This window comes from Hermetia illucens, chromosome 1, assembly GCF_905115235.1.
Source record: "Hermetia illucens chromosome 1, iHerIll2.2.curated.20191125, whole genome shotgun sequence".
Taxonomy (NCBI): domain Eukaryota; kingdom Metazoa; phylum Arthropoda; class Insecta; order Diptera; family Stratiomyidae; genus Hermetia; species Hermetia illucens.
In genome coordinates this window covers 39,092,417-39,153,364 of record NC_051849.1, presented here as the reverse complement: position 1 = coordinate 39,153,364, position 60,948 = coordinate 39,092,417, and the positions used below count along the sequence as shown (strand labels likewise).

Sequence of the window (60,948 nt, the reverse complement as noted above, 5' to 3'; positions counted from 1 at the left end):
ACAAATACTACTGTAGATGGGGTATAAAAATTAATGAGGAAAAAACGCAGATCTATACTTTTTGGCGACAGCCTGCATACAGTGGATCTAGATCTATCCACAAAAGAAGTAAAGTCCTGAGCAGCTTAATCGAGAAGTGTGTATATTTATGAAATAAATTTCATGAATTTCTAAGATTTAACACACTTCGAATGGCTTATAATTCGGGGACAAAACAGTGCAACTCCAGCACAGAAGTGTACCGAAGAGCAAAGATAAAATCTTTTTGTGAGTTTGTTCTCAATCTAATAGAAAGATCATCGCTTACAAAGCATCTATACCAACAGAGTAACATAACGCCATTTGATACATTCCTAAGAATAACTCTGTAGTTTTAAGTAAATAGTAGGCGAAGACAGTTTTACGGTTTCTTACCAGAACTCTGCCCTGGCAGAGGAAACTCGTCAGACGCCTGCCTCACCTCTGCCCTGGGAGCAGCATGATCGAAGCGACCCGCAGAAGGCAAATCTCCCGCTCCTAAAAACGAGACAAATTGTACCAACTGGTCCTCCAGGTTGGGGGTTGCGTAAGGCTGACAACCCTACACGGAAAACCGAAGTTACGAGGCCACAGAAGGAGCCCCGGGCAGGATGCATTTTACAACGACAAACCCGGTAACGAAAACGGAATAACGATTGGCCCATTTTCCCATGGTGCGTGTGCTCGTCGTATAGCCCGAATGCTGCTGAGCAGCTAGCTGATACCCTGTCCCAATATAAGGCTGATGTAACAGTGTTGCTAGAGATATGCTGAACAAGGACTGGTTTCCTGGAGAAGAACCACTACACCATATATTATAGTGGCCATCCAGTAAACCATGTGCTCCGAGTAGATTTCCTAGGCAGCTAAAAATGATACCTTCTGGGATCGGTTTTGAAAATATAAGCGAAAGACTATGCGCTCTGCGTTTGCGAGGGAAATTTAAAAATATAACCCACATTAACGTTCACGCCCCTACATAGGAGGCTGCAGAGTTAGAGAGAGATACCTTTCACGAGACAGTTGAGCGGACCCTCGAAGCTTCTCACAAGTCAAGATCATACTTGGGGATTTTAACGGTCAAGTAGGGACGGAACCCATATTCAGGCCATACGTCGGCTTCCATAGCTTACATAAGGATACCAATGATAACGGACTACGGATTATTCTGTTAGTAGTATTGCACGAAATGGTTATTGGAAGTAGCTGGTTTGCGCAGAAAGCGGTCCACAAACATACGAGGGCCCCTCCAGACGGGACCACTTTCAACTCTTAGCCTTAATGAATACCAGAACATACAGAGGGACCAATCACTATTTCTTTGGCATATGAGTAGTGCTCCGGGTTCGAATTACAACACCACTTACAGCCCCTCAGACAATCAGGTGAGATTAAATACTGAAGCCATTCACAACACAGACCGCCGTAACACCTAAAAGGGGGAAATGGATGCCGCAATAACCGCAGCTAATAGATTATTGATACGGCCATAAATATACTTGGCCCCAGTCACAAGAAAAGTCAGAACGGCTGGTTCGACGATGAATGTAAGCTAACAACGGAACAGAAAGAACTGTAGTGACCGCGGCTGCGCGACGGGAGCGGAATTTCATTCGGCTCTTTCTTAATCAATTTGCTTAAACAATGCATTTAATAGTGTGCAATTGCCTTAAAGTTCGCCGCAGATTGCACATTATTCAATGTATTCAAGCGAATTGATCTTGACAGGAGGGGAATGATTTGCCGCATCCGCAGGCGCATGCGTATGTTGCCGCAACATTGCCTAGCGAGTGAGAAAGGCTATGTAGCGGGAATAGAAGCGGTGCACGAACAAAGGCAGCGAGAATGTTGCTGGGAGGAGGTTTTTGGCGGGAAGGAAAAAAACCGGAGAGTTTGGTTTGAGAACTGAAGGACGGCGGTTCGAGGAGCTTTTGGGTGGAGGAGCAAGTTTTTGATCTTGAGGAGAAGGCTGGTGGATTGAGCGAAGGAAGGTGCAGCGAGTACTGAGGGGAAAAAGAAACCGATGAAGAGGAAAGATAAGAGTGAGGACGGAGGAAAAAGAAGAGGATGATTCATCCTCAAGTGAAGATTTTCGCGAGCAAAATAAAAGAATCCGACCGAGAAAACTAACACCACATCGTGCTAACGGAAGTGTAGTTTAAACGAAGGTTCCGAGATTAGATTCAAATCGTTTAATCGTTAATACTTGAATAAGGTACAGAGTTTAAAGCAAAGAGAAAAGTCTAGTGTCGAAATTTGCGCGTTGTGTATAAACAATCCCTCATAAAAGCATGAGGAACGAAATCTTAGAAAAGAAGTGAACTAACGTTAGTTTTGTGTTGTAGGACTATATATATTTTTTTTAGTTTTTAAATAATTTGAATTCAAAGACAAACAAAGAAATAGGTACCCGAAGGATCGGTCCGAGCTCGGAGTGACATTTGGGTAAGTGGTTGTTTATTTTCTTTTCTTTTTTTTTTTTTTTGTATGATTTTTAGTTTATTTCCCTTCTCGTTGATAATTATTAAACTTTGGTTATTTATTGTTTTTTTTTTCTCTTATTTTATTTTCATTTTCTTTTTCATAAATTTACCTTTTAGTTAACTTTATTTTAATTTCTTCTTGGTTGTAATAATTTCTCTCTTTGTATTATGATCATAAGCGTGAAAAAATACATTAATGTGTGAATAATCAAAGGTAGTTTGAGGACTTCCTCCCCTTAGTTCCTCCTTGCTCCCGCGGGATTCTTACACAAAGGGACATCCTCTAAAAGAATAACTGGCCGGAGGATGTCAAGGAAGGGTGGGAACCTCACCGGCCGCGCCTCGTTGAAGATCTGAGGCGGAAGGGACGGCAATCGGGAAGGTGATCCGTCGTGGATTTTCCACTACTTGATCGCGGCACTCGGGTCCGGAGACAAACGGCTCCACGCGCGCGGTCGAGCCGTTTTTTTTTTATTTATTTTTATTTTTCCAATTTAGCTCGCGTTCTGGTTTTATTCGATAGGCCGTCGCGAATTCCTAAGTAAAATTCGATTTTTAAAATCCGGTGCGGACCCACGCATCGGTAAAGACACGTTATTTTTAGTAATGAAGCGTGAGGGATCAAAGCGCTCAAAGGACCCCCCCACATTCCCGAGCCTGGCTAGCACAGAGGCGTGCAAGAACGTGTCGACCGAGAGCTTTGATAGAGCTGCAATCTTCGTGGGCGGACCTTCACGGTCAAATTTTGCCAAATTGTTTAGTTTTTTTTGGGATAGCTCTGCCCTCTAGGTCGTTATCGGCCACTCAAGGGATCGACTTGATACCCTATCTCCTAATTATCATTACAGAACATAAAAAGGGAAATGTCACACAGTGCAGCAATTATAGATTACGTTGCTGAGTACCATCTATAAGATGCTCTCCGCTATCTTGCTAGGTCGGATTGCCCCATACGCCTGGACCATCATTAGCCCATACCAAAGAAGCTTAACTCCAGGCAACTCAGCAACAGATCAAATTTTCTCTCTGCGGCATGCGATGGAAACATTGTTGGAATATGGACATCAGTTGCATTATCTTTTTATCGTCTTTAAAACTGCCTATCGTAGCATAGCCAGTGTAAAACTGTACACGGCCATGAGAGAATTCGGTATCTCAACGAAATTGATAAGACTGACTAGACTGACCCTGGCCAATATGCGAGACCAGATAAAAGCAGCAGGATCACTCTCAAGACCATTCGACATCAATAACGGTCTACGACAAGGGGATGCGCTATCATGCGTCCTCTTTAACCTGGCCCTCGAGAAAGTGATCCGTGATGCTGAGGGGAATGCAAGAGGTACGATCCTCTTCAAGTCCACCCAACTACTGGCCTATGCTGACGATATTAACATTATGGAAAGAACAACCAGCGATGTACAGTCTACCTTCATCAAGATCGAGCAATTAGCGCGAGAAGGCAGGACGAAAAATATAGTAGCACCAAAGAACAAAGAACGAACAACATCGAATCGCACTGGTGAAACGAAAACTATAAAGATTGGAGACTACAATTTTTAGACTGTTGAAAATTTTTCCTATCTAGGGTCGAAAATCACAACCGACAACAGCTACGACGATGAAACCCGCGCACGGTTGTTGGCTGCTAACAGAGCCTAATTCAACGTACAAAAACTGTTTCGCTCGAAACGTCTCACCATAGGGTCAAAGCTATTACTGTACAAGACTATGATGTTGCCAGTTCTTCTGCATTCCTCGGAGACCTGGGTTCTTAGCAAAAAAACTGCAAACTCTTGGCCGCGTTCGAGAGAAGAATCCTCCGAAGAATTTTTGGCCCCCTACATGAGGATGAACGTTTCCGTAGCCTACATAACGACGAAATCTATGAGCGATATCATGACGGTCCGGTTGTGGATAAAATCTGGCTCAATAGGTTACGGTGGGCGGGTCCCTTAATCCGTATGGATGAGAATCAACTAGTCCGGAAAGTCTATAAGGGTAATATCTATAATATAAAAAGAAGACGAGGCAGACCCTGCCTGAGATGAAGCATTGGCGTAGGTCCGGACGCCAGATAGCGTTTAGGGATATCGAATTGGTGGACCTCGGCGCAAAACCGGGATGTCCGGAGTTCCTTATTAAGGCAGGCCTAGACCGGATGCCGGTGGTTGCGCTGTTGATAATGATGAAACTAGCTCCATCCTATGATGTAATGTTTATGGTAGGAAAGGAAGGAAGAGATAGAATTTAATTATCTTCAGAAAATGAGGGAGGCAGACAAAAACTACCTGATTTTCAAAAATTTTGCAGTTGAAGCTAGTGATGACCTTTGAAATTTGCTTGTGTTAATTGGACAATGCCTTGTCGCCTTTATGAAAAAGATGAGATATTTAAGAAAATTTCATATCCACAACTTACAGAGAAATCACCATTTTTGAAAGATATTCGGTGGATTGAGTTTAGGGTTGTCAATTATTATCTAAATATTAAGAGCATCTACCCCTTAGGACACTGTGTATATATGTATATCTCAGCCATTTGGGCTTTGATCGCGATTCCCATTTTATTTTTGAAACTATTTTATTATATCGTTTGAATTTTTGTGTGCAAGAATTTTATCAAATGTATCTTCCTTTAGAGTCAATAATTAATTTTAAAAAATTTAGAATTAGAATTATTCAGACTCCAATGCTTTTTTACTAGTCCAATTTGCCTCTATTTTGTACTGTCCAACTGTCAGTAGTTCGGTTTTTCTGAGATGCTTAATCACCATGGATATCAATGTCATTGCGTAACTGTATGTCAACGGTCACTTCTGTGGAGCTGCACTTACTTTACTTTTTAACTTGACGGCAGTATTTTGGCCATTTCTAACGCTCCATTTCATGAGCCATTGCTAGGATAAGAATTTTATCCGGGAATATATTTGGGAATAATGAAGAAATACGTTGCGAAGCGGATCTTTTGTATCCGCTTCAATCCTTGTGTCATTTTCATTCATTCATTAACGCCTTTGTCACATCATAACAATGGGGTGACTTAGGTTTATGTATTGTGTTCTATAAATACCTAACCATATGTCGTCTACCTTAGTGTCCTCTACAGACAATCTACATTTAGTCGTGACTTTTCAAAAGTTTATTTCGGGTGGGGTGGTATGAGCTGCAGGATTTGCTGCTAAACTCTGCGTTGAATCAGCTAAACGGGCAATTAACTCTGATTTCCTTGAGGTAAATCATTTTATGCCAGATTTGCAGCTGAAAACGTCCTTAAAATTTATCTCGCTGCCACCATCAACTTTTCAATTATATACTCCTGAGATCCGCACAAGCACAGCTCATTACTCCGCTTCCGTTCGGCTTCCATGCAAAAATCAATAAAAGCGAAACACCCCTGCCTCCCTGCGTGCCCTTCAACTGAGCCCAACAGCACCACAAACCAAACAATAAACTCGCAAAGGAAAACGGCACTCAATTCATCGTTGAACAAATTGCAGGACAATTATCATAATCGGGCGCACAAAAATACCGAGCGACTGCGGCTGCAAATTACTGGCTGATTTCGTCTGCCATTTATTCTGGGTGGGTGCGGTCTCCTAGATTGCGCTATTTCCAAGCACCGTTTAGTTTATGTACACAATTATCTAGTCTCCCCGGAGCCCTGCACGGGGCCTACGCTCCCTCTAACTCCCGCAGTTTCCTAGGGAAGAGTGTGCGAGCTCGTGCTCGAACGCCTGGTCCAATGGCGACGCAAGACTGCCCAATCACGTGCCACTGCGCTAATAGCGGGGCGTGTCTTCTGGCCTCGATCCGGTTTGCCGAGTTCAGTGGATTCGATATTCGAGCAGGACCGTGATTGGCACTCGAATACCGGAGGAGTGGCGTTCACTATCAGGCGAGTGGTGACGCTGGTGCATTGGAATAGGGTTCTCAGTTTGGATTCATCGCCCGCTTGTGTTGCTCTGTTTCCGTTACTTTTGTGTCGGTTGCGTGGGGATCGGTTGGAATGTGGACGTTGTGAGTTGAACAGTGCACATGCGAAAATGGATAAAATTTTCGAAACGGCTCCGTCGTCGCGGAACATGTCGCCACGTTACACGACGCCATCGAATACCACGACCTTTTCCATAGAAAACTTGATAGCGAGCAGAAATTCACTGAGTGCGCGTAAGGTTGAAAATGTATCTCCCGTTCCGGCGGTCCATCCGCGTCTGGATACAGCGGATCACACTGATCGGTTAAACTACCCAATGGACGCATTTGCCCCTGTCGCGAACCTTAGCTTCGCGAATTTCCCAATGTATAACCCGTGGATGGGCTACTTGAGTCAGACTCATGAGCGGTTAGCACAGTTATTTTCGTATGGGACTATGGCAGGTTCTGAACAAAGACAGAACCTAGCGAACCTAGTTGCCCCGGGAGGGTACGACAGATTAGCCCCTGACAGGATGGACCCTCGGATACTACTGGGTCACCCTGCACTAGGTAGTGAGAAGCTTTCCAGCTTCATGGCTGGTGGCAATGGTGAAAACCTCGCAAACACAAAAGTGTCTAAATTAGTCATAAATGTCGGAGACTGTGAAAATTATTTCGGAGATAGTGCGTGCAGTGATGAGAACCGAAGGAACGATGCAAAAACTGAGAATTATGCAAGGAGTGATACGGAAAAGAATGAGGAGTTCGAGGATAGTGCCGATTCGTCCAGTGATATAAGTTTAACTATGTCTCCAAACGCGGAGAGTAAAAATAATGGTAAGACGCTACTAAATGGCTCCATGTACTTCCTGAACTTGAAAGGGTTTCGAGGAATTTTCAAGTAGAAGATTCGCAGATTCTAAAAATTATTCAAATATTCTATCTCTTCGATAGTGAGGGAATCCATAGTCCTGCTGCTAAGTGGCATCTTTCCTGTAAAGAGATGGGAGTGATCACTGATAAATTCTTCACGTTGGATATTAGCAGACCATTTAATTAACCTCTCTGTCAAATAATGTCCTTGAGTCCGTTAACGAATCAAAAGACTTCCTTGAGTTGATTTTCGCTCACCACGAAGAAAAAGTGAAATCTTAAAATTGAGATATATATTACAAGGACTTCCGCAATATAAATGGAACCTATTCGTACTGTCAGACTGCCATGTGCAGGACACTTGGACTAGGGCACTTTGTAATTCTTGGATTTTGTATTCCCCACAACCACAATAGGTCATTAACCTTCTATCATCATTGGCTTAAAAATGTTCTCGCAAGCCTAATGTATTTGCAAAGAAGAACATCCTAGCTTTTTCCCAAAATCCAAGCATTATATACCTATATCATAACCTCTGTTTCCTGTGAAATAGCTAGCTAGCACTCTTCATTCTTCAAGGGCCGAGTTTAGAGCCGATCCAGCTTTTTACGGAAAAAAAGGATTGCTGATATCTTTAGAAGGCAACCTAAACTGGTCACTTAGCAATAATATTTGTCTCTTTAAGTTTTTCGTTCCAAGCGTATATGATGTACTAGAAGGAATTTCTCTCCTCGAGTTTGCTCAACCTGAGAGAAAAGAGTTATATTAGGTGAAAGGAGATTTCATCCAGAAACCCAAATAATCCAAGGGCATAAACCCCGGCAAATGGTTAGGTCAAATAGAATAGTCCTTAAGACTGGAGTTCGAAAAGTTATAGATATCCGGAGTATAGGAGAGTTCACACTGTAAATGGGAGGTGAGATTAGAATCTTGCTACGAACTTGTATCTGGAGCATACACGCCATCGTTGGCCCTTCCTCCCAAGAAGCTTTTCAGCCTTTTCTAAAATTCTCCAGCGTTCTCTGCCTAGTAGTTCTTGGGCGGCCTACTCGAACTAGTGAATTCTATTGCATGTCGTTACTAGCAATATATAGAACTGTCACCCTTATCCAGCATGTGACCTATTCGCTGCCACTTCTATTTTCCAATTAACACGACACAACATTGTGTCATCCCTGAGTATGCAGATAACATGAGGCCGACTTTGATGTTGGAATAGTTGAACAAAAAGTTTGGTATCACCGTTGGCAGAAACAACGTTATGGCAATGAACAAACTATTTAATGTTTTTGATGTTTTGTCCAAACATAAATAGATAAAATACGTCAGTATGAGAATCCTTTTTTTAATTTATTTTCAGTCCCTTGTGTCCTGCTACAAATCGAGAGTTATCTGGGCGAGGCGTAAAGGCCATGGCCAGGGTAGAGTACTAAACAGTGGATCAACGTAGTCAAGTAATTTGAGGAAAGATGACGTTGTCAACTGAATTCCTTATCAACGTGGCGGACTCAGGACTTCCTATGTAGCCCATTTCCGGCCTTTGTCTTCAGGATGTTCTTCCTCTAACCATCTCGATTCATCGATTTCATCCTCTAATTTCGAAATCAGAGCAATGATGTCTTCGTCAAAAGGATCTGCCCAGCGTTTTCGCGGTTTTCCCACGGGTCGTTGCCCTTTTGTTCTCCCTTCAAATATCCTTTTAGGTATCCGCGCGCAGTCTATACGCTGAACGTAACCAGCTCATTGCAACTTCCGAAGTTTGATTATTTCGCGGACTTTAGAGTCGTCAAAAATTTGGTACAACTTATGGTTGTATCGGCTTTGCCATTGGTTGTCCTCTCTTTTAGCTCCTATTATTAACCTCAAAACCCTCCTCTCAAAGGTGTTGATCAGTTTTTCGGAAGTTTGTGTTAGGGTCTATGCTTCACACCTGTAGCATAGCACAGGGTTCATTATCGATTTATATACTTGGAGCTTGGCTTTCCTGTATATGCAGCTGTCTTTTAAAATCGTTAGGACCGAGCAGAAAACTCTGTTTGCGAGCTGAATTCGGCGTTTTGTTTCGTCTACTTCATTTATATATTCCGACAGTTGCACACCTAAGTAAATAAAGTTGTCTATATTTTCCAAGTTATAAAAAATTCCTTTGCTATATGAAAGATCGCGCATGATGTTTGTATAGGCAGAGCTTATAGAGTAGCGTGCCTTTTGTGTCCACAGACCATTTTGGTATAACCTGCTTCAGTGCCAGTTTGAACAGTGGAGGTCCCACCGGACGTTTGGCTCAACCGAATATTTTAGGCTATTGTGACCTGCGATGATGTGTAGGGAATTGTCATTTTGATAAGGCTTACCAGTTACGTACAAAGTAGTGAGATGCCTCTATCATTTTCAATTTTCAATTTGTCACATTTTTTTGTGGATAGGGCATATCATACTTTTTGACCACTCTTGCGAAATCTGTTCTTCGTTCCAGATGAAGAAATTAAAATATGGACAGCGTTCATGGTTCATGGATCGCTTGATTTGATAAGTTCATTGGGGATGTCAGCTATGTCCAGCTCCTTGTTAATTTTTGCAACAAAACAAAAACTTGTTAGCACTGATGAAGGGAACAAATGGTTCCGGAAATATCGGTGTTTGCAAGAATAAACATTCACACCAACGAAAAAGAAACAACAAGTTTTTATTATTTCAAACAAAACCTTATTAAAATCGGTTCAATGTCTGTCTGTCTGTCTGCCCTTAATTTTTTTTCATCGTTGGAAGGTGGAAAGGTTCAAAACCTACTGCTGGCTCCTGCTAAGCTCCTACTCACTAAAACCACTTCCTTCTTTTTCCACGAGACTGCTATAAGCATTTCATCGCGGGGCTGGATCAATTCTTCACTGCGGCTCATTATTGTTCGCTTCCTTTCTTGCTTTCTTCGCAGTTCTTCATGCCTTAGCTGCTAATGGATCATTTTCAGCTCAATTACTACTTGATTCCAAGCCTCCGTTGATTTCAACATAAACTCCACTATATTTTCAGGTCTTAAGTGCCTGTCTGCGATCGTCTCCAGCCTAGTTCGGTGTGCTGTAAACCTTGGACACTCAAATACAACATGCTCCGTATTCTCAACCACGTTACCACATCTTGGGCAGCATGATGATTAGTCGTGTCCAAATTGATGTAGATAACCCCGATAACCTCTATGTCCACTTGAAAACTGTGTTAGCTCATAGCTTAGTTCCCCGTGGCTCCTTTCAATCCATCTTCGATGCGTGGAATGAAACGGTATGTGCAACGCCAGTTTGTGTCTCGTTCCATCTCTTTTGTCATTTTGCAATGGATTCCCGCCGTGCTAGTTGCCGTCGAAATACAATAGACTCCCCGATTGGATACATTTTGTCGTAGAGACGCCGACCTTCATCCGCCAAGATGTCTACGGGGATTGTCCCTGCCAGTATATATGCTGCTTCTCCTGATGTTGTTCGATAAGCACTGCATATCCGGAGTGGACTTAGTCGATACGCTATTCCTAGTTTTCCGCAGTTTGATTTGTTTTCCAGAACGGTGGCCCAAACTGGAGCTGCGTCGACGACGTCGACTTTGTCTTGGTCCACCAATGTTCGGTAGTATCCTCCAGATCGTTACAGCGATGGAAGACGTTTTAGTTGCAGCTCACTCAATGTTAATCAGAGTGAAATTATGCGGTGTTTCCAACGATCAATTAATTGAAGTAATAAAAACTTGTTGTTTCTTTTCCGTTGGTGTGGGTGCCCACACCAACTGTCACCAACTCAATGTGTTTTTTGAAGTTGAGCCTTTTGTCAATCACTACTCCCAAATATTTAAGCGACTCTTGGGAGTAAATTGTTTGTTCACCAACTTTAGACCGGACTTTTTCAACCAGGAATTGATCTCCCATATCGCTTCATTTGCGTAGATTTCGATCTCGTCTAAGCGTTTTGCAGCTACTGTTACCCCTATATCGTCCACAAAGCCAATGGTTGTCACGCCGTTAAGGACCTAAAACCCCTGTGGTACATCGCACGTCATTGGGAATAATTTCTGTTCTTCGTCCGAGTCGCAATATAATCTTCTTCCAAGAAGAAATGAAACAACGATGCGTGCAATGTACTTCGGAGCCTGTAGTTTGGTTAGAGCCTCTACGATTTTCGTCCACTTTGCAGTGTTGAATGCATTTTTTTACATCGAGTGTCACCACTGCGCAGCATTTGGCATCTTGTATTGCAGCGCGAGCCAGACCAATTACCATGTTGATTGCATCGACGGTTGATCTCCTCTTATGAAACCCGAATTGCTTGTCGGATAGGCCTCCGTCTTTTTCCGCAAAAGTGAGCAGCCTGTTGTATAATACTCGTTCAAATAGTTTACCAATGGTATTGACCAAGCATATCGGTCGATATGAAGAGGGGTCACCCAATGGTTTACCTGGCTTCGGAATAAGTATCAACTTTTGCAGGTTCCATTGCTCCGGGAATTCTTCTTCTCTAAGGCATGCCGTAAAAACTTTGGCAAACATATCTGGTGCTGTCCTGACTGCCACTTTCAGGGCGATATTCGCGATTCCATCTGGCCCTGGGGTCTCTGGGACGAGAGTGTCCCATATATTTTGTATTAATTTAGCACGGGTAATCGGTAGGGAGCGCTTGCCTTTCATTGATGATATTACAGACCTGTAGGCGTTACCCCAGGGATCATCATCAGCTTCCGAACATCCGCTTGAAATATTCGGTTCGTGATAGCGCGACCTGTAAAGCTTTTTCTTGCGCGCTTCCCGATAACAATGTGTCATCAGGAAGTACCTCCTTGAACATTTCTTCACCAAATTTGTTAGTTACCCAGCTCATCGTTATTCTTTTTGGTTGCTTCATGTAATTCCTACGCCAGGTTTGGAAGACAATAGCCTGATGATCGCTGTGTGTGTACTCTTCGCTGACATACCACTGCAAGTTTTTGATAAGGGTGCCACTGACGAAAGTGAGGTCTACTACTGATTGTAATTCTCCCCTCCGGTATGCGTTGGCTCCGCCAGAGTTCGCAAGTACGACATTTAAACGTGAGAATGCCTCTAACAGTATTTGTCCCTTTGCATTTATTTTTTTGATTCCCCATTCTTCTGCCCATGGGTTGAAATCGCCGGCAATTATTTTAGGATTCTAACGTCTGGCATCAAAGTATAGTTTCTCAAGCAACAAAGTGAATTCTTCCAGCGTTAGGCTCGGGGCTGCGTAACAACTATAGATATATTGTATATACCTCCTATCTAGGCAGGTGTAAATCCGTTCTCTGGATATGTTTTTCACATCTTCCGCAGCTCCATATCGCGGCTTTGCTATTTTTGTCAGCTACCCATACTCCGCCATGCAGATTTTCATATTGTTCGCATACCATAGCTATGTCGACATTATTTTCGAACACGCTCTGGGAGAGCAGGTTGGGCCGCTCGACAGTGATTCAGATTTGGTTGGATAAACTTCATTTGTACTTATTTATGAACGCCTTTCTGAACACTGGACATTTACTGCTTCCTGCAATGTGGGTGCTGTTGCTATTTTTCGTTTCGACACAAAGCACGCATTTGGGCTTTCCGCCGCAATCCTTCGCATAATCGCCTTGTTCTCCGCACTTGCGGCACAGACTAGATCTTTCTTGTGAGCTGGTACAGGTTTCCGCAATGTGGCCGAACCGCCAGCACTTAAAACATTTATGCACTTGACTTTGCTCTCGTATCCGGCAAACCACCCATCCAATACGAACTTTGCCTGCTGCTATCGCCTTTTTTGCTGTTTCGAAAGGAAGACTTATCGACGCTATCTGTGTATCACCGTACGCCTTCCTAAGTCGTAGCACGTTGGCCTTGCTCAGTGATTGTAATCTTCATTGAGATTGCGAGGCTTCACAGATCTCGGACTTCGTGGCGACTTCATCCAAGTCCTTACATTCTATCACCACCGAATCTCTGCTCATTTTGATGGCTGCAGCCTCGCCTAGTGAATTTTTTTCCGTAGGGTTTCGCCTACATCTTCACCCGCTTTAAGCTCCAGCAACAGATCACCTTTCTGCGTACGTCTGATACGCGTAACATTACCACTCAGTTCAGTCAGGGAGGTATCTGCTTTTACTTTACGCAAACTCTCCGTCCTCTCCTCTCCTCTTGCATTCACCTCAGCATCACGGATCACTTTCTCGAGAGCCAGGTTAAAGAGGACGCATGATAGCGCATCCCCTTGTGGTAGACCGTTGTTGATGTCCAATGGTCTTGAGAGTGATCCTGCTGCTTTTATCTGGCCTCGCACATTGGTCAGGGTCAGCCTAGTCAGTCTTATTAATTTCGTCGGGATACCGAATTCTCTCATGGCCGTGTACAGTTTTACCCTGGCTATGCTATCATAGGCGGCTTTAGAGTTGATGAACAGATGGTGCAACTGTTGTCCATATTCCAACAGTTTTTCCATCGCCTGCCGCAGAGAGAAAATCTGATCTGTTGCTGATTTGCCTGGAGTGAAGCCTCTTTGGTATGGGCCAATGATGTTCTGGGCGTATGGGGCTATCCGGCCTAGCAAGATAGTGAAGAATATCTTATAGATGGTACTCAGCAACGTGATACCTCTATAATTGCTGCATTGTGTGATATCTCCCTTTTTATGTATGAGACAGATTATACCTCGTTGCTAATCGTCAGGCTTTGATTCGCTGTCCCATACCTTGAGCACAAGTTGATGAACCACTTGGTGTAACAGGTCGCCTCCATATTTAACCAATTCGGTTGTAATTCCATCGGCTCCTGGCGACTTATGATTTTTTAGCCGATGAATTGCACGGACTGTTTCTACTAAACTTGGTGGTGGCAGTATTTGTCCGTCGTCTTCAGTTGGCGGGACCTCCAACTCGCCGATGTTCTGGTTGTTCAGTAGCTCATCAAAGTACTCAACCCATCGCTCTAATATACCCATTCTGTCGGAAATCAGATTTCCTTCTTTGTCTCGGCAGGATGAGCATCAAGGTGTATAAGGCTTCATCCTGCTGACTTGTTGGTAAAACTTCCGTGCCTGGTGCGGTTGCCCCCTGTACTTTTCGAGTTCACAGACTTGTTGGTTCTCCCAGGCTTCCTTTTTCCGTCTGTGAAGTCGCTTCTCCGCTCGACGGAGTTCGTGATAAGTCTCTGCACGTGCCCGCGTTCTTTGAGAATGCAACATTACTCGGTATGCAGCATTCTTCCGTTCCGTTGCTAGCTTACATTCATCGTGAAACCAGGCCGTTCCGACTTCTTTTGCGGCTGGGGCCAAGTATATTTGTGGCGGTATCCATGATATCGTTCTTCAGGTGATTGTGAAGATCATTTGTTGATGCTTCATCTCCAGGTCCTCTGTTGACTGCGGTTATTGCGGCGTCCATTTCCCTCTTATAGGTGTCGCGGAGGGTTGTGTTGTGGATGGCTTCAGTGTTCACTCTCACCTGATTATCAGAGAGGATTCTAGGTGGTATTGTTATTCGAGCTCGGAGCACCATGCCAACGAGATAGTGATCCGAGTCTATATTAGCCCCCCTATATGTTCTGACATTCATCAAGGCTGAGAGGTGGCGGCGTTGGACAATATCGACTTTAAAACGACAAATCCGGCAACTACAACGGAATGACGATTTCCGCATTGTCTCATGGAACGTGTGCTCCCTGTACGAACCGAATGCTGCTCAGCAACTATCTGACACCCTGCCACAATACAAGATTGATGTAACTGCGCTGGAAGAGATGCGCTGGACAGGGACAGGTTTCCTGGAGAAGAGCCACTACACCATATATTATTGTGGCCATCCAGTAAACCATGTGCCCGGATTAGGTTTCATAGTCTTCTACGAGGCAGTAGAACGAACCCTCGAAGCCTGTCCCAGATATGATATCAAAATCATACTTGGGAAGAATATCAATGATAACAGACTGCGCATTATTCAGTTAGCAGTATCACGCGAAATGATTGTTGGAAGAAACTAGTTTGCGCGGAAAGCGATCCACAAACATAAGTCGGCCTCTCCAGACGGGACCACTTTCAACCAAATTGACCACGTGCTGTTCGAACGCCGTCACCTCTCAGCATTAATGAATAACAGAACATATAGGGGAGCCAATAGAGACTTGGATCACTATCTCGTTGGCATAGTGCTCCGGGCTCGAGTTACAACAACTTTTACAATCTCCTCTGACAGTCAGGTGAGAGTGAATACTGAAGCCATTCACAACACAAACGTCCGTAACATCTATAAGGGGGAAATAGATGTCGCAATAACCGCATCAACAAATGATCTTCACAAACACCTGAAGAGCGTTATCATTGATATGACCACAAACATACTTGGCACCAGCCGCAAGAAAAGTTGAAACAGCTGGTTCGACGATGAATCTAAGCTGGCAACGGAACGGAAGAATGCTGCATACCGAGTAATGTATAATTATAGCATCCTCAAAGAACGCGGGCACGCGCGAAGACTTATTACGAAAAGCGAGTTTACAGACCAGAAGCCTGAGAGAACCAACAGGTTTGTGAGCTCGAAAAGTACAGAGAGCAACCGCACCAGGGGCGAAAGTTTCGCCAATAATTCAGTAGGATGAAGCCTTATACACCTCGATGCTCATCCTGCCGAGACAAAGAAGGAAATCTGATTTCCGACAGAATGGGTATATTAGAGCGATGGATTGAGTACTTTGATGAGCTACTGAACAACCAGAACATCGACGAGTTGGAGTTCCCGCCAACTGAAGACGACGGACAAATACTGACACCACTAAGTTTAGTAGAAACAGTCCGTGCAATTCATCGGCTAAAAAATCATAAGTCGCCAGGAGCCGATGGAATTACAACCGAATTGGTTAAATATGGAGGGCCCAATTATACCAAGCGGTTCATCAACTGATGTTCAAGGTGTGGGATAGTAGATCAATACCTAACGACTGACAACAAGGCATTATCTGCCCCATACATGAAAAGGGGGATATCACGCAGTGCAGCAATTATAGAGGTATTACGTTGCTGAGTACCATTTATAAGGTCGGATCTACTAGTTGGATAGCCCTATACGCACAGGAGATCATCGGCCCTTACTAAAGAGGCATCACTTCAGGCAAATCAACAGATCAGATTTTTTCTTTGCAGCAAGCGATGCAAAACTGCTGGAATATGGCCACCAGTTGCACCATGTTTTTATTGATTTTAAGGCCGCCTATGACAGCATAGCCAGGGTAAAACTGTACACGGCCATGAGAGAATTGAGTATTCCGACGAAATTAGTTGGACTGACTAGGCTGACCCTGACTAATGTGCGAGACCAGATAAAAGCAGCAGGATCACTCTCAAGACCATTCAATATCAGCAACGGTCTACGACCGTCCTCTTCAACCTGGCCTTGGAGAAAGTGATTCACGATGCAGATGTGAATGCGAGAGGCACCATCTTCTTCAAGTCCACCCAACTATTGGCCTACGCTGACGACATTGACTTTATGGGAAGGACAACCCGAGATGTAAAGTCTTCCTTCATCCAGATCGAGCAGGCGGCACGAGAACTCGGGCTTCACATTAATGAAGGTAAGACTAAGTACATGGCAGCGACGTCAGCGCCAATAACCAATGAACGAACAATATTGGATCGCACCAAACGAAAGCAATAAAGATAGGAGGGTACAACTTTGATTATTTCTCTTATCCAGGGTCGGGGTCGAAAATCACAACTGTTTCGCTCGAAACGTCTTACCATAGGGTCAAAGCTCTTACTGTACAAGACTATGATTTTGCCAGTTCTTGTGTATTCCTCGGAGACCTGGGTTCTTAGCAAAAAAATTGTGAAGTCCTGACCATGTTCGAGAAAATAATTCTCCTAAGGATTTTTGCTTGATTTTTCAGCGTCTCTCTCGAAGAGGGAGGTCTCCCCTTTCTAACCGCCCTGAAAAATTATGAGGGCGAAAAGGGGCTATCTTCGTATCATTATCGGTAGGGCAATCATCATCGCGATGTCCAAGGGGGCTACATAGAGGAGTCTCCTTCTTGCCGCACGGGTGCGGGAAGGTATACATCGTGACAGTGATTTCCCTACCATTAAGCTTTTTAATGATACGAAAATGGTTCCGGGGCAACGTAACTTTTTAGGAAGTAGTGACTATTATGGATTTTCAAGGGCGGGTAGAAAACTGGAACGTTTTTCTTCGTTGGGGGCAGGGCGGTGGCCACCACGAGTTTTCATCTTTGAAGAAGGGGACTTCACCTCCTCCCTCTTTACCTTAATAGGGTTCAAGTCTGCTACGAAGGCACGAACCGAGGTTTACATGCAGAATTACACTTAAGTCAGTCTGTCAGTCTCTGCTAATGTTTGAGCAAAGACCTTTGCATTCTCTAAGAACCATTGCAAGGTGTCCATTACCAGGAGTCGTAAGAGGAGAGAGAGAAACCATCCCTGCGGGCAGCCTTTAAGAATAGACTACCGTCCAATCAATATGTGGATCTTTCCCGACTTCAGCACTTGAAGGACCCAATCGGTTAGCAGCGGATGGACTCCATGCTATCTTGCCGCATAATTGATCTAATTTTGTTAGAGATTCTGTTTTCCTGGCTCCCGGAAAAAATCTGGACCGAGTAGGGGAATTCCCTCCCTTGAGCACCATATGTAAGGTTTAATTAACATACCAAGCTCCGCCTCAAAGTGGGACCTTTGATATCCTTTTAAAGGTGGGTGCCTATATTTTGAAAAGCAGTCCCGTCGCCGTAGAGAGATGATTTGGGACTGTGGAGAAAATTATGGTCCTGAGTAAAAATTATGCGGGACCCTTTATTGAAGTTTCCACCCCAAGCCCACGAGGGAATCTCCCCATTCTGTGGTCAGACCTGGAATGACCTTATTCAAGACATTTCAAATATTTGGGATTCGAATTCGACTTGAAGGGAATGCGTACAGCAACTGGATGACCTGCGCACCAAATGCTTATTCTACCTTTATGAAGGTAACGTTTCTTGTGCCATGTGCCACCGCTATTCCAGCATTTGCACTTTACAAATGAACAATAATTTCTCACCAGTTTTTCAAATTAGAGGGAGAACCCACATGTTTGATTCCTAACGGCAGAACCGCACGATTCTTCCGATATTTCAATTATTCTTTCCATTGTAATTGAAACAAACCCCATTGAGGCAGAAAAATGTGACAATGAAATGTTAATGTGCAAATTAACAACAAATAGACACTCATCCATTTCGAAATGTGCATTTTAATTTAGCAAAATAAATAGCGCGAGCAGCAGATGGCTACTTGCGCCGCAACCTAATAAGGCAGAAGAATAGGTGTTCCAGACGCAGAGGTGTTAAGGGAATTTCTCGTCTGATATGTTCCATGAATATCTAAACTTGCTGCTTATTAAATTGCACAAATCTCGCCCGCAGAACCCAATCCCATCGTATTTGTCTAAAAATAAATGACTCAAAATAAATTTCTGCGCACAATCTATCCTGCCATCACGGAACAGACAAGTTCCGTGCCTGAGGTGTCCATGTCAGATTATCAGAAATTGGCGCCTCATCAGCCAATGTTTTTGCATAGAATGCCTGCTCGTTGGATCATTAGCAACGCCTTCTGGGAGCATTGTTTCCATTGTTTTTGGCGAATGACGTCAGCCCGAGAGGCGTCAAACGATTTTATCTGGGCGGAACAAAATGGAAGATGTGATTGGAAAGTCAATAGATAGGAACCATAAATTTTGCCAATAGCCAATTAATGCACAGACTGTTGTGAAATGATCGTTAGATTGATTCGTGGGTGTTAAATATTTATATCGAAATTTTGGGAGCGGAGATCGAACCGATGAGTCAGAGACTCACATTTGGGTGAATTTCAAGGACTTCCTACTAAACATGGATTAAAGAAAAAAGCGTGAGGCACTTGACCGAGAAAGTCCTTGATCCTAGGAAACCGAATATTTAATGTGCTTAGAGCAAAGAGAAACAAAGGGAACTAGTTTGGAGAGGTCCCGAAATCCTATTGGGAAGAAGATGTATTTGGGTAGGTATTCAATGGTGACTGCAACCCTTAAGATGGTAAAATGAAATCAGCTTATAGAATTGCATTTACCATCAGGACCTTATGAAGAAAAGCGAAATTCAATATCTGTGCATTAACAGAAGAACGTATGACCATGAAGTTGGTTGCGCCGAGTAGAAAAGGATCAATTTTAAGCTTTCGGGTTACGATGAAACCAAGAGCATTCAAGGAAATCTAAGACGATTGGCCTGGAATTAATCAGAACTTTATGTGGAAGCAAACGAGGTTCTTGCTTCATTGCTGTCGATGAGTGCCTGAATCATAGAAAGCAGAACTAACTTTCTATGCAATTCTCTGCATTGCCGTCAGAGCATTTACCGCGTTATAGGTTTCAGTCAGGGTATTCAGGGAAATGATAAGTTTTTCTCGGCCTGTGACGGTGTGTCCTTTTTACCAAACCGATCTCTGGACTTCTAGCAGCATCCTTTCAGTGAAGGATGGAGGATGTAATATTAAATTGGTTTCAACTCTACTATGTTTTCGAAGTACGCAAAACAAAACCTTATTAAAATCGGTTTGCTGTTTGTCTGTCTGTCTGTCTTTTTTTTGAGGAGGTGGAAATCTTCAAAAGGCTCTGGCCTGGGAATGCCAGAGTGTGGGATTTTTACCCACTAAAACCACCCCCTACCCCGTGGAACCATCTTTAGGTATTACATCACGGACGGAGTTAGCTTGCTTTAGCTAGGTCTCCTTCCGTCTACCCGCGGGGTTCGTAACCGCGTCTTCCTCACTTCTTCTGCTTTTCGCAGTTTATCCTGGATTACTGCGATCATGATCGCTTCCTAGTCTTCCTGACAGGCTACCATTCGCCGGACAAAATTTTCCGGTGATAGCACTTCACCTAGAGTTTCCACTAAGTTCCTCGTTTCTTCCACGAACCTAGGACACTGGAAGAATACGTACGCTGGGTCCTCTCGGACCCCATCGCAGTTTGGACAATTAGGAGAGGTGTCCAATTTAAACCTGTACAAATATTGACGATATCCTCCGTGTCCGGTGAGAAACTGGGTGAGATTATAATTGATCTCCTCATGCTTTCTCTCCAGCCACTCCCCGATGGAAGGGATCAACCTCTAAGTCCAACGACCCTTTTCTGGCTGGTTCCATCGCTGTTGTCATCTGCTTATGGATCTCTCTCTGTCGGCTTTTTTCACCTGAGATAAGGGAGAGATGGACCTGGTGTTATAAAAGTTCATCATTCTGGTTGCCAGGATGTCAATCGGCATCCTTCCCGAGATGACGAACGCTGCATCGTCTGAGACGGTCCTGCAGGCAGAAAACACCCTTAAAGCTGTTCTTCTGTAAACCGTTCTCAGTTTATGTGTATTGTCTAGAACCTGCAGTGCTTTTCCCCAAACTGGGACTGCATCATGATAGGGCTCACCACCCTGGCTATGAGCAGCCTGCAAGTATGCCGCGATCCTCCTACGTTCGGCATCATCCTTGCCAGAGCCATACTCGTGGTGATTGCTCTTTTACAAGTATGCTCTATGTGCTGCTTAAAATTAAGTCCTCCGTCTATCATTGATGGCCGGCTTAGAAGTGATGATACGATTCCCGATTCTAATGCAGGCGTAATTTCCGTCCGTTCGTCTTTTCCTTCGCGAGTGCCAGTCCAGCACTCTCTAACCAAGCCTTAAGAACACTGATTGCTTCGCTTGAATACAACTCAGCATCCTCGAGGTGCTTTGCGACCACAACCAGTGCTATATCATCGACGTAACCCACCCCCCTCCGGAACCGGAAGGTGAAGCACATCATTATACATGATGTTCCACCGTAGTGGGCCCAGTACAGAGCCCTGTGGGACACCCGTGGAGACAACATACTCCTTGGGTCCATCATCGGTATTATACCAGAGCGTCCGCTCTTGCAAATAACTATCGGTAATAGCGGCGAGGTAGGTGGGAACACCAATCGTCGCCAGAGACTTTCGTATAAGGTTCCAATTGGCCGAGCTAAATGGATTCCTCACATCCAGGGTCACCACCACACAATATTTGCTGGTACAACCCCTTCCGTGAATTGTATTTTCGGCCAAGCCAGTGACCATTTTGATGGCATCAATGGTTGATCTGGCTTTACGGAACCCATACTGCCTATCTGAAAGGCCCTCTTGGCTCTTGGCGACTGGGAGTAACCTATTATAAATAACTCGCTCCATCATTTTCCCTATAGTGTTTAGAAGACATATGGGTCTATAGGAAGACGGTTCCTCTGGAGGTTTGCCAGCATTAGACAACAGCACAGCTTCTGCCGTTTCCAAGGTGCAGGAAACATACCCTCGGACATGCAGGTTTCGAACAGCTCCGCGAACATATCCAGTCTACATTTGAATGCAAGTTTGAGGGCCTTATTCGATATGCCGTTCAGACCCGGGGCTTTGCTATCGCCTATTCGACTGCAGATCTCCAGCAGCTCGTCCCTGGTGACTGGTGGAATCGGCGTCACATTCAAGGGTCGCTGGAAGGTGTCAGTACCCCCTCTTGCTGGGGAAATAACCCCTGGATTATTTTTAACAAGAGTGTAGGGTACGCGATCTGCGGAGATGATCGGCCTCTGAATCGTCCCGTCCCCATTTTATAGGCGCTACCCCACGGACTTATGTCGGCTTCCGAACAGAGCTCCTTAAAACATTCCCTCTTACTCCGCTGGATGGCGAGCTTGAGGTTCTTGCGAGCTTCCCTATAGGCATGCTCCTTTTGCCCCTGATCGATCCTACCTATCGCCCTTTGTCTGCCTGTCCGTCTGTCTGTCTGTTTGTTTGTCTGTCCGTCACACGCATTTTTCTCGGATACGGTTGTAGCGATTAACACCAAATTTGGTAGAAAGGTGGGAACTGCGAGCGCTAATGTATACAGTGAGTTACATCCTTTTACGTCGAATTTAAGAGGGAGTCCCAATACATGCAAAAGGGTCATGTGTGGGGTATCAAATTAAACGTCTCGGTTAATACTTTTCGAAGCCGGTCTTAGTTTTGACATTTGTTAGAAAGGTGGGGAGTGCGGGGGGTTGAAAGTGAGCATTTATTTAAAGGGGCCGTTCTCAGGAACTACCCAACCGAAAAATCGGAAAATCAGGAGGCTGCCACTATATGGCGCTTGGGCTCAGAAATACCTTCCATACCGATATCTGTATAAATAAAGTTAATAATAGTATATTACTATAATTTTTAGTAATTGGCTCCAAACCCTCCTTAAGTTCATCCACCACAGTGATGTAGGCTATAATATAGAGCATGATCTTACCAAGTTTGGTGGAAATCACACTGTTACTAACAAAGTTATAATACGTCAAAGTTATTGCTGCTTTGCAAATTCAAGCCTATGAATGTCAATATCACCCGAAAGTGAATACTCTCACATAATACCATATATATAAGTATATATATTACATGCTACGTACTAAGAAATACACAAAACCTTTCGTACCCGAAGCCTTCATCTTCCGGTTTCCCGACTTGTTTTCATTGTTGGAAGGTGGAAAGGTTCAATACTTATTGCTGGTTCCTCCTGCCAAGCAGCTATGTGAGACACTGCACTCTCTCGGTGGGATTACTCTAAAGCATCGCGTCGCGGGGCAGCATCAGTTCTTAACTGCTGCTCGTTGTGGTACTCTCTTTCTTGTTTTTTTTTAACTTTTCCTACCTAAGCCGTTCATGAATAGTTTTCAAAAAATATTCAACTTGGTTCCAAGCCACCGTTGGCTCCAGCGTGAACTTCACAATATTTTCAGTTTTTAAACGCTTCTCTGCGACAGCTGTCAACCTTGGCTGATGTTCAATAAACCTGGGGCAACCAAATACAACATGCTACTCATTTCCAGCCATGTAAACACATCTTGGGCAGTATGGTGAATTGTCGTGACCAAATCGATGTATCGATAATATTCACGTCCACTTAAGAATTGTTTTAGTTTATATTTAGTTTGATTTCCCGTGGTTTCGTCCATTCTATTTTCGAATGTCCGGAATGATGCGGTATATCTAGTTCATGACTCGCCCCATCTCTTTGCCATTCTGTATTTGGCAACCGTGTCAGTTGCATGTCCGGAGTGCACTTAGTCGATACGCATTCTTAGCTTCCTGCAGTTTTATATATTTTCCAGCATAATTGACCAGCTGCGTCGAATAGCACAGAACTAAGTACCCTTCAAATAAGACGACGTCGACTTTGTCTTAGCCCACCAATGTTCGCTAGTATTTTCGAAATTGTTACAGTGATGGAAGATACTTCATTATTTTTTTTTTAAGTTAAGCCTTCTGTCGATCATTTTTTCGAAGTATTAAAGCGCTAGTTGGGAGTAAATTATTTGTTCGCCTCCTTTCTTCTTTTGCTGGGGGGTCTTCATCAAACCTTATCAGAGGACTAAGCTTCATGAAAATGTCCGGCCCGCCCGCCTGGCTTAAATAATAAACTTAAATAATTCTGGCAACTTTACACTGTTTTATCAAAATGTAAAGGGTCTAAAAACCAAGCTTTCGGATTTCAAATTGTTTGCCTTAGCACTCCAGCATCACGTCATCTGCATTTCTAAAACCTGATTGGATAACAGGATTTTGGATTCCGAGCTTCTTCAAGGTCACTCTGTTTTTCGTTGTGACAGAGATTGTGCTGCGCTTGGCAAGATAACTGGCGGAGGTGCCTTAACAGCTGTTAAGTCCCTATCCGTACCGGAATCATCTTTTCCTCCTCCTCCTCAATTCTGTGAACATACGAGTCATTCTGCCAAACGTATGCCTCTTTATCATATTGTATGTATATTTTCCCTGTCTCTGCCTGCCTTTTCTATACGAGGATTTCTTCGACAGATTATCGTTCTAATCGTTTTGTTCCCCTTACTTCCTTCCTTTTCATCCTCTGTAGCGACTTTAATCTTCCTATGCCCTCCCGGCTCATTACTCCTTGCTCTCCCTATCTCCTTAATAACTCCACTCACCGTTTCTTTCCTTTATTCACTTTCATGTACACCTGTGCCACCCTTCAGTTTTGGCTTTCTAGAAACCACTTAGATCCCACTCTTAATCTTGTCCTCTCTAACCTTCTTCTGCGTTGCCTTTTCCAATCCCCTTATGCCCCCTCTTACGTTGCCTCTCATGTCTATTATCCTGCTCTCGAGTTCGATGCTCAGATATCCCAATTTCACCCCCAGCCGAGCGTAAGACTACCAAGTTCAACTTTTGCAAAGCGAACTTCGAAGGTATGAACTCAACGGAGGTAATCAACTGGGATCCCCTCTTTTCTCCATTAAGGTGTGACCAAGCACTCAACAGCTTCTATAATATTTTATCTGACCTTTTTCCCTGTTACGTCCCCTCCTCTCCTAAGTGCTTACACTCGTACCCTGACTGGTTCAACACTGAAATTCACAAAAAACTTCGTCAAAAACACACTGCGAGGAAGAAGTTCCCGTCTTTTATAACCTATGCCGATTTATTTTTCTTTTCTTAAACTTTGCGTTCCTCGGTTGAATCCTTAATACGTAAGTCCAAAAACGAATATCTGACTAGTGTTGAAGACTCAGTAAAGCGTGGAAACCTTCAACCTTAAACATTCGAAACTCTCACTGTCCTGCCCAGCTATCCCCTCCGTCCATTAAATTCACTGGCCCTCAAATGTCTTGTGATTTACTCTACCGCTACTTTTCCTCAGTCTATGTTTCCTCTTCTTCCTCCTTTTCCCTCCCGCTAATAGATGTTGCCTGCCCCGCATCCCCTACCATTCCCTTTCTTATCCCTCTCCTCATCGAGTACCTCATTGGCAAACTTGATGTCAATGTTGACCCTAGCTACGATGGTCTTCCAAACCTCTTTTTCCTTAAAACCGGTCAGTCCATCTCCTTTCCCCTATCCCTTTTTTTCAACAAAAGCCTTGAAGAGAAACATTTTCCCAGCTTGTAGAGAAAGGCTCTCATCATCCCCATACACAAAAGCGGCGATCGTACCTTTGCCGAAACCTACTGTCCCAATTCCCTCTTCTGTTTCAAAATCTTGGAAAGATATTTCAGCGACTCGTTGTGCGCCCGCTTTGGCCACCATATATTGAAAGAGCAGCACGGCTTTGTTAAGCGCAGGTCCACTGCCTGCAACTTGCACGACTTTACCCACTTTGTTGCTAAATGTCTAAATTCACGACACGAAGTGCATACCATTTACACTGACTTTGCTAAAGCCTTCGACACTGTAACTCACAATATACTTCTATCCAAATTCCTGTCTCTAAGCGTTCCCATACTGCTTGTTTTATGGCTTGCCTCTTACCTTTCCAGCCGATCTTGCCGCGATTCTTTTGAAGCCTGCACATCCCGCTCCTCCCCCCTCTAGCGTCCCACAGGGACCTATTCTGGGTCCTTTGTTATTTTTATTTTTAATCAACGATTGCCACTTCCAGGGCGACATTCGGAGTTCCATCCGGCCCTGAGGACTTACTTTCAACGATGCAATTTTTGCAGGACCTGCAAAACTTTCTCTTGCGTATTATTCCTATGCGAGGTTAAGAAAATGAAAGCCTGACTAGTCAACAGGTTTAGTACTCGCCGCAACACTATTTTTCATCATCAGGTTGAAGACAGAGATTCACAACGAATTCCAAAGAGCATATATAGCATTTTAGGAAATGGAGGCTTTCGTCATCTCCAATGACATTGCGTCCCGCCTGTGTGCTGGTATGTCGCTATTGCAACTGCAGTCAGTAGCTATACGGCCAGAAGACTCGCTTTTATTTTATTGGTTTCAGTCCGCGTAACCCATTAAGGCATGACATTGCTAGAGTGGTGAAAACTAAACTGTTTGTGGTTTACCAAAGCTATGCCATCCCAGTGAAACATCCGTAGTTGAAATGTCGGATACACTCTTAAAAAGACTTTTTGCGGTCCAGACAGGAATGAATTTTGGGGATGTTACCGAAGAAGAGGTTTGGCAGGTCATAGGCAGCTCGAGGAACTAGCGGGTCCTATCAATCATCATCAACAGCACAACAGCGTATCCGGTCTAGGACTGCTTTAAAGAAGAAGTTCAGACTTCCGGTTTTGCGCGGAAGTCCACTAATTCGATGGTCCTAAACGATGTCTGGCGTTCTAGCCTACACCATCGCTCCATTTGAGGCGGGGTTTGCCACGTCTTCTTTATCTACCATAAATATTGCCTTTATAGACTTTCCGAGCTGGATCGCCTTTCCCCATACGGATCAATTGACGTGCCCACCGTAACCTATTGAGCAGGATTTTATCCACAACCACACGGTCGTGGTATCAGTCATAAATTTCGCCCATCCTCATGAAGGGAACCAAATATTTTTCGGAGGATTCTTCTCTCGAAAGCGGCTAAATGTTCACAATTTTTCTCGCTACGAGCTCGGATCTCCAAAGAATACATGAGGATAGGCAAGATCATTGTCTCGTATAGTAGGACCTTTGATCCCATGATGAAACGATTCAAGCGGAGCAGTTTTTATAAGTTGAAATAGGCTTTGTTGGTTCCCAACAACTGTGCGGGGATTCATGGTCGTAGCTATTATCTGTTGTGATCTTCCCTAGAAAGGAGAAATAATTAACGGTCTCAAAGTTGTAGTCTCCTATCTTTATTGTTCTTATTTGACCAGTGCCATTTGATGCCGTTGCTTCTTTCGTTTTTGAGGCTGCTGTTGCCTCCAAGGATTTCGTCATTTGGATGAAGGTAGATTGTACTTCTCGGATTATTCTTCCTATAATGTCAGTATGGTCACCAAAAGCTAGTAGTAGTAGGGTGAACTTGAAGAGGATAGTGTATCTCGCATTAACATCAGCACCACGGAATACTTTTTACAGGGCAAAGTTAGAAAGAATGCATGATAGGGCATCTCCTTGTTCTAGACCCTTGTTGATGGTGAAAGGTCTCGAGAGTGATCTTGTTACTTTTATCTGGTCTACCTCATTGATCAGAATCAGCCTCTTCGGTCTTATCAATTTGGTCGGAATACCGAATTCTCTTAGGGCCGTGTAGGGTTTTGACTTGGCTACGCTATCATAGATGGCCTTGAAGTTGATGTAGAGATGATGCACCCGATGTCTATATTCCGACAGTTTTTCCAGTGCTTGTCGTAGAAAGAAAATCTGATCTGTTGCTGGTTTGCCACTTTGGTACAGGCCGATAATGTTCTGGGCAGGTTATCCGGGCTAGCATCCTCTGTGGCCATACTAATTATAACGTTCTTCAGGTGGTTCTGAATATCATTTGTTGACGCTTTACTCTCAGGACCTTTTTTAAAAGTGTAGGGAAGACTCTGTTATGGATGACTTCAGTGTTCACTCTCACTTGGTTATTAGAGGGGATTTAAGGTGAAGCAGGAGACAACGAGACAGTGATCCGGATCTGTATTGGTTCCCCTCTATATGTGCCTGGTTCGCTTAACAAGTGATCAATCTGAATGAAACTGGTCCCGTCTCGAAAGGTCTATGTTTGCTTGTGTCCACGTTTTCACTCTGGGACCTAAACTACCCTTTGAGCGCCTTGAAGGAATACATTGCCTTAATCTTCGCGTAGTCGCTAACATATAGTAATAGATTCAGACTTCGTCAACAAAAGAACTGAAGGACAATTTCAGAGATTCTATTTCGATGCAATATGTTTTGGAATTCCGCACATGCTGTACTATAGTTTGCATGTAATGTGGTGAAGTAGAAGAGAAGTGTTCTCCAGTCCCGCCTTCTCCAAATTATGTACACCTGTTTACAAATCGAACCACCGCAAAGTTCTTTGAAAAGCCGATTAACGTTGCTTCTTTCCGTATTAACAAGCGGGTTATTCAGGAATATAAAACACAATCTGACTGGTAAAAAAGTACCACAGTTCCAATATGGAAAAAGAAGGATAGTCCAGCAGAATGTTCAAATTACCGTCCGATCCGGTTGTTGTTCCACATGAAAATTTTTGAACGCATTCTTGACAATCGTATTCGCGAAATCGTTCAAATAACTCATTGCCTATACGCGGTCAGGTACGAGGTAGTTAACTGGCGCATGTGTCGATGACGCTTAGATAGTTTTCTTGTATATGTTTCCCTATCCCATGTATTATATACACGACCCCAACACCAAAAAGAAAAATGTGTGGAATTTTTCAAGTCGAACAGACTCAATGCTTTTCTTTCACCATGTAAATTCAAGCAATGCGGTGGGAAACGAATTTTCTGTATATAGTCTTTTGCTCCGATCCTATAAAGCTCTACCGGCTTTCATCTCTCCTTTCACAGGGGCTACCAGCGTTAAGCGTATCATATTTCTTTATGTTTTCACCAACCAAGGACGATATCCTTGGTTCAAAAACCTATATTTTTCGGCATGACCTTATTGAACTCTCTGATTCTTGCCTCTTCGTGGATTTTCGTTCGGCATTATTTCATAAATTTTTTTTTTCTTCTTAACCAATTTGGAATTGGAATTTTTAATATCTCTATCCCCCCCGCTCTATCCCTTTCCACATCTATATCATCATCATCAACGGCGCAACAACCGGTATCGGGTCTAGGCCTGCCTTAATAAGGAATTCCACACATCCCGGTTTTGCACCGGGGTCCATCAATTCGATATCCCTAAAAGCTGCCTGACATCCGGACCTACGCCATCGCTCCATCTCCCTCGTCTCCTTTTTCTACCATAGATATTACCCTTATAGACTTTCCGGGCTGGATCATCCTCATCCATACGGATCAAGTGACCCGCCCACCGTAACCTATTGAGCCGGATTTTATCCACAACGCGACGGTCATGGTATCGCTCATAGATTTCTTCGTTATGTAGGCTACGGAATCATCCATCCTCATGTAGGGGGCCAAAAATTCTTCGGAGTATTCTTCTCTCGAACGCGGCCAAGAGTCGGAATTAAGACAATATACAGAAAACAAATTCCTTGTTAAATTATGTACTCTGAGGGAGAAGCAAGTAAATGACTTACAGCCAGAGTTAAGGGACCCAAGCTATAGGGCATTGTAGGGCCGGCATACCCTCGGACTCGGGGTGATGTCAAGCTCCGCGAAGGGTACTTCAAAAATGTCCACACTAAATGTATTATGAGAGGTGGTGCGGAAAATAATATCAGAGTTGGCAGAGCAGTACATCAGGTAATTACAGAGTTTGAAAAGGACAAACATATTAAGGAAGATGCGGCGCTGCTGCAGCGAAGGGAGATTGAGGGTGTGGAGTCGTGACGGATAGCCAACTCGTGAAAGGTTCTTCTGGTAAAAGAGAGTCCAGATGAATTTACTTTAATTTAGTTTGTACAACTTCAAGAGCGCGACAGTCATGGATGCGGAAGGGGGACTACACAGCAATGTTGAAGGATGTTTCTGACAAGGGAGTCGAAGAGTGTTAAAGAGGGCTGAATTGAGGTAAGCCAGACATTTCGAAAGCTTTTTTGATGATGCCAACGAAGTGGGAATTGAAACGAAGTTTGTCATCAAGTATTACACCCAGGTTTTCGAAGGAGGTCCACTAATAGAAAGGAAAAGGAAGGGGGGGGGGGTTAAGCAAATAGTGCATTCAGTGGCATTTGCTGACATTCAGTGTCAGCTTGTTAACTGAACATCAACGGTTGGGCTGCGAGGGAGCACAGTCCAGTGAAGACGAAACAGAGGCGAATAATTTAAGGACGTCAGCGTAAAGCAAACACGGGCAGGTGAGGGTAAAGGAGAGGTCATTGATAAAAAATAGGAGGGGTAGGGGCCAAGTATAGAGCCTTGGGGAAGGAGGGAAGGAACGAGATGAGTAAAAGAAACTCTGCAGGAATGGGTATGGAAGATCGGAGGAAAGCCAGGAGGTGACCAAAGGAGGGAAATTGAGTAGAAAGAGTTTGGAGAGGAAAATATTATGGTGAACGGTATCAAAGGCTTTGGAGAAATTAGTGTAAATTGCGTAGATCTATGTTTTACGAAACCATGCTGCAATTTGACAATGAGGTGACCGAAGTGCGCGATCAATCAATCGTTGGCGTATCTTTCGATGATTTTGAAGCAAGAGGAGAGAAGAAAGATAGGGTGGTAGTTCACAGCAAGAGACGGGTGTTCTCTCTTGAAGATAGAGATGATAAGGGCCTCTTTCTAGAGATGGGGAAAGTAGCATTCTTCTAGACTTTTGTTTTAGATTATACACAAGGGGAGGGAAATGTGTTTGTTACAGTTAAAAAGGAAGAGATTAAGAAGCCCATCGGGGCCAGGTCTGACATTGGTGTCAATGTTACCAATGAGGAACCCAACCAAGGAAGACGCAAGGAGAGGAGTTGCCAGAGGTTTGGAGCAATCTATAGTTATAAGAAGGGTAGGGGGAGGTGTGGCCGAGGGAGAAGAGACGAAAGAGAAGTAGGTGCAGAGAAGATCGCAGGATTGTTGGTGGGGAGTTGGCAGTGGAGTCAGCAAAACTGATAAAAGAAGGAGCAGATTGGGTGGGATTACGGGAATAGCGAGTGTGGGCCAAAATGGTTTCTACTTACTGCGGGCAAGAAGGCGTCGACTTTGTTGAGCGCTTTTTTAATCATCGAGTTCACAGTGGAGCGATAGACTTAAAGTGAACAAAGTCAGCGTCATTCTTAGGAGTTTCGAAGTATTAGTGTCGTGTATGTGATGCAATGCATAGGTGTTCGCCCACGTGGTTGCAGGCACATGGCTGCGAGTTGTTGCGAGCACGTGTCTGTCATTATAAATAGATATGGCTTCGCACATCTCAGGGGGAACCAAGGTGGAGCTTCCTTAAAGATTTATTTCGGGTTAATGGTAATGGATCTTAATGGAATCACTGAAAGAACAACAGATCAGATTTTCTCTCTGCGGCAAGCGATGGAAAAACTGTTGGAATATGGACAACAGTTGCACCATCTGTTCATCGACTTTAAAGCCGCCTATGATAGCATAGCCAGGGTAAAACTGTACACGGCCATGAGGGAATTCGGTATCCCGACGAAATTAATAAGACTGACTAGGCTGACCCTGACCAATGTGCGAGGCCAGATAAAAGCAGCAGGATCACTCTCAAGACCATTTGACATCAACAACGGTCTACGACAAGGGGATGCGCTATCATGCGTCCTCTTTAACCTGGCCCTCGAGAAGGTGATCCGTGATGCTGAGGTGAATGCAAGAGGTACGATCCTCTTCAAGTCCACCCAACTACTGGCCTATGCTGACGATATCGACATCATGGGAAGAACCACCCGAGACGTTCAAACTGCCTTCATCCAGATCGAGCAGGCGGCGCGAGATCTTGGGCTGCACATCAATGAAGGCAAGACAAAATACATGGTGGCAACGTCAGCACCGAAGACGAATCAACCAACAACATCAAACCGCACTGGTCAAACACAAGCACGAACAAGAATAAGGATAGGGGAATACAACTTTGAGACCGTTGACAATTTCTCCTATCTAGGGTCGAAAATCACAACCGATAACAACTACGATGATGAAATCCGCGCACGGTTGTTGTCAGCCAACAGAGCCTACTTCAGCTTACAAAGACTGTTCCGCTCGAAACGTCTCACCATAGGGTCAAAGCTCTTACTGTACAAGACTATGATCTTGCCAGTCCTCATGTATTCCTCGGAAACTTGGGTTCTTAGCAAGAAAAATTGCGAACTCTTGGCCGCGTTCGAGAGAAGAATCCTCCGAAGAATTTTTGGCCCCCTACATGAGGATGGACGATTCCGTAGCCTACACAATGACGAAATCTATGAGCGATACCATGACCGTCCGGTTGTGGATAAAATCCGGCTCAATAGGTTACGGTGGGCGGGTCACTTAATCCGTATGGATGAAGATGATCCCACCCGGAAAGTCTATAAGGGCAATATCTATGGTAGGAAAAGAAGACGAGGCAGACCCTGCCTAAGATGGAGCGATGGCGTGGGCCAGGACGCCAGACAGCTGTTAGGGATATCGAATTGGTGGACCTCGGCGCAAAACCGGGATGTCTGGAGTTCCTTATTAAGGCAGGCCTAGACCGGATACCGGTTGTTGCGCCGTTGATGATGATGATGACTGAAAGAATGATGCTGCAAAATACCTCTGTAGGAAACTTAGGAAAAGCATACACGCCCAACATTTTCGATTTTTGATCCATGTTTTCCTAGAAAATAAAGAGAAAATAAGCAGATGCGTCCTATATCAATTTTCCGAATACATCTGCTGCTGGGATAAGAAGAAGAAACACACACAAGAAATCCATCTAAGCGGCATCGACACACCGACACACCAATACCATTTACCTACCATCCCTACCTAAAGAGTGCACATGAAATTCTTGTTTGAGCTCCTAGCAAGTCGCAGCCATGTGCTCGCAACTACATGGACTGCATCACATACACGGCGCTAACACTAGCCCTTATGCACGGAATTTTGTTCGAGCAACTCCCGTCGCAGTCGAACATATGCAAGACTGTTCCGTCTTCATAAAAATTCAAAGAACGTGCTGATAGTTGAATATCCTGTGTATAACCTTCTCGCCCCCACATCTCTCCATTTTATCTTTTGATGCTCTGCTCCGTAATCTGGAGAAAAAGCTACCTTTGAACGGGGATGCTCACAAACTATAGTTTCGTCAAGTAAAACAAAAAATAGGGCATGTTCCTGGTACATTTTTACCCAACCGAAAATTAATACTTCCCTTGATTGTTCACATGATTTCCACATATTATCTTTTTCTTAACTTCACAGATTGTCCGTCAGATAGCGAAGATTATTCTGAAGATGGAAATACAGTTCTCAACATGTCTGGTGGTAACAGCTTTTCCGATAAATCATCCCAGGATAATGGTGGAGGAAGTAATTCAAAGTCAAGGCGGCGACGTACAGCGTTTACATCAGAACAATTGCTAGAGCTGGAGCGGGAGTTCCATGCGAAGAAGTATCTTAGCCTTACCGAAAGAAGTCAAATCGCGACTAGTTTGAAACTTAGTGAAGTTCAGGTAAACCCATAATATAACGTCACTAACCAAGGCCTTAAGTGATAATTCTATTTTCCTAGGTAAAAATTTGGTTTCAAAATCGTCGTGCGAAGTGGAAACGTGTTAAAGCTGGCCTTACTTCCCACGGTATCAGCAGAACAGGTACCGGAACTAGTGGAACAAAGATTGTAGTCCCAATACCAGTTCATGTGAACCGATTTGCAATACGCTCTCAGCACCAGCAGATGGAGAAAATGGGTCTAACTGGACCTAAGCCGGACTTGCGACGAAATCCTGCGCTAGACTTGAGCGGATTCGAGAAGTTTGGATCGCATAAAGACGCCGCACCGCCACCATTGCCACCGCCGACCCATTGGCCACCTATCAGTGATTGCAAGGACAACGTTTAGGAAGAGACCAGATGAGGTGTCTTTCATTGTTTTCAATTACTGCATATTGTACATATTTTGAGAGTAAACTAGGCTATTTAAAGTGAAGGAAAAGAAAAGACGAAAAATGTAAATATTTCAAGATTATTTTGCTGGAGTTATGAAATATTAAATGACGAATGTTTTATACCATGAAAGGAAGTTTGTTTGACTTTTCAATTATAAGCCAATGCCTCACATGCCAAACTGAAAATGGTTAATATAGACTTCATCCAATTCGAGGTTCGCCTACAAATTTGTTCTTTTTTTCAGTCCATTTTCTATTGTGCGGCACTGGAACAAGATTGTCAGCCCTCCGCCCAGATACTCCACATATCCCAAATATTATTCATTCCAATGAATTTCCTGAATGCACGAAGGACACACCGCACTAAATCGCTGCAGACACATGTCTGTATACAAATAACGTTTCCATTGTCATTATCACCCCCAAATTTTCTGCCCTTCAGTCACTCTCATCAGCGCCGCATCGCAAACACTAAAATTCATATTCATAACTGTCAGTCATCGAATTGAAAAATCACCAAAACAGTTTAGCCGAGAAGTTACCATCACACCAATTGTCCTCTTGTCAGGAGAAGGAGCAACCGAGCAGGCATTATCCTCGAGGAAAATCACTGCGATTCACCCCATCGTTGTGTCCCGGTGGAAGTCAGTCGTCATATCTGCAATTCAAAACGCATGGAGAGTAACTTTCGGAGTAATGTTAATCCGACCATAAATCGCTATAAAAGCGACAAAATAATTTAATTTGTGGGAGGGTCGGGCCAGGAATCAGACGGCGCGCTGTCAGCTCGGGGGTTCCAAATGCATTATGCCATGTCTTCAGTCAATTGAATTTTAAGTGATTCCATTTGGATGTTTGCTGTTTCTCAGGCTGCGGCGGGGAAGGTCGCAGGACCCTCTTGATGATGTTTCAGACAATTATGCATGTACTGCGAGCTGGAAGTGATACATGGATCACCAATTTATTTATTCATTCACTCCTTCACGCTTGTCAGTCGAGCGGGAAATATATGATAATTTACAGACAATGGATTATTTTGGTAATTGGGGGGAGCATAGCAGTTTGACGCTTGGGGTCTTCAGATTCGCGAGTACGAGTATGTTTTTGGGATTAAGGTTGTTGATTCTGCACTCAAGAGGATGTTTTGAATATGCAAATAAGCTATAAGCACAGCAGAAGGGACTACCTAGCCTGCTTTTCGATGGAAGTGGTGCATAACGTAGCTAACTTTACCATTGTAGGAAATAGATGGTCACATTGGTCAAATTGTCCGTTCTGCATTAGAGATTGTTACGAGAATACTATAAAGGAACCGTATTCGATCAGGGGGAGAGATAACTTGTCATCGTGAGTTCTGTTACCATAAATCATCCAGAGAAGGAGGTATTCAAAAGAAGTTGAATATTTCCAAGAACGATCCAAGATAGTTATCTTGGCTTTCCAGGGAACAAAATAATAAGGCGAGGTATTTTAATTCCAAGCACACTATTTTCAAAACCCGGAAAAATATTGGAAAGCCACAATGTGGCCTAGCTTTATCGTCCACAAGAATCTCGGCCACAACACCATTGAAACAATTGGTACGCTTCGAGTGAAAACTAAACTAAAACTCCAGCCTTGGCTAATCCATGCGTATGTCCCAATGAAAGACAACGATCTCTCAGTAAAGGACGAATTCTATAGTCGCCTTGATGCTGTGTTTGATTCACTACCCTCGAAGGACGTGAAGATAATGCTTGGTGACTTCAATCATCGGAAAAAAGCTGAGTACTCGTGGAACTACTGGATTCCATAGGTACACAATATAACCGCTGTATTATGAGAGGTGACGGAAAGGAAGGCAGGCTAATAGAATTCGAAAAAAATTTCTCCAAAAACGTGGCAATATCAACGACTTGCTCCCTTCACCAGATGATCCACAAGAGAATATGGGCCTGACTAGACGTCTCGAAGCCCAAAGAAGAAATGGTATCGAAATATGTTGGAGTGCCTGAAGAGCAAATCCTGGTTATGCTGAATCGACACCAGGGAGCCGATAGGGTTGACGTAGAGCGGTATCAGCTGCAGTGGAAAACGCTGAACACCAACCTCAATATGAAAGGAACGAGTGGTTTGACGAAGAGAGCCAGCTGGCCATTGGTGAGACAAATGCTTCATAAAAGCAGGATTCCAGCTCAGAACTATATTCTGTAGGGACGCAGCTCGGAATCTTATCGGAGACGTGGAGCAGATTAAGATTCAATGGGCCAAATATTTCGAGGAACTACTCAGTGCCCCGTACATTGGAAGAGCAGAAACAGTCCATGCACCTCTCCCGTCAATTACACTCGAAAAAGTCATTGATGTACTGGCACTGAGAAGCAATAGAGTGCCGAGTATCGATAAAATACCTGCAGTGCTACCAAAGGTAAGGACGACCCTGCTTTATTAGCTCCAAAATACTGTTTGTTCTAGCGAAGAAGATTGGCGCAAAATTGTCATTTGCCCTATTTATAAAACAAGTCGAGAAACCGGAAGCTAGACGCTTCAGGTATGAAAGGTTTTGTGTATTTCTTTTTAAAGAGATTTAAGTGTGCATCTGTCCCATTATTATGTAGCACGTAATATATGCATTTATTATGTGAAAATATCCACTTTCAAGTGCGATTTTTACTAAATTTGGCAGGATGCTCTATCATCATCATCAACGGCGCAACAACCGGTATCCGGTCTAGGCCTGCCTTAATAAGGAACTCCAGACATCCCGGTTTTGCGCCGAGGTCCACCAATTCGATATCCCTAAAAGCTGTCTGGCGTCCTGGCCCACGCCATCGCTCCATCTTAGGCAGGGTCTGCCTCGTCTTCTTTTCCTACCATAGATATTGCCCTTATAGACTTTCCGGGTGGGATCATCTTCATCCATACGGATTAAGTGACCCGCCCACCGTAACCTATTGAGCCGGATTTTATCCACAACCGGACGGTCATGGTATCGCTCATAGATTTCGTCATTGTGTAGGCTACGGAATCGTCCATCCTCATGTAGGGGGCCGAAAATTCTTCGGAGGATTCTTCTCTCGAACGCGGCCAAGAGTTCGCAATTTTTCTTGCTAAGAACCCAAGTTTCCGAGGAATACATGAGGACTGGCAAGATCATAGTCTTGTACAGTAAGAGCTTTGACCCTATGGTGAGACGTTTCGAGCGGAACAGTCTTTGTAAGCTGAAGTAGGCTCTGTTGGCTGACAACAACCGTGCGCGGATTTCATCATCGTAGTTGTTATCGGTTGTGATTTTCGACCCTAGATAGGAGAAATTGTCAACGGTCTCAAAGTTGTATTCCCCTATCCTTATTCTTGTTCGTGCTTGTGTTTGACCAGTGCGGTTTGATGTTGTTGGTTGATTCGTCTTCGGTGCTGACGTTGCCACCATGTATTTTGTCTTGCCTTCATTGATGTGCAGCCCAAGATCTCGCGCCGCCTGCGCGATCTGGATGAAGGCAGTTTGAACGTCTCGGGTGGTTCTTCCCATGATGTCGATATCGTCAGCATAGGCCAGTAGTTGGGTGGACTTGAAGAGGATCGTACCTCTTGCATTCACCTCAGCATCACGGATCACCTTCTCGAGGGCCAGGTTAAAGAGGACGCATGATAGCGCATCCCCTTGTCGTAGACCGTTGTTGATGTCAAATGGTCTTGAGAGTGATCCTACTGCTTTTATCTGGCCTCGCACATTGGTCAGGGTCAGCCTAGTCAGTCTTATTAATTTCGTCGGGATACCGAAAAGGATGCTCTATGCTGTAGCTTATATTACTGCAAAATTTTGTGATTCTAGGGTGAACTTAAGGCAGGTCCCGTCAATTACTAAAAATTATAGTAATGTACTATTATTAACTTCATTTGAACAGGTATCGGAATGGAAGGTATTTTCGAGCCTAGGCACCATATAGTGCCAGCCTCTAGACTTTTTTTCAGATTTTTCGGTTAGGTAGTTTCTGAGAATGGGTCCGTTAAAGAAATGATCACTTTCAACCCCCTGCACTCCCCACCTTTCCAACAAATGTCAAAACTAAGACCGGCTTCGGTAAGTACTAACAAAGACCTTTAATTTGATATCCCACATGACTATAATTTAATGAAAAAAAATGTACACGCCCCCCCTTTGCATGTATGGGGACCTCCGCTTAAGTTTGACGCAAAAGGATGTGACTCACTATATGCGTGAGCTTTCACAGTTCCCACCTTTCTACCAAATTTGGTGTCAATCGCTACAACTGCTACGCTGCTTACACAAAACCTTAAAAAGGGCTGAGGAGAAGTTGATTCTTAAGGAGTGAAATTTTAATATCTCACTCTAATGTCAATTGTTCTCATTAATTATGGCGTTAGTATCTTATTTGCATGGCTTGAGAAACAGTAAATTTCCGCAAAATTGCTAAGTTTGAACTACTATATCTTTGGCGTTGGCGACCCGATTTCCATGAAATTTGACATGTGTATGCAAGATATTGTCCGCTATGGTGGAAGATATTGTCCTCTATGGAATTGCTAGGATGAACTTAAGGGAGTTTTTTCAGTCAATTTGAGCAGATATCGAAGTGGCACATATTTTGAGGCCTAAATTTCATCTAAGTGCACTTTCCTGATTTTTTCGGATTTTTGGGTTTGGTTGTTTCCGAAAATGAGTCCTGTCTCACTTTAAGTCTGTACATTTTGACTCCTTACTCGTGCACTTTACAATTCACTCAAAACTAATTTCAGTTTCGGAAAGTACTAAGCGTGACATTTGATACCCCACACGACTATATACGGTAAAAAAATTTGTTAAACCCCCCTTTCCGTGTATGGACTCACTGTATGCGTGGGGTTTCATCTCATCATCATCAATGGCGCAACAACCCGTATCCGGTGTAGGCCTGCCTTAATAAGGAATTCCACACATCCCGGTTTAGCGCCGAGGTCCACCAATTGGATATATTCTGGAGGGACGTAGCTGGGAATCTTATTGGAAATATGGAGCAGATTAAGATTGAATGGGCCCAATATTTCGAGGAACTACTCAATGCCACAACCCAATCTCCGTACATTGGAAGAGCAGAAGTAGTCCAGGCATCTCTTCCACCATTATACTCGAAAAAGTCATTGATGTGTTTGCATTGAGACACCACAGAGTGTCGAGTGTCGATAAAATACCTGCCACTAAAGACAAGGAGTGTGGGCATGACAGCCAAGCTTGATGAACTCCGAAAGACTGTTTTTGGTCTGATGGTCGGAAGATTGGCGCAACAGTGTCATTTGTCTTATTAATAAAAAAATGTGATAAACCCTGCTATGAGAACTATAGACGATATAATTGTTGCGTACATGTTGTAAAGTAAAATAAAGAAATAAATAATAATAATAACTCTGCCGTAGCCGGTCCCAAGCCCGGTTGTGAAAGGAGGAAGAATGGATAGCTTCAGTCTGAATGGCTGTACGCCATCGCAGCGTCTCAGGGGGGTAGGTGAGGAAAATGCAGGAACTTTGCAGTCTTGCAGGTTATTCACTGAGGAAGCTATCCCCACACCTGACAGTTAGGTATAAAATGTAAATCCATCTATGAGAAGAAGAAGGAATTTAAGGTCCGGTACGGATAACCGGTGGGAGTCGTCTGAGTTGGTGACTGGGCCGGGCCCCCGTAATGGACAGCACGGCGTCGAAACCGCTAGTCGTGGGGCGGTTCGACGTCTAGGCGCCACCACCACCGCATTGCTCCGCCTGCTGTTTTGTCACAATCTGTAGCGACCACTTCAGCAGGTTCGCGTAGGCAGCGGATGAAGTGGACTCAAGAAATGAACCTCTTCATCATCCGCTCCTGCTACGAAATAACGGCGAGGACGGGTACAACATCTTACCGCCCCTTGTTGCACCAGAGATTCGTCGAGCGTTTCCCGCAATTCGCGCACGTGACTGCGCAGCGAGTTGCACACCAGTACCGCTTTATTACTCGTAGCGACACAATCCTGGCAACCATCAGGGAGCGTGTTCGACTTGAGGTCATTGGGGAAACTGGTGACCGAGAGTCGATGGGAGCAGAGGCGGCGGCATCGACAACACAACGTCGCACTGCGGGCAACAGTTTCGCCAAAGCACTCTTCTCCACCATCCAGCTGAGGTTTCCGCTGAGGCTCGGGACGAATTCCAATGAGTGTGTGTAGAATTTTCGAATATGGATCCTTTACACAGACCTGGTATTCCCAGGCTCTATGCATCTCCACCAACTCCGGGAATTCTCAAATCAATGATGAGATTGCATCTCGACTGTGTCCTGATATGTCGCTGCTGCAACTGCAATCACTTGTGTATTGTGGTCCGGCTATCAGATTACACGGTCAGAAGATTCGCTTTCGTGTTATTGGTTTGAGTGACCAAAGAGATCTACAATGGAAAATTCGTCTGGAACGCCGGCGGGACTCACTAAGGCAGAAGATTGCTAGACTGATTCAGATCAACACTGGCAATACCAGCAGACGGCTGATAGATAAATTGCAGAGGGTTTGTAGCAACTATACCACCCCTTGTGAAACACCCGTAGTTGAAATTCTGGACACACTAAAGCAGAAATTTTCTGTCATATGCAGTCGGTTACGACGGTATGGCGAAAGTTATTCTAGACGTGTCCAGAATGCAACATGTGCGAGGAACCAGCGGAGCTTTTTCAGATCTCTCAACGAATCCCAGACAGTGTAGTTTTCGGTGACTGAAGCGAAAGATTATTAGGGTGAACTTTCGGGGGTTACCCGCCCAGCATGCTGAGTGGATCGCCGCCGAAGGCACCCGCCATGCCAATACGCTTGGCATGCAATTTGCGGATGTTACCGAAGAGAAAGTTCGACGAACCATAAACAGCTCAAAGAACTGGAAGGACCCAGGTCTGGATCGGGTGCGGAATTTCTGGTATAAGAAATTTACCAGCGTACACAGTCGGTTGGCACGCAGTATAAATGAGGTCATGAGTCGGCCGGAGGAATTTCCACCTTTCCTCACTGCGGGGATTACCTACCTTATCCCTAAGAAGGACACGGTGCAGGACCCCGCAGACACAAGACCGATCACTTGCTTACCAACCCTCTACAAATTCATCACGTCCATTATTAGTGGAAGGATCAATGCGCACCTCGAGACCAACAACATTCTGTCCGAGGAGCAGAAGGGCTGCCCAGTTGGGTCAAGGGGTTGCAAAGAGCAACTCATTATCGACTCGGTAGTTGTAGGACAAGCAACTAGAGGCCAAAGAAACCTCTTCAGTTGCTATATCGATTATGCAAAGGCTTTCGACAGCGTTCCGCATACCTGGCTAATCGACATCCTACATTTGTATCGCATTGATCCGAAACTAATAAAATTTTTGGCGACAATCATGGAAGGGTGGCATACCACCTTATCAGTGTGTACATCTGACGGTGTTAATACCTCAGAACCCATCGACATACGGAGGGGCATCTTCCAGGGGGTTCGTTGAGTCCCCTTTGGTTTTGCATGGTACTGAACCCCCTTTCATGGCTACTGAATGATGCTAGAGGGCATAGTTTCGGAATCGAATATGGTCTACGTGCTAAGTGCGAACTGACACACTTGATGTACTTAGACGGCATCAAGTTGTATGCTGGTACTGACGACTATCTTAGAAGTCTGTTGCGAATAGTAGAAATGTTCAGTCGTGATATTCGGATGGAGTTTGGATTAGACAAGTGAAGAATCCAAGCCATCCGCAAAGATCATCACGAGCCGCATGTCGAACATAGCATTGGTGATCTCCTCATCGGAGCAAAGAACCCATGCTCGAATTGAAGAAATCTGAAGGATACTCTGCTGTGCGAATTCCTGCGACGTGTGAAGCTGGTATTTCTCGGGGAAAAATAAGATTAGCGCATTGAATGTATACGCTATTCCTTCACTGGCTTATGCATTCGGAATATTGCCGTGGACGAAGACCGATCTGGAAAACATCCAGCGGCGGATACGGACAACTATGTCCAAATTCCGAATGCGTTATCTAAAGTCTGCCGTGGAGCGGATGAACCTGCCTCGTGACATCGGAGGTAGGGGCGTGGTTGACGTGGCGGCACAACATTATCGTCAAGTCGACTCGTTGCCCGTTTATTTTTACAACAAGGAGCAGGTGAGTCCCTTGCATGCGGTTGTCTGTAAGGCAGACTGTGGACTGACTCCACTTAACTTGAAGGATCGATCTTTCAATCCTCTGAGTGGGGTGAAGTCGGTAAACACGTGAATTGTCTTTGGCAGCCATTTGTCGATTTCCATTTGTCAAACAGATGGCTGTGTGCTTGGCAGCTCTTTGCTGAGACGGAGGGGTTCATGTTTGCCATTCAGAATGTGTATGGAGAACGACCAGTGCAGAATATGCGGTTCGGCGTTAGAGACGTTGGACCATCTCATTTCTGGCTGAACTGTTATAGCACCGGCGCAATACATCACCAGGCATAATGCTGTATGTAAAGTGATCTATCAAAACCTTGCATACAAGTATGTGCTGATCACGGGAACATGTCCGGTTTACCGATATGAGCCGTAAGCAGTACTTAATAGTTCTGCTTACAGCATATATTGGGACCGACAAGCTCTAACTGATCGGTACATTGCACACAACAAGCCTGACGTGCTGTTAGTTAGCAAGGCGGGTTGCCCTACGTATTACGTATTATTGATGGGGGTATCCCCCATAATAGCAACATCGCACGGAAAAACGTGAAGAAGAAGGTGGACCATGAGCCACTGGCTCGGGAAATCAAAGAAATTTGGCGTCTAGAGCGGGTGGTTGTTCCCATAATATTGTCAGCTACAGGTATTGTACCTAAATCCGTCACGGCTTCCCTTGATGTCCTGGGACTCACACACAGGCTGATTCAAACCATGCAGAGGTGCAACATTCTGCATATGTGCTCGATATTGTGAGGAGCTCTCGACGGATTCTTCGATTGACCTACTACCGGCCACCACCACCAGCGCCCCTTTTGTTTTTAAGTAGGTAGGATCGTCCGAGATTGTGACAACTCAGAAATAATAATCGTTGACGCAACAATCCATCCATGCAAGGCTCAGTAAGATTCTATCCAAGGAACATAGGAGCCCAATCTTTCTTAAAAAGTCGGAAAACATCTGGACGGAATTTTCTGGTGAAAACTTAAAGCTGCTGGTTCAAACGTACTTTTCCGCCAGCGAGAAGGACTGTAAGTCAGAGCCTTGCTTGGAGGGTATGGAGTCGCTTCAGCCATGCGGAACTATGAAATCGGTAATTACCGAGGATGAGATCAGCTGGACTATAAACAACTTCTCCGCATATTAATCTCCGGGTCAGATTCAGATCTTTCTGCACCGACCAGATTGCATGTCAGTCATGCTACAGAAACAGCGGGAAAGAGTTGAGCTGTGACTTGTCGAGATTTAACGGAGCTGTATTACTTTGGGATACGTACCACAGTCTTGGAGACGAGCACGGGAGTTTTCATACTGAAAGCAGGCAGATGCGGCCATGAGTCCGCGAAGGACTTTGAAACAATCACCTCAATTCTTTCTTGAAAATACTAGGGCACGTTCTGGACATCCACTTAAGGACGATTATGTAAAGAACGCCTTTTTCTGAGCCCCAGCACGCCTTCCTCAAACCTCCTCCAGAAACCGCTCTCCACGAGGTAATTGGCATGGTTGAACAATCATTGCACTACAAGTAGTATACTCTAGCTGCCTTCCTGGATATAAAGAGAGCATTCAACAACGTTAGTACCAAATCCATCAAGGAAGCCTTGACTAGTATTGGATTGAAGGGTATCTTAGGCGGGCGTTAGATAATATCCATGCTAATAATCAGGATAATCCGATCTCCGCCCGAGGATAATTCTCTGGGTGTACACAGCTATGGTGCGTCCCATCCTAACGTACGGCTCTATTGAATGGTGTCAGGCTTTGAGGAAAAAGTACAATAGAACGAAGCTTAATAGTATTCAAAAAATCACGTGTGCAGGCGTTATCGGGGTTTTGCAGTCCTGCCCGGCAGAAGTTCTCAATTTACTCCTGGATTTCCTCTTCCTAGACTCCATTAAATACGTTGTAGTTCGGATGCTAGGCAGCAAAGCCCTAAAACTATAGTAACATCCTAGATGAAGTACCTCGGAAAATTTGGGTATTCCCCACGGACTACGCCAAACGTAAGGTGAACTTCGCGAGAAACTTTGCTGTCGACTTTTCAATCGGGGCAGAGTGGAAAACCGGTGACGTGTTGCAAGACTATGACACAGTATTCTTCACAGACGGATCAAAGATTTTTCGTGGAGTCGTTACGGGAATATCCGAGTCGTACGTTCTCCCACGTTTCACCAGTGTATCGCAAGCGGAAGCACTAGCGATACTGGGAGCCTGACGATGGCTGGGACATGATCCGAAACCAAAGCGCAACGTAGCTATTCTGACCGATAGCCAAGCGGCTATTCACTCCTTGTACTCAGTGGTGACATCCTCCAGGCTGGTGGGGCAGTGCAGTCATAAGAATATAAAGGGAAATGAACGGACTGACGGAATGGCGAGGCGGGCTCCGCTCTTGGCACTCCTTCTGCGGGTGCAGTCTGCGTCCCGCTGGAGACTATCAAGGGCGGAATCGACTCGCGTTACTTAGCAGTCCCAGGCACTTCCTTGGCGATTGCCCAGTTCTAGCTAGAGTCAGGCTACGGGCACTAGGTAAACCATTTTTTGGGGACTTCAGAGAGATCTCTAGCTGCAGGGTAGGCGATCTGTCTTCCTTCGTGAATGCTATGGGTTTACTCTGAAGATGGAAGATGGCTGGACTCTCCCTCCTTGTTCTCATAACAGTAGTCATCGTCATCGTCTTAAGAGTTTGTGGCACCAAAACAACGCTAATTGGGCTCTTCGGAGTCGCCACTGATACCTAACTACCTACTTTCTTTAGCCGACGTTTTTCAAATTTTATGCTTAAACAATAGCCATTTCTAAGAGGCGCGTCCTTATTCAAGGCGTGGATAGCGTTTAGTTAGCATAGTTTCTTCAATTTAGACCCTAACTCACTAGGGATCGTTGTGAAATGCAACCATAAAGTCTGTCCTAATATCTGGCATGCCTGCATCATCCTCATAAAAATCATAACTCTATACTATATGCATTCCCTTGTACCATTTATAAATGTCTGCAGTTCTGAAATCGCAACGAAAACATACAATGTTGCCTGCAAACAATTAACACTCAGAGACAATTTGTCGCCTTCCGTTTGGTTTCCCCATTTGGAGTCCATAAAAATTTTATGACACTCGCGAAAAATATCGCAAGAACCAAGAAGGGTGAATGCTGCCTGGCAGAATTGGAAAGACACGCTTACGTAGATCCAAATAAGGATGACACACGTGTGCTCTGCTCAAAGTGAGATTTGGATACGAAATTGGATTAGTTGAAAGTTGAAAATTAGCATTTCCCTGGTCTTTTAAATTTGCTGCTGAATGCGTGGCTAGAAAATGTGGCGACTGCCTTTCAAAATACTTTTCGTATTCTCATCCATGTCGTCTCTCTGAATTAAATCCTGGATTCCGAATTGCGACCAAATAAACTCATTCATGCGCTGTCGCATGAATGGCTGGAAAAGCTCGAAAATGAAGAGACAGAGCCAAATCACACCGCGACCAACTTATCAATTTCACCAAAACATTTCGTGGAAACCGACAAAATGAAAATCATCAAGTATTCACGTCACCTTGTAACCTGCTCTAAGCCGACAGTTTACCATGAAAGTCGGCAGACATGCTGACTACTGATCAATTCCTCAATAAAATGCAGCCAGTGCAGCTGTGACGCACTCAGCCCCAGTGCAGCCGATACTCCAGACACTATGGGAACTCTGTTTCGGATCACGTACCCCAAAATTCCATAAATGCAATATGCAGATAGTGGAAATATTACCGAAAGACTTGTCACTTTGTTGATGATTAATTTTTCAAAATTGAATATTTCCTTAGAAGAGGTTCCACACTTTGATTGGAAGCCGACAAAGCGACTGCACCCCCGTCCCAGTGGCCATATGCGTTCGCTGCAAGTTCTAAGATTCCGAAGCTACCAAATTTCTTCTAAAGCGGACGCAGGACAAGAATATGAGCATAATTGCATGATGGAAGCGGTCACGGTCCCAGGCGCGTCTTCAGCCTCCAAATTAAGGCACCAGCCGCGACCTGCTCATTAGCACGCAGCTCAGGTGCCCCGCGCAATCAAACATATCAATTAGCATTTCTAATAATTGATCGGAGTGCTTTGTAGTCTGGCGGAGAATGGGATCAGGCCTAGGGCCCCGCTCGGAATGATGTGCGCGTGATGTATCTGGACATCGAATCTATTTGGCTCGTAATAAATTTCCAGTGCTCACTGTTTTCATAGAAGCGCGCATTGTCTAATTGGTCGTAACGATTGTACGCGGTTTGTAGTTCGCGGAATGGATGAGCTGGGAATGCTGCAGAGTCCAAGTATTTCTGGAACTTCCGGCTCCAAAAAGTATCTGACCGAACCAAAGTGCTTGTAGATAGAATTTCCAAGAACCGAATGCCCAGAAGCGGTGGTCGGCCCCAATCCCACTTGTGTAAAACCCCCAAATTGCCATCCAAACTCTTCCTATCCATCGTCCCCAAGCGTGGTTGATGACATTGTAAGTGATATCCTTAACACATAGTAAATGCGTCTAATTTGCTCTTGTGTGAAATCTGCCTAATAGCGGCTCTTGTTACACTCATACCACACTCCTAATTGCGACTAGAGTAACCCTTCAGTCAACCCACTTTCTTTGATGAGAAATGATTTATGACCCTGGAACCCTCGTCCTCGGCTTCTGCTCTCAGCGTACAAACCCACGGATCGGAACGAAAAGGCCATTGAATGCCACACATCAATTCGATGACAAAAGGCCTCTTTGCTGCTTCCCATATGCCGGCGCTCCTTGCCACCGTGCCAAGGACCCAGAGGAAGCAATTTCGCCAGATTTTTATGACATTAATTCCCGGCAACAATGCAACTGGGAAATGTGTCGTTTCGAAGCATCGTAGTGGGCGTGTCAACAAGCCAAAGTTGTTACTGCGAGTGTATCCATTACGGCAAGGAGATGCCGACTCCGAGCCCAGATCGCCGTCCTCGAACAATAGTCATCCCAAATTGCTCGTTCCACGCTCACTCTAAACGATCCGTTATGCGTCCTTCAGACAACGACTGTGCATTTAGGATAATGCGCTACCGAGGAAGGCAATTAATTACAAGCATTAACTTTGTTCGCTCCTGCCTCCCGTACGTGTGTATTGTGAAGGAAAATCGCAAGAGGTGAGAGATTGGGACCAATTGGGCGTGACGCACCTGGAAGTTGTTGTTTTGTCACACAAACGACGGGAATCGTTATCCGATGCTCTGATTTTTCAGCTCCGTGTCTATCAACAATTCGTTACGGAAAATTGGATAATTTGCAGAGACTAAACGTAATTTGATCCCTTTGTCTCTACCAATTGCTCAACTTGGTGACTTTCACTGAGACTTGATGATTTGAGAAAGTTTTTGGAAGTTGGTGATAACTCCCTGATGCAATTTTGTGAACGCAGCAAAAGGCTTGTTCTTGTAAGTGGCGTGCGGAGAGCTATCCTGAGATTGGTTTTAAATTCAAATTTAAGACATTTGCATTTAAGTGTTCAGATCCAGCAAATGCAATAGTTTTAATCTAAAGATCAAAAGATCGCCTACAAATAGTATATCTAGGTTTTAGTATAAGTACGAAACCGTGAAGCCGTCTTGGCTTTTTATTTTTGGAATCTTGAGCGCTAGGACCAAACGAGGGGTTCGTTGACCAAAAAAAGAGGGAGTCAGTTGCTCCCCATTTGGTGCGGCCCGGCATCAAATGGATGCGAACTTAGGATCCCTCAATCCTCAAACGAAATATTTCAGCTCTGGTGCCGTCTACATGTTTGCCAAGCCTTATGACCCTCAGGGGTCGTCAGCGACCCTAAACGTCCCCGAGGTGCCCGAGTAAGTAATTCTAACCCGTTAGCTGACAGTATATCTGCGTCCTAGGTAGTAGCCTTGGGAAAGCATCTCGGTGAAGAGCGAACCGTGAATGACCGGTACACGTCGGAACACACTGGGAGTCCCCGGTGCTGTTGACAGCAGCTGTCGACGTCGATGGGGTGATGTGAACCTAGTTCTGCCAAGGCGGTAGTTCTGATGTGTATCGAGAACCAGTTTCTTCGTCGGGTAGTAGACCGCGTTGCTCCGATCGAGCGCTGATCTGTTCGTGAACTCCGGGATCAGCTAAGCGTAGGTCAGGCCTAAGGGAACTGGGGTAGGGGCTGTGTTACCGAGGGTACACTCGTTCCTGACGATTGCAGCCTGCTCCCTTGCACTTTCTATGAAGAATAAATCTAAACTAACAAAAAGCTCCTGGACGTGCTAACAAATACTGGAATACAAGTCTAGAGTTACGCGGACGACATTGTTTTAATCTGTAGGGGCAAATATGAAGATACCCTATGTGATAGAATCCAAACTGGACTAAGGGTTACTAGTCCCTGGTGCAGGAAGGTAGGACTACGGATTAACCCAGCCAAAACACCATAGTACCATTCACTAGGAGGCGTAAGCTCGATCACCTGAGAGCCATAAGATTACATGAGATGGAGGTGAAACAAGAAACAGAAATATTTGGGAATTACGCTAGACCAAAAATTAATCTGGAAGACACATGTCGGAAACACTTGTCCGAAAGCCACGAGGGCTCTGATGACTTGTAGGTCCATAGCAGGAAAAAAATGGGGTTGCAGCCCGAAGATACAATATTCAGGATGGCCGGGAATATCAGTGAGGTGGGGAGCTGCCTAAACCGAAGGAAGATTGATATTCTTTCTAGGCGGATACCAAAGGATAACATGACAACGAGCTTTCATTTCAATAAGAAGTTTGAAACGCGTTGGAGTAACAAGGCAAACTTGGAAAGCGTGGCTGCGACATACGGCTTAAACCATCAACTGATTACTTGGTACACTGACGGATCCCTCACACCAGAGGGAGCGGGTGCCGGTGTCATTGGTCCAAGGAAAATGTACTTTGAGCCAATGGGCAGGTACACTAGCATATGTCAGGCGAAATTACAGGGGGCAGAACATAGCTATTCTCACCGATAGCCAAGCAGCGATCAAGGCACTTAGGTCCAACCACGAGAATTCTAAACTGGTGTGGGAATGCCTTGAGAGACTGAATACACCTGGCTCGTCCTACAAGGTCTGGATACTTTGGGTTCCAGGCCATGCTGGGTTGGAAGGCAACGAGGCAGCGGACGAATTAGCCAAGAAGGGAGCAGGGATGCCTTTACACGGGCCAGAATCCTTCTCTGGAATCGGAAACGGTTTCATGACTATGACTCTAAGAAATGAAGAGGAACGGTTGAGAGAACTATACTGAGCGGGCCTACCAGGGATGGAGCAATCCAGGGTGCTTATTGGGGGATACGAACCATGCGCACAAAGGATTGCTTAAATCTCACCAAAAAGAACCTCCGAATCATAGTGGGAATTTTCACTAGTCACTGTCGGCTGCTCTATCACCTGGGGAAGCTAGGGATATCTACGGACGCTGCCTGCAGGTTTTGTGAGGAGTGTGACTAAACATCTATACACATGCAAAGTAGGTCGAGGCATCTGGGAGAACACTCAATACCAGATACAAAGTTGAAAGATCTGGAAGTAGGGAACATACTAAAGTTCCTGACGGTTATAGGCTTGCTTGAGATACTATGATCGATAGGTACACTATAACCAGTAAAGGGGCACAATAGTTCTTTAAGGACGCGATGCGACTTTCCCTTAACAGAATAATAATAATAAACTAACAAAAAAAAATCGGCCAAATAGAAATCAAGGGGGAAAAGTTGAGTGCGTTTGGACGCAGCACAAAAATGCGTCGTTCGCCGCAGCAATCAGCGAATATACCCGATGTGACACCGGGGCGTCCAAATAAAGAGGAAGCCTTACTAAGTGACGTGACTGACGGTGCGGAGACGGCGACTCCAATACCCTGTAGTGCCCCTGTTCCCAAAAAAAATAATCAGAATCACTAGTCCTGAGCAAGTGGATAAGCAAACGAACCGAGCAGAAGGGCAATCGACCGTCCTAGCTAAAGCCGAAAAGGAAAGGCTCATCAGGAAATGCATAGCATTGGTAAAGTGTATGCGGTCGGCACCATTCCTCTCGAGGAATGTCATCTACTTCTACAGGCGTACGTGGAGAGCAGCCGAAGACGATCGGAAAACAAAAACAGATGAGAACACTGCTAACGCCAAACGGACTGCAGATGGCCCACTGCAAAGTGAACTGGGGAAAAAGCGGAAAGAGGACGACATGCCTGAAGGAGACTTTATCAAAGTATTTTGCGGGTCCAAAAAGAAGAAAGAAGAAGGGGAAGAAGGATAAAAGGAAACAATTGACCGCCAGAGACCCGTATGTCCAAAGACAAGGAGGCTGCAAACTAAAAACTAGCACCAGAAAAGACGAGGAAATGAAGATGGACTAGACCGTCGGCTCTGCTCATTAAGCCGACGGAAGGCAAGACATTTGCGGAAGGCCTTAGTGAAATCTGGTACAGGATGAAAGCTGAAGACAACAGAGCAGAGATTTCTTTCACACGGAAAACGAAGGGTGGCAGAGTCCTCGTCGAGCTGGGTCCGAAGACGACTAGCAGGAGTACGTTCTGTGAAGCGGTCAACGGGTTATTGGGGGAAAAGGCTCTTATTTCTAGCCTAGAGCCTATGTGCCCTCTAGAAATTCGAGGTCTTGAAAATCAAAATTGGATGGATAGTATGCAGGGTACTAATGCTGATAATCCCACCAACTGCAACGGGTGTCTGGATTATGGACACACGTCAGCAACTTGCAAGGGATCGGACAGGAGGACAGCATGCCGGAGATGCGTCCAGGTGGGTTACCATCCGAAGACCTGCAATGAAAGCGAAAGCTGCGTTCTCTGCAGGGATTGTGGCGCGTTTGGTAAAAGCTTCGGACAGACTACGGGCTCGAGATGGTGTCCAATCGTTAATTATTATTATTATTATTAACATGCACCGGAGTATAACCACTCACCAGTTGCTAGCGCAGTTCGCTTAGTAGGTAAAGGTTGATCTAGTGCTAATCAGCGAGCAATACCAAAACAGGGACCCCGCTTCATGGCATCTCGACTTATCAGGTACCCCGCTGTCATCTGGATTCGGGATGACGTACGACTCCGTGTTTGTGCTCAAGGCCGGGGGAATAGGTTTGTCTGGATTCGGTGTTTAGGGATAACGTTTTTTAGTGTTTACATGACGCGGAATGAGATGGGCTTTCGGCGCCGGCTTGATGCTCTGGAGGACGCCGTTTCGGGCATGGAGGGCCAAATCCTGGGAGGCGGTGATATTAGTGCTAGGGCACTTGAATGGGGCATGCCTCAGCCAGACTCCAGAGGGAAACGAATTTTGGAAATAGCGGCGAGAACTTTTAAATCCCGGATGTACGCTCGTAGTTTTAAATCCCGGATGCACGCAAACGATTCGGCGCCCAGGCTGTGAAGGAAGCATCCCTGACATCACTTTTGCGTCGGAATCTCAAACAACATCGGTGGACGAATGGCAAGTCCTAGAAGACTTCTCGGCAACTGATCACCTGTACACCGCGTTCGAAATGGTTGACGCTACTTGCTGGCGTGCATCAACCCGACGCCCCCCCCCACTGTAGAGTGTCGCGAGAGTGAATATCGGGAAGTTCGCCGAAGCTCTTAAAGCAGGTAGAGCTAGCCTGGAGGGTGCTCGGGGATGAACCTGATAACGACAACGTATAAGGCTGCCCTGGAGGGACTCCAGCCGTGACATACCTTCTACTACTGGTGAACGTCAGAAATTGCCGACCCACTGGGGTATGTCATAAGCTCCATCGTTTGGCACCACGTTTACACGCCACAAAGGTACAGGCATGCGCCACAAAGGTACAGTATAGATCAGCAAAAAGGAGACTCCGCAGCGCGATGATTAAAAGCGCAGCTTACGGCTGGCAGAACCTGGTCAACGAGGTGAATGAGGACCCGTCGGAATTTGACTGTAAGCTTGTCATCTGGAAAATCGGGGCTCTGCGAAAGCCCTTGATACTAAATACCAACTAGATAGACCATATTGTACGGGCATTATTCCCCAGACATCCTGTAAGGGTTGATGTCAATAGTGCGAAAAGCGTCGAGGATTTTCCTCTTTTCACAATGCAAGTGCTCGAAGAAACGATTCTCACCTTGAGGTCAGGCATCTTGACGGAAGTTTACAAACTGGTGTTCCGTCAACGGCCAGGCTTGCTGCTTGGGGCGTTCAACGCTTGCTTGAAGGAGGGCATTTTTCGTTTTCGCTGGAAGGTGGCCAGACTCGCGCTGATCAGCAAGGGTAAAGGGGACCCGGAGCTCTAGTCTGCATGCCGACCGCTGGAAATCACGTCCCGAGTAGCGCAAGGATCCATCCTAGGACTAAACCTTTGAAACGCTTCCTGTGACAATCTATTGAGACTCGATATGCTCGAAGAGTCGCGCCTGGTCGATTTTGCGGCCGACGTTGCGGCAATTGTTGCCGGATGGACTGTTGAACAGGCACAAGCAGACTTTGCATATTGATGCGACGGATGAGCGTTGGAAAAAACCGAAGCAGTCATCTTGACCAGAAAGAGACTCCCGACCCTGCGCCCCATATCGATCGTCAAAACCAGCGGTTAAATACTTTGGAATTTACCTATTTATTTCAATTTCAGGTTGCAAATGGAAAGTTCCTCGTGAGCACTAGTCTTCCATGCGACGTTCTAACGTATTTTTGTTTCCGATGTGGTTCACCAACTGGCTCAAAATCATCCCTGAAAAAATTTTTATAACATTTTGGTATTTTTGAATAACTGAACTGAATGAAACTCAACTTGATGTGAAAGTTGATATTATTCTACCAAAACAATTACAAACTACTTTTTTCCAACTTGAACTACAATCAATAATCGAATTTATTGTAAGACGTAGCGAAAGACGTTATACACGGCAAAACGGTTGTGAACTTTTTTTAAATTATTTCTATTCTGTCAAAAATAGTTGGCAAAGACCTACTTCACCACGGAGAACGCCGGTGGTGACATCCGCCTGTCGAATTAACAACAATCGAAACAAATAAATAAAAACATTCGAATAAAATAAATAAAAATAAAAATGTTGCTAACCCTGCTGCGCCGCACTTGATGGCGGCTTTACGGTTTCTTACCACGGCAGAGGTAAATCGTCAGACGCCGCCTCACCTCTGCCCCGCTTCGGTCACGCTGCTCCCAGGGCAGAGGTGAGGCAGCGTCTGACGATTTGCCTCTGCCCTGGTAAGAAACTGTAAAGCCGTCATCGCCTACTTTTTTGAAACTTTGGGCCCTAAACGAGGGGTCCGTGAACCAGAAAAAGAGGAAGTAAGTTGCTCCCCATTTGGTCCGATCCAGCATTAAGTTGATGCGGACTTAGGACCCCACAATTCTCATCTAGTATGCTCTTCAACAATACTTATGTTAGTGCCAACAGAACTCGTGCACTGGATTCAATTGCTCTACCACGATCCGAAAAGTAAAGTTGTGGCAAGTGTATCAAAACCGCTTCGTGTTTTGTTGGTGTTCATCAAAGGAGCGCCCTCTCACCACTCCGCTTTGTTCTTGTTATGGACACTGTCACACGGTACATCCAACTTCTAGCACCTTATACACTACTTTATGCAGATGATGTTTCCCCATGAAACATGATCTGCCTAGAACTGAATAAAAATTGGAAAAATTGCGAGAGGGGCATCTTGATGGTCACGTATTCACGCTAATAAGAATTCACTTGCCAAAATTGGTGTGAACCTCGAAGTAGATAGTAAACGACCAAAAGGCAGGCCGAAACAACGGTGGCTTGATACGCTGAATGGGGATTTAAAAGCCTCGCAATTGCATCTAGATCAGGCATTTGATAGAACCCGATGATGACGAGCCGACCCCGCTTGTGAATGGGACAAAGGCTAAAAAAAGAAGAAAAGAAGAGTTACGAATAACACTAATTCCTGCCATTTGTGTTCCTACTCAAGCATGCGCTCCACCAGAAAATGCACGCTCGGAATGTTGGTCCTCCACGCCGCAAAGCGACAGAAATCGAATATTGCTTGCGTTGCGTCTTCTTCCTCGCCTCGTTGTTTGGGCATGTTGGCGAGTCGTCATGCCCAAACCTGTATACATATTTGGGGTACCCACCGTGACCAGATAGAAACTGCGTTAACTGGCAACTACATGCGTGGCGACGATTGACCGACATACGAACGGTCGGCATCAGCTTATGCGTCCATCCTTTCGTTGAGTTACCCCATCTGGTCTGCCATCTGACCATTGATGTACGAGCACAATAGGCTTCTGGTGATTTCCTTAGTCGTCAATGTGTTCACCCTATACAGGAACGGCATAGAGCAATGTTGAGCTAATGATTCGATATAGCAACACTCTACTGATGTATTTGGGTCCACCAATATTTGCCTTTGGACAGAATCTTACTGAGCCTTGCGGATTTGCTGGTGCTTTTTTAATCTTCCGACAATAGTTCAAGCAGGACCGCCTCTTGGCAGCCTTGACGACCGACTTGTACTTCTGCAGGCAGTCCTTGTATGATTGCTAACATGCCTATATCAGATGTGGAAGATTAATGTCTTCTTGCTGTATTTAGCAGGGCACGAGATTGTAAAGGCGGCAGCGAATGCTTTTTCCAGAGCCCCGAGCTTTGACTCCAGTTCGTCTGTCGTGCCAATCTTACCAATTTGCGCACCAAAAAGTTTGTTTTTGATAACCTGACCTAACTTCCTCCAGTCGATCCTCCTGGGGTCTCTGGAAGCTTTGGAGAACTCTGCGGCGAGATCTAGACTAAAAAGTATCCAACTACAATCTGAGAAAGATCTCTGGTCAGACACTCTCCAGTTCTCCACCCTAAGAATCGCAACTATTATACACCGATAGATTTGCGTTAATAATAAAATCAAAGAATGGCTCACCGCTTTTGTTGATTTCCAAGCAGCCCCAAAGCATATGCCTTGCGTTGGCGTTGCAGCCTATCAACAGGTTGGCCTTTTTTGTTGCTTTGGCGGAGCTGATCGGTCGTGAGCCATGTAAGCCAAGGATATATACTCGTTCCCTGCCCCGCCTGCTCCAGTTTGACCACGACTAGGTCGCTGGAACTCAGAAAAGCGTACAGACTCTTCTTCTCGAGAATACCCGCTTTTCGTCTGTTCTGATCAGCGTCTTTTTTGCTGCCGAATAAATTATAATATTTGCCTTAGAGCCCTTCAATGATTCGGCGCTGCACTAGTGCGATGTTTTCCTCTAGGAGGATTACCAGGAGATTAGTCGAGGTGCACTTCGAGTGGTGCAGATTTGTCTACGTTGCCCTCAGTATAATCTGCTTACGTGGGAAGTTCGTCAGTATTCGTCGGACCGTCGATCCTCATTTCCTCGGTGGCGGCATCGACTGGATTCAGGTCCTCGTCCGGTTTTGCAGAGCGGAACAATTTCACCTTTGCGTTCCTGACTCCGAACCGCACTTTATAGTCTCCTTTTTCCAGTGCCACCAAGCACTCTCTGTTTATACGGAGTAAGAAAGTTTGGCTGTTTGTCTGGAGTTCCTTCTCCTCGATAACTACCCAGTAGCCCATGGAGATCCTGGGATTCTGAAGGCACGGGATTTGTGCGAGCTTGTTGTTATCTATGCGAATCTCCGGGGAATCTCGTCCTAGGGGATGATTCTGAGTTTTACGCCCTTTCGGATGTCGTTGATCTTAGCGTCACATGAACTTAAAAAGCCCCTGGAGAACTGGTTCTCGCGTGCTCTAACGTGGAATTCACGGACCACCTCGGAGGAATGAAAATAGGGAATGCATTCCCCTAAAATAGTTATCATTGCCTATGGAAATTGACTGAAAAACTGACTGAGTCCAAACTAAGAATATATGTATGATCTACATATTTAGGACTGATGAACGTGCAACATATAACGGTTGCTTAGAATTCAAAATATACGGACGTACACAGGATTGTGGCATTCTGGGGTCATTCTCCAATCGAAGTTGCAGAAAAAAAATTATACTCTATATATTCATTCTGTAATAGGCTGTGCTCATGCAATGTTGACCACATTGCCAACTATAGGGTACTCTTATCCTGTAGTGTACGGTCTTGAATGAAGTGCTCTAACACACCATAAGGTCCTGATCCAATTGGATTGTTGCGCCAAAGATTATTATTATTAATAGGTTGTGCTAGCCACAGCGATACATTTAAAGCCAGGCAACGTCCTTTTCGAGAAGATCAGCAAACTTCTTTCGGTATTGAGCTAGACTAAACTAAACAATTTGGTTTGCAAGGATAGGGGACATCTGAACTCATTGTCTAGTAAGTTCTACTAAATTTATCTTCGATTTCAACGCGTGGGCTCTGGAGTGGGGAAGCCGATCGACGAACACCAGAGGTCAAATTCTGTCTGAGTCTTTTGCGGAGTTGAACATTGGATGCGTGCCCACTTTTCGAGGGAGAGGGTCGGGTCCGATCGTTGATCTGACATTTGTTAGCACTTCACTGGTGGAAGAGATGGCTTGGCAAATGAGTGAGCACTACACCCACAGTGACCACCAGGCTATCTTCCTCAGCATTAAAAACCGAGGAAGCAATCAACGACGTTCTGGAGATAGAAAGGCTAAAGCGGTTGTCTGGTGTATCGTAGCTTTCGTGGAGGAGACATTCCTGGCGGCATTGGAGGGAGCCCATGATCCAGATGGAACAGCGGTGGAAAGGGTCACACAGCTGCCTCAGCATGTCATCGAAGCATGCGACGCTACGATGCCACGACGGCGTTTGCACCACGGCAAGAGGCCAAACTACTGGTGGAACAAGGACATCGCTGCCTTGAGATCTTTCCCACAGGACAAGGGGAAGGCCGGAACACCATGTGCCATACGGAGAAGCAAGCGGGAATGCAACCAGAAGCTCTGCATGGAGGCTAATGCGAATCCGTGGGGTACAGCCTACCAAGTTGTAATGAACAAAATCTGTGGGTAAAAATCACCACAAGTGACATGCCCAAGGCTCTTGTTGCAAATAATTACAACTCTTTTCCCGCAGCAGGAGCAGGATGAAAGTGAACCCCAACTGGCAGCTCAACAGGGCGTCTTCTCGATACCTGGTGGTACCGAAGAGGAACTTCGGGAAATCTGCGGACGTGTTGGGGACAGTAAGGCTCTGGGATTGGACAGAATTCCGAACAAGGCTCTGAAAGTGGCGGTCAAGGCCAGATCAAGGTGGTTAGCAAGCACATTCGAATCGTGCGTGGCAGAAGGAATATTTACGGCCCAGTGGAAGAGGCAGAAGCTGGTGTTGCTACCGAAGCCCCAAAAACCACCCGGCGTGCCCTCTTCATATCGCCCTATTTGTCTCTTAGACACCATGGGGAAGATGTTGGAGAGGGTGATATACAACAGGCTGCTCCCGTTCATCCAGCTTGCTGGTGGTATTTCAGAGCGGGAATATGGGTTTCGTCGAGCCCGTTCTACGGTCGATGCAGTTGCAAAGATCGTGGAATTGGCTCGAAATGCAATGGTCATGGGCAAATGCTGTGCTCTGGTGACGCTAGATGTCAAAAGTGCTTTCAACTCAGCCAACTGGGGCTGGATTAAAGGCGCTTTGGCCAAACTAGGTGTTCCTAGTTACTTGGCTCGGCTAATCGAGAGTTACCTTTCGGACAGACTTCCCTGGTACGAGACGGACGACGGGCCGAAGGAGTACATTGTGACAGCAGATGTGCCTCAAGTTTCTGTATTGGGACCACTGCTGTGCAACATAATGTACGACGGAGTGCTTGACCTACGCGTGCCGGAGGAGGCAACGCTGATTGGTTTTGCGAACGACCTGGCAGTAATTGTAATTGCAAAGCATCCCAAGAATGTGGAGCTTTATGCAAATAAAGCCATTCATGCCATCAAGTCATGGTTACGAACGGCCAAGCTGAACTTCGCGGATGAAAAGAGGGAGGCGGTCCTCATTGCCAACCGCAGGAAGAACAACACGGTTAATATTCGGGTTAGTAATCGTGACGTTGTCTAAAAATGGATTGTCAAATACCTGGGGTGATGATCGATGCCAAACTGAGTTTCAAGAGACACTTGAATTATGCGCGGGATAAGGCAGCAAATGCTAGCTCATCCCTTGCAAGGACGATGCCTAACGTAGGAGGGCTGAAGTATAGTCGCAGGCTACTCATCGCGGGAGTGATAAAGTCGATCCTATTATACGCGGCCCCTATCTGGTGGGAGCGCTGAACCACACTGTAAACCGGAGGAAGATAAGTTCGGCATACTGGCCAATTGCACTAAGGGTGTGCAGCTTTAGGGCGGCGTCGACGGAGGTAATGTGTGCCATCGCGGGAATGATCCCTATAGATTTTCTAGCGAGCGGGGCACATTGGCTCTTGTGTGGCAAGTGGCAACGACGGTGGGATAACTCCGACAAGGGCCGGTGGACCCATACATTGATCCCGTGTATCGAGAAATGGGTCGACCGAAAGCACAGAGAATGGAATTAACATCTGACACAGTTCCTTACGGGACACGGTGGCTATAGGAAGTACTAGCATCGCTTCGAATTGGACGAGTTTCCCAACTGTCCTGAATGCTCGAGGTCCTGGAGCACGTTATATTCCATTGTCCCATTTCTGCAGCAGAAAAGAAGGTTTAACAGCGTCTTGGGGGGTGACATCAACCTCTCCAACCTGGTGGAAGAGATGCTGAAGTCGGAGGAAAGCTGGATGGCGGTAAATGAGGCAGTAGCCGTGGTGCAGACAAAACTCCTGGAGTTGGATCGAACTCGAAAGGCGGCGCGACGGAGACGCGACATAGACGTGCTGGTGTAGCGAACCAGAGCCTCCCCTGCGAAGTAATACTTCACACTGGTCCCACGGGGAGGGACGGCTGCAACCTGGCGCAGCGTCTTTGTAAGATTTCCACCTCCATCCATAAAAAATAAAAATTACCTTCGGAACCTTCACAAACAGCATAGTATGTGATGTTCTACTATGGTGTCAGGTGACCATTGAAATTTCTAGGACCGCCTAAATGAAAATGTTGCAGTAATGAGTTTTCGCCTGAATTCATTTTCTTTTTCATCCCGTTTCATTTGCAAGCCCCTTCAGAAATGTTACTTCGTCTGCTTCGACTCAATGTCCTCAGTTGTTAATATGTTTTTGTATTTAGAGCGACATAAAAACCTGCATTTTATTCGTAGTTTAATCTCGGACGAAATCAAGTCCCCAAATTCAATTATCATCCCCAGCATCAAACCCCATTAGTTTTATCAAAATAAGTGTATTCACGAACAGCTTTATCGCAGCATATTCTTGCTATTATCCTGCTATAAAAATCTTGATTCGTCATCACACTATAACCACACTAAACCACCCAGGAAGCTTGATGACATACGATGCAATTTCGTAGTGACCACACCCCCACAAAAAGACCAGCAAAAAATGTTTGCTTTGATTAAATTTGGCTTTCAACCGCCACAAAGTCCCTGGCATTTAGTAGGAGCTCCTCAGCTCTACTCGTTACAACCGTGGCATCGTATATTATAAAAAAGCGCATCAGCAAAAAAAGGATGACTCGCCCACATTATGGACATCGTCGTCATATGCCGGACGGGCGATTTTCGTCCCCCGGCAGCATCCCTCGGTACCATCAGGCGTTCACACCCCCCGCAATAAAAAACATCAGAATGACTTTTCGGATCCCGGCAAGTGCTCCTTGCGACGAGTATGGTGTCTTGATTACTTGGCGTTCACACACCTCCTCTTCGCCAAATTGCTGGAAGGACAAACCGCTTTATGTTCGCGCTAATGGTCTCAACATTGTTGGCTGTAGGTTTTTAAATAATTTATGTGGTGTGCAAGGATCTTGATGGGTGTAAACGCTTGGCGAAAGGAATGTATGGCGCAATTTTCGACTAAATTGTTCACAGCTCCTTCTCGTCGGAGTTGGGAATTATGGCAAGCAATCCCTTGAGAGGTAAGCATTTATGTGGGATCCCCATGTGACTGATTGAAGTCAGATTATGAGATTGTCAGGATACGTATAGATTTGTTAGGATTCTACTTTATTTAGCTGCACACCTTAATAAATGCATTCCTGGTCGAAGCAGACGTAGAAATCGACACCGAGTTACCCGAGTTGTAGCAATTCAAATTAAAGCAATTAATTTGCAATAAATCTTCAGTTGAATCTAAGAGGGTTAAACCCTGCTCCACGGGTTATTAATAATAGAACAAGTGGTCCAATTTTTCTCAATTTTGCTTGCTCTTTAATTTGATAAACGATTCAAAAAAATGGTGGAACTACACACCCAATACTATTTTTGTTATACACTACCTTACACCTGCCTTCGGCGCTAGAGAGAGCGCTTGTGGGATTGGCGCCCACTGAAAACTATCTCCAGTCTGGCCAGCACCAGTCCCGCGGGACTACTATTTAGGTATTACTTCACGGGGTGGGAAGATACTCTCCCCGGCATCAGCGATCACGATGCCGTAATCCTAAAAATAAAACTCCCGGACAGAGTCGTTCGGTCCACCCCACCCTCAGTCCCTGACTTCCAGCGTGAAAACTGGAAACAGATCAACCTGACCCTCAAAACCAAACTTCAACCTCTCCTTCTCAGGCGGAGATTATTTAAGAATAGATACTCTCCGCAATCCTCTCACCTCCTCACCGAAATCCGCGAACTGGACACGTCCATTCGCAGACGAATCCTCACCCTATATACCCAATATCTCCACAACCGCCTCTCCAACACTGAGCTGAACCCTAGTACATACAGGGAACTCAGAAAGACCTGCCCGCGTTTGGGTAAAACTGTCCAACAAAACGCGATCCTCCCCCAAAACATCCCACCCACAGAAAAAGTGAAAGTCCTCGCTGATCACTTCCTACAAGCCCACCACTGCACCCTCCACTTCCGTGAACCAAGTTTCGATAACGAGGTAAACGGAAAGATCTCCCAACTCCTAACCCACCCTTCCTACCTCATTCCCCAACCCACAGAAAATCCCTTCACTCATGCCCTCGCCGACTCAGGTCAGCGAGAGAACATCCTCCCCAT

The 60,948-nt window shown here is 45.1% G+C and overlaps 1 protein-coding gene across 1 annotated transcript; it reads left to right on the top strand.

Annotated features, from left to right (window-relative positions):
• The first annotated feature begins 6,452 nt into the window (after window positions 1–6,452).
• LOC119661152 (homeobox protein unplugged) lies at window positions 6,453–33,863 on the top strand. Its single transcript, XM_038070364.1, has 3 exons — window positions 6,453–7,255; window positions 33,048–33,298; window positions 33,358–33,863. The coding sequence occupies exons 1-3, from the start codon at window positions 6,547–6,549 to the stop codon at window positions 33,685–33,687; spliced, it is 1,290 nt and encodes a 429-aa protein (XP_037926292.1). The 5' UTR covers window positions 6,453–6,546; the 3' UTR covers window positions 33,688–33,863.
• Window positions 33,864–60,948: the final 27,085 nt, after the last annotated feature.

What these genes read in the sequence shown, in the direction of transcription:
- LOC119661152 (XM_038070364.1), top strand. Translation starts at nt 6,547, where the DNA reads ATGGATAAAATTTTCGAAACGGCTCCGTCGTCGCGGAACATGTCGCCA. An exon ending in CGCGGAGAGTAAAAATAATG is followed by an intron (nt 7,256 to 33,047) that starts GTAAGACGCTAC and finishes TTAACTTCACAG; the next exon opens with ATTGTCCGTCAGATAGCGAA. An exon ending in TGAAACTTAGTGAAGTTCAG is followed by an intron (nt 33,299 to 33,357) that starts GTAAACCCATAA and finishes CTATTTTCCTAG; the next exon opens with GTAAAAATTTGGTTTCAAAA.